The sequence below is a fragment of the Ylistrum balloti genome, unplaced genomic scaffold (genome assembly GCF_031769215.1).
Source record: "Ylistrum balloti isolate Yb309-2 unplaced genomic scaffold, AGI_CSIRO_Ybal_v1 Utg370508, whole genome shotgun sequence".
NCBI lineage: Eukaryota > Metazoa > Mollusca > Bivalvia > Pectinida > Pectinidae > Ylistrum > Ylistrum balloti.
This window is the reverse complement of record NW_026782328.1, coordinates 720037-792125: the sequence shown is the minus strand read 5'-3', so window position 1 is coordinate 792125 and position 72089 is coordinate 720037. Positions and strand designations below refer to the sequence as shown.

Genomic DNA, 72089 nt, shown 5'->3' with positions numbered 1-72089 from the left:
TTGAAAAAAAAACCACTTTCAAATAGGTTTAAGGATCTTCTGGCGGCCCGTGAAATGAAGTCTGTCTACCAGTAGATTATCGCCGTCTGCCGGACACAGGGTGTCCGTGACGAAGGTCAAAATTGGTCAGTCGGCTATGACATGGATATTGTCTCGATGTTGCATGTTGTGTCCGTTTTTCATTGACTGCGACTCGCGCAGGAAAAACTCATCTATGATATTAATTGATTTTAAAGTGTGTGAAATAGGATCAATGGAATTTTGGCGATAGTAACGCTGTTTTATTTTAATTCAGTATTAGGTACTCTGTCTTCTTTTTATGTAGCTTTACTCTAGGACTGAGAACTAGCGGAGAATTGACAGCTGAGCTTTCGTATTAAGTCTTTATAAAAGTTTCCGTTGATATTTGGAATTAATGGAACCTTACATGGATCTTGGATCTGCTTCGTGGACACGGATATCTAAATCCGATTATAAGAGTTCGGCTGGTCAGCAAGGGGTGTGGCGAGTGCCGCTCAGTTTAACACGTCTCATACTTAACAAGGAAGTAACAAATTGATCTGAAACCTATTCATTGCGCCATAATCAATATTCATGAAACGTGTGTCGAATTTGACGACGTTATCAATTTGCGACATGGTTACGCTACAAAAAATTATGACGATGTCTTATTGTGAAAAGCGTCATAAATGTCTTTTCTACCCAATGTAAGAAAAGCAGAATTTTTCATCCCCTTGGAGATGAGATAGACGAATCTCAACCCGAGGTTTGCCAAGTGCTTGCATCTTAAATATCTTTTCCCGAGGGTTGAGAGCAGCCCATCTCACCAACAAGGAGTGACTGATTATTTTTCTCTAACCCTGCTGGCTTTTTAGGTACTCTTATTAATACTGTGACGTTATATCATAGTCCTTACTGGGGAATCCCCTGTCTCAACAGAAACACCTGTCCAAAGTAAGAGAACGAGTTATTGAACTCCTAACAACCACGGGATCACCCTGTAATCTATTCCTGAAGAATAGTGCGTTACAAAGTTAACCTCGTTCATAATTTTTCTCTCGTGTTTGGAAGTGAGAGGTAGATAATCTGTGAATGACAGCTTTGCGGTTCCTTGGAGCTTTGCACGGGTAGTTTCGTCAATGTTAAACTATAACACTTACATTACTTTTAAATCTTAAAATTATAATGATCTATTTCAGTTTGACCCTAATACCGTAGATGAGAGAGAAGTGTAAAAATGGACATTCAGTAAACCTTATTATCTTATGTTGGTTTGATGGTATGTTGTTGAACATTCTATTAGTATTTATGGTAATTTGAGGACGGCATTTCCATGTTGGTGAGGTGGATGCATGTGTTGCGCGTGTGGGAGGCTGCCAAAGGAACAAAATATCAACCAGTTTCATTTTATTTTAAAAAAAAACTTTTAGAAAGCTTGGTTAGAATTTTAACTACCAAAATTTTACACTAAACTATTAGCCTACTAATCAACGTTTACTTACTTCTTGTAACTTATCTGAATTTTAACCTTTAAGGCTTTCTGCTTGGTTCATGATAAACGGTATTATCTAAGACAAAATACGTACCTGTTGTGTCTGCAATGGCCTCGCTACGATTAACACATGTACATATTAAAATAAAAAATAATGATAACACACACAAACACACCTGAAAATACTTGACATGTCACTCATATCAACAATTTAATAAAGAAAATAAAAAAAAATCAAACAAATGATGAGCCCGAACGAGCTGATAACCAGCGTGATCAAAGCGCGTAAATCGTCCGCGTTAGTTGTAAAATTGTGTCGCCGTGTGGGATTTCAATTTAATTGGATAAAAAGATAAGTTTTCAAGATTATAAACACGTCAAGTGGCCACCGTGACTAAAAGAGACACGCGGAACACCTTTAAGGACATCGAAGGAGCTTATTCATTCAGTCACATACTACCAAGTGCCAATTTCTCTCTCAAGTTGACGGCTGGATTATGGTGTAGTGCCCGTATCAGCTGGCTGGTATTATCATTGATTGGAAGAGCAAACATGGCCCGGAGGTCCTTTAAGTTTGATCAGTAATCCACACGCTGTTTACAATTCAATGACCCCACCACGGCTTCTGCAGAGCGAAATGTTATTTAAACATATAATATTTGGTAAAAAAAATTCAAATATTCAAATTTTGTGTAAGAGAAAGATATATAATCAGAATTTTTAAAACAATGAAAGTTTTTTTTGCCATCAGCGTTTTGCCATTAAATGTCTGGAATATATGTGGTGTATCTTCATATTTCTGATCGTCCAAAGCTTTTTTGAAATGTAATAATGATGATTATGAATACTTGTAAAAGATAATCAGCGTGTGATGATGAACTGACAAGGTAGATTGTTTATGCTGCTTTTCCTGAAACGAACCAGCGCCGTTAAGAAATAGTCAATCGGAGAAAGTCGGTGACTAAGCTATTAACAAGCACCAAGGAGAATGCTACAGGCCGCTGTGACGTAACCATATCTACGATATTGTTACGTGATTCCTAAATATTCACTGTAGTATACCATGGTTTATATATTTTTCATTCCGTTTCATCGCTAAACATCATCTGTTAATTTGATTAAAGTTCAAGCAAGGTTTATGAAATACTAAGTTTAAACATATTTCATTTGATGAAATTAAACAGGATTGGACACAAGTTAAGAACTTATAAACATCCTCTCCCATATAACATACAAATGACAGCAAAATGCACTGATGTTTATTAACATGGTGATTGTTTTATAGATAAATACAAGATAACTGATTGATGCTAGCACCCAAAGCACCTGTTATTAAGTAAGAGAATGACACAGAAAGTACCATAGTAATATCCTTAGATTTCAGCCCCTGTATACTTTTGTATCTATGGACGGACGATGAAATCGACATGATTTAAAAACAACTAACATTAAATGCTCTACTAACGAAATCTTCCGTAGCACCGCTCCTCATAAACACATGGTCCTTAGGTCCCTCCTAATCCTCAACTGATAGATCCTTTCCAAACGGACCCATTTTAAGAGAAAATCACATCGATCTCGTCGTGTTTTGACAAATCAAATAGTATTATCATTATCATTATTATTATTGATGTTACTATTTAAAGAAAAGTAAACCTATTTTAACTCTTTATATATTCGTGAACTGCCAAAAATATGTCTTTATTCTCGTGAAAAGAAAGTACACTTGATACGTGTAACAAGATATATGTGCCTATGTTAACTTCTCCGTACCTTGCTAGTTTTAGAAAAAAAGTGTTTCTCTACTGTCTCCAAGTAGACGAAAATCAGAGAAAAAGTGGATAGTATGTCAACTGCATATGGACAACGACACGCTGCAGAATGGACTAATTATTGTTTATAATAGATGACAAAGATTAACCATATCTACATTTCTTGTAATTCTGCTTTAAAATATGTTCAGAGACTCTGAATCCCTAACTGATATATCTAGCGAATTCCACAGTTAAATCGTGTCCGGAATAAACTTTTCGTTCGACACCACACGAAAGCGTGGTATAAAATAATCGTGGTTCGTATGTAATAACACGATAGCGAGGTATAACATAATCGTGGTTCGTATAACACTACACGATAGCGAGGTATAACATAATCGTGGTTCGTATGACACTACACGATAGCGATGTATAACATAATCGTGGTTTGTATGACACTACACGATAGCGTGGTATAACATAATCGTGGTTCGTATGACACTACACGATAGCGATGTATAACATAATCGTGGTTTGTATGACACTACACGATAGCGATGTATAACATAATCGTGGTTCGTATGACACTACACGGCAGCACGGTATAACATAATCGTGGTTCGTATGACACTACACGATAGCGTGGTATAACATAATCGTGGTTCGTATGACACTACACGATAGCGAGGTATAACATAATCGTGGTTCGTATGACACTACACGATAGCGATGTATAACATAATCGTGGTTCGTATGACACTACACGAGAGCGAGGTATAACATAATCGTGGTTCGTATGACACTACAGGATAGCGTGGTATAACATGATCGTGGTTCGTATAACACTACACAATAGCGAGGTATAACATAATCGTTGTTATTTCTTAGATTCTATTGACTGACGTCATTCCCAGGCAGAAAATTATTCAGATATGACGTAGTAGTAGTATTATGATTTCATGTAAAAAAATCAAAATACGTTTCCTCGTTTAACGATCTGAAGCAGATGAATCCAGCAACATGGAGCAAGATGTTGATATCATAATGTAAAAATCCTACCTTTGATGATAAGGTATTGATTTCGTGGAGATATAAAATTTGTGAAGGAATAGTGCAACCTGTTATCATCCATTATACAATAACAGCGACTACAACTTCCCCAAAAGTGTGTCACACACCTGGGCAAGGTGAAACTGGACTCTTTAACCAAGGTGTAAATGCTGACCAAATTGGATAGTCATGTCTGACCTAATACCTCATTTGGAAATACGGAGGTTTACATGTAACGGAAACCGAGACTAACTTACTTCGTCAACAATATCAGCTGGACTTCACACGAACAAAAAAGCACTTCACTAGACATCCCTTAAACCGCCTTTTAAGTCGAGTTGTATAAATCACCCAATCTATCATCATATTTCATTAGCATCAAAAAGTGCAATTTAAGACGATTGAATCACAATTTATTTTCTTTCTGAACCCTCTATATTACAGAAACTTTCTTATCTCTAAATATGTACGACATACAATTAATTATAATCAGGTATCTGTATTTTTTTTTCATCTCGAGTTTCGTGTACTTCCTACAAGCAGGCGTGTTTAAGACAATTCGACAGTCAGGTGTGTGGTGATGCGCCATACTGCACCGCTACCTGTATAGTATGTACACATATGTATATGAAAACGTTGATTTTTTTCCATATCGTTTGATGTTGTTAACGTTTCGACGATTGGCAAACAATGTTGTAATCCCTTCCTTACATATATTAAGCAGTAGGGTATTTATTGATCACAAACCACTCATTGTATCATAAATCACTTTTCTTTCAGCGACTTTAAGCAGTTGAGAATATACAACGAATAATCCAAAACTAAAGCGACTCCTAACATTTCATAGTACCAGCTGTTGGGTCCTGCTTTAAAGCGACATCGCGATATTAAAAAAAAACTTTATTTTTATTGCTTGTTATATTTTATAAACACTTCCAGATACGTTTTATGATATCCCAATATTTACAATCTATTTTCATGTCCAGCTTGACCACTCGGTTTATTTGGGAAACCCCTCTCAAACATAGCGCTGATGACATCATTTGGCTGTGGCAGTTTATTCGAAAAAGTGACAATGTTGTCTTACTTGCATTGTTAACAAAATCAGCAATCCAGCTGAAGATATAGGCACCATCCTGACTGCTACTTTTTTCACTTCTTGCTCAACTTAGCGAACGTCTAGGGTTTTCATTTTCCCGTTTGGCCATATTTCACATTGTAGCTGACGCGCTAATCTTTTTCTACTACGGCTTATTGAAGCGGGAAGACATTTTGTTTGCAGGTGATATATGTCCTGCACATGCACTGTCATATATGGCTCAAAAAAATGCATATCCTGCCCATTGATAAACAGCAAAATTCTATACCGAGAACTAAATGATTTTATTCCACTAGAGCTGCAGTTACTATTACAAGGAAATGATAATTTCTCTTATCAAGATATAAAAAAAGATTGTCAAATCACTCAGCAATATATACTTAACTCTAACAGATTTTGATATATCTCTCTCCTTCCTTCTCACTCTCCTCAAACTAATGTTAAATGTCTCTCCTCATTCCGGCCCACTAGTAGTGAGAATTCTAAAAAGGACCCGGATAACAGGTGAAAGTTGGATAAGGCACGGGATGTGATGAACTTTAGAATAGCTGGAAGGCATTGAAAAGTGTACAGTGTAACTAATACTAGTTTTTTTACGGTTTAAGAGAGACTGATTTACACCAAAAAATAAATTGTATAAATGACTGTGCCCAATCCCATTGAAATTGTTCAATAAAGAGTGTTTAAATCAAAGGAAGATTTCAGAGAATTATCAAACCCTTCAGATATTTTTAGTAAGAAACGATTGGATAAGATAGATTAAAGAAAGTTCGCCACAGCAGGATAAGATATTACATCGAATTCAAAATATAGTTCACAACCTCATGTCCTGACAAATGGGCTAAGCATGTCCGGAATGCAAGGTAAGTGTGATCGTGTCGCGTGAGTATTTAATTGTTGGTCACTTCACTGACCATCGCAGTCCACTTCAGTTGGTCTCCCGATAGCCTTATCGACTTCTGCTTGACTTTGGCCAAACGGAAAGATAAAGGAAGCATTGCCTAAGGCCACTTGTAATGCTCGACAAATACCAATCTTGATGTAACTCGGTATTCCTGCTAAATAAAGTCACCGATATTAAACACACCAAATTATAGCACGTACAATGTACTTTAGGTTTAAATGTATATTGTACTGGCGTCAATGACAACGCTAGATACATGTCTTATGCCAAAGTTGTGTGGAGCGAGATTTTTAACATCTGGTAGGCCAATGGCAATCCGTTTTTAGGTGAAAAAACCCTTAAAGGTCGGACTGTGATTATGTCATTCCTGTAATCGGGGCGAGTTTTTCCAAATGACGATTCATTCGAGGGGTTCCGTGTTTTTTTTATTTCTATGTTCGCCAAAACACTAATGGGACTTTTCACTTCCGTGTCACAATTTTGATGACTGATGACAAGTGAAACTCGAGCGGCCCCTGCGAAGCAAGCCCTAATCATAACACATGTTCAGAAAAAAAGTGAAAAAAAAACACATATTATCAGTCGTTAAGATGTGACACGGAAATGGAATTCCCAATAATGCTTTGCGTCAATGGCGGATAGCAGTATGGCGGACATAACAAAGAAATAGTCACGGTTATTAAGACGCTTCATCACGTGTGTAGAAAACAAGGGTCTGACTGAACGAGACTTTATCTCCGGCAAACCTACAAAGATTGTCCGAAAGGATAAACCAGGGAAAACAAGTAAGGGACACAAGTAATAAAGTATGCCAGGAAGGAAGGGTTCCTTTCACTTTAGACTGAATAAATATTGTCGCCAAATATTTTGTCACGTTTGTTAACCACAATGAAATATACCACAGATAATAATAGGCCCCAGATATTGGTATTCTTCTCTTTTTTCGCACGTGTTATCTTTAGGGCTAGCCGTGCAAAGATCCGCTCTTTCTTCAGTCAGTGTAATCGCCAAAATGAAGTCTTAAGTGGTGAACCTTCAGCAGGTAATGAAATATATACTGACAGTATCTATTATCTGGATTTTTACAGCAAAGCAGCAAATGAAGCCACTTTTGTCAGATTCAAAAATAAAATTGTCATTCAGTATAATATTAGACTTCCTAAACCCCACATCATACTGAAAACCGGTGTGAATGTGATTGATGATTCGACAATACATCCACCGCAACAATCTATCGCATTGTGTTATAAGCTAAAATAACCTCATTCGTGTCTACCAGTGATATAAAATTCATGTCCCATGTTCGTATTTCAAGAATGTTGATACGGTGTTAGCCGTTAACCGATGTGTTATATAGGGTACCGCAATGTATTATGAGAGAGAATGCATAGTTGATTTAGAGGATTAGAGGGATTTAGCCAGGCAGCGGGAGAACGTTTGATAAAATATACTCATAACATAGAAAAAAATGTAGAGTTGATAGAATTTTGAAATCCTCGAATTTTTTTTTTAAGTGGAGTTACATATGCTCCCGAGTCGCAGTCCTGATTTATACAACTTTCTTTCCCTGGATATTTTGATGAAACTTTATACAAAGGTCACTTTAGTCTGACAAACAGTAAGCAGTATGTCTGACTCGGTATGAAGTCAGTGAGGCTTACATGTAGGGCCGGAATTTATTTGGAGCTACATGCCACAAAACAAACCAACTATCAAAACGCCTGATATAAATTACGATTTTTCCGTTTGACAATCGTACAAATAGATTTATTGAGATCGGACCAATCTTAATATCCGACCCAGGGGTACATTATTTAGGAGCATCAAACGATAAATATGAATATTTAATGAGCCGTAACAGACACGGGCCCGGCGGTAACATAGGACTTGTGTTGATGATAAGCAAGGTGTGGTGGTGTGGTTATGTGGTTAAGTTTTGTCCCGATCTCCATTCGTAAGGTAATGGCACACCTTACTACTCAACAGAGCATTCTTTTACATTTAAGAACGAAACTATAATTATTTCTTTTAAAAGATGAAATATATTTCAGCCTACTTACAAATATGGCTGATGACGGCGCACATTTTATACACCTGAGCATCACTTTTTCCATTTTTGTGATGTTTATTTTTCTGACTCTAAGAATTATTTCATAAAACTAATGACATATCAGTCTTGCTATAAACATTAAAAAATTCGATGATTACATATAATTACATATATATATATATAAAGAATGTATATTGATCTTTATGTATTTTTTTCCACACGATGACTAGGGGCGATACAAAACTAGGTTAACAATTTAACTCCCTGCTCCCATACTATATATATTTTTCTGGTAACTCAATCTTCTTTAATAAGGCCTCACTAGTAGGCTTAAACACAAACAGATTTTAGACCGAATTAAAAAATCAAACTCAAATCTATAGTTCTTGGTGCCAAAGTCAAAACTACGCTCATTTATATACATAATACTTATATTTGTATTGAAAACACACTTAACATTAAAATATTTTAAACGTTAAAAAAATCTGTCTTCTTCATAATCTAGGGCATCAGGCTTATGAATATTCCGTTCTTTTCAAGAAAAGTGCTAGTTTTTCATATGTACTTAATATCTCTAAGAAAATCACTTAATATTAGGACAAGATCCACTTCTTTTGCTTTGGATATCGAAAATTTATATAAAAAACGCACAGCAGGAATGTCACCCCTAAATTCTTTTTTAAGAAAGGTAAATGTAGTGAACAAGATGAATGCTTATGAACTTCCGTATTATATCACCTACTACAGATGTCTGGGTGATGTATACATTGCCATGTGTTAATTAGTAGAAACCACCGAGAGAACTATTGAGTTTTTCATTGATATTTTCTTAAGTTCAACAGTAGACTCTTGACATACCCATTCAAACAAATTATGTCCATTTTTATATATTTTAGCAACGTTTATTAAACATTTACATACAAATGTATATTAGTGGAGATGTGACCAATGACATCCCATTTATTCACCCCAACCACTTACCCATGTTTGAAACAGAAAAAAATAACACAGGGTTATTGTGAACAACAACATCTCTACGGAACGTCATTAGTGTTAAGTGATAAATACAAACTTTGCTCAAAGCGGAGACAAAAAAATGAAATAAGATTTTAAAATTGGTATCAAGTGAATAAATCCCACAAAAGATCATGTGACAAAATGTAAGATTTTACTGGAATCATTACACACGGTAACGTGCAACAGCATATAGTTATATGTATATTGAACGCATATTGAACTAATCTCACCAGCCATACCTGACCTGATCAAGAATCATATCTCTCTTTACTTTAATGCAGTTGTGTGCCGTAAGCAAACACATCAAATAGCGCTCTCACATGATTATGTGTTTTGTTTGTGAAGGATTGTGTAACAAACAACGGTTTGTGTTTAGAATGATCACCATGACAATATGTACACCGAGTTATCATGATGTACGGTACATGTGTATACATGTACTGTTAATGGACAGGTGCGTGTGTGAGTGACGTCATAATGACACGAGTGTTATTGATAACATGTGTTCATGCGATGATTAAAGCCTGTATCCTTTTAAGTGTTTACGTTTCACACTTTCTCCTAAGTTTGGTCTAGTGTACAGTATAATTTACACACTTTCTCTCCTAAGTTTGGTTCAGTGTACAGTATAATTTACACACTTTTCCTAAGTTTGGTTCAGTGTACAGTATAATTTACACACTTTTCCTAAGTTTGGTTCAGTGTACAGCATAATTTACACACTTTCTCTCCTAAGTTTGGTTCAGTGTACAGTATAATTTACACACTTTTCCTAAGTTTGGTCTAGTGTACAGTATAATTTACACACTTTCTCTCCTAAGTTTGGTTCAGTGTACAGTATAATTTACACACTTTTCCTAAGTTTGGTCTAGTGTACAGTATAATTTACACACTTTCTCTCCTAAGTTTGGTTCAGTGTACAGTATGATTTACACACTTTTCCTAAGTTTGGTCTAGTGTACAGTATAATTTACACACTTTCTCTCCTAAGTTTGGTTCAGTGTACAGTATAATTTACACACTTTCTCTTAAGTTTGACCCAGTGTACAGTATAATTTACACACTTTCAGTGTACAGTATAATTTACACACTTTTCCTAAGTTTGGTTCAGTGTACAGCATAATTTACACACTTTCTCACACTTTACACACTTTCTCCTAAGTTTGGTTCAGTGTACAGTATAATTTACACACTTTCTCCTAAGTTTGGTCCAGTGTACAGTATAATTTACACACTTTCCCCGAAGTTTGGTCCAGTGTACAGGATAATTTACACACTTTCTCCTAAGTTTGGTCCAGTGTACAGTGTAATTTACACACTTTCTCTCCTAAGTTTGGTTCAGTGTACAGACACACTTTCTCCTAAGTTTGGTCCAGTGTACAGTATAATTTACACCCTTTCTCTTAAGTTTGACCCAGTGTACAGTATAATTTACACACTTTCTCTTAAGTTTGACCCAGTGTACAGTATAATTTACGCACTTTCTCCTAAGTTTGGTTCAGTGTACAGTATAATTTACGCACTTTCTCTCCTAAGTTTGGCCCAGTGTACAGTATAACTTACACACTTTTCCTAAGTTTGGTTCAGTGTACAGTATAATTTACACACTTTCTCTCCTAAGTTTGGTTCAGTGTACAGTATAATTTACACACTTTTCCTAGTATAATTTACACACTTTCTCTCCTAAGTTTGGTTCAGTGTACAGTATAATTTACACACTTTTCCTAAGTTTGGTTCAGTGTACAGTATAATTTACACACTTTCTCTCCTAAGTTTGGCCCAGTGTACAGTATAACTTACACACTTTTCCTAAGTTTGGTTCAGTGTACAGTATAATTTACACACTTTCTCTCCTAAGTTTGGTTCAGTGTACAGTATAATTTACACACTTTCTCCTAAGTTTTGTTCAGTGTACATATAATTTACACACTTTCTCCTAAGTTTGGTTCACTGTACAGTATAATTTACACACTTTCTCTTAAGTTTGACAGTGTACAGTATAATTTACACACTTTTCCTAAGTTTGGTCTAGTGTACAGTATAATTTACACACTTTCTCTCCTAAGTTTGGTTCAGTGTACAGTATAATTTACACACTTTCTCCTAAGTTTGGTCTAGTGTACAGTATAATTTACACACTTTCTCTCCTAAGTTTGGTTCAGTGTACAGTATAATTTACACACTTTCTCTCCTAAGTTTGGTCCAGTGTACAGTATAATTTACACACTTTCCCCGAAGTTTGGTCCAGTGTACAGGATAATTTACACACTTTCTCCTAAGTTTGGTCCAGTGTACAGTATAATTTACACACTTTCTCTCCTAAGTTTGGTTCAGTGTACAGTATAATTTACACACTTTCTCCTAAGTTTGGTTCAGTGTACAGTATAATTTACACACTTTCTCTCCTAAGTTTGGTTCAGTGTACAGTATAATTTACACACTTTCTCCTAAGTTTGGTTCAGTGTACAGTATAATTTAGACACTTTCTCTTAAGTTTGGTTCAGTGTACAGTATAATTTACGCACTTTCTCCTAAGTTTGGTTCAATGTACAGTATAATTTACACACTTTTCCTAAGTTTGGTTCAGTGTACAGCATAATTTACACACTTTCTCTCCTAAGTTTGGTTCAGTGTACATATAATTTACACACTTTCTCCTAAGTTTGGTTCACTGTACAGTATAATTTACACACTTTCCCCAAAGTTTGGTCCAGTGTACAGTATAATTTACACACTTTCTCCTAAGTTTGGTTCAGTGTACAGTATAATTTACACACTTTCTCTCCTAAGTTTGGTTCAGTGTACAGTATAATTTACACACTTTCTCCTAAGTTTGGTTCAGTGTACAGTATAATTTACGCACTTTCTCTCCTAAGTTTGGTTCAGTGTACAGTATAATTTACACCCTTTCTCTTAAGTTTGACCCAGTGTACAGTATAATTTACACACTTTCTCCTAAGTTTGGTCCAGTGTACAGTATAATTTACACCCTTTCTCTTAAGTTTGACCCAGTGTACAGTATACTTTACACACTTTCTCCTAAGTTTGGTCCAGTGTACAGTATAATTTACACCCTTTCTCTTAAGTTTGACCCAGTGTACAGTATAATTTACACACTTTCTCTCCTAAGTTTGGTTCAGTGTACAGTATAATTTACACCCTTTCTCTTAAGTTTGACCCAGTGTACAGTATAATTTACGCACTTTCTCCTAAGTTTGGTTCAGTGTACAGTATAATTTACTCACTTTCTCCTAAGTTTGGTCCAGTGTACAGTATAATTTACGCACTTTCTCTTAAGTTTGGCCCAGTGTACAGTATAATTTACACACTTTCTCCTAAGTTTGGTTCAATGTACAGTATAATTTACGCACTTTCTCCTAAGTTTGGTTCAATGTACAGTATAATTTACACTTTCTCCTAAGTTTGGTTCAATGTACAGTATAATTTACGCACTTTCTCCTAAGTTTGGTTCAATGTACAGTATAATTTAGACACTTTCTCTTAAGTTTGGCCCAGTGTACGGTATAATTTAGAGAATAATACTACATACGTTTAATTTGTTTAATTCTTCCACAATTAGGTTGAGTAATAATCAAAACTCCTATAAGAACATATGTGCATGATGTTTATTATTTAAGCCTATTTGGGAACATGATGTATATTATGTCAGATTTGTTTGTCATGAATGTTTTCACTATACATTTTATACTGTAGTCTCAACCATGTACTTCAACTGCTAATTCTCAGGTTATATGTACTGTGCATATATATGTGTGTTTGTACTGATGTGCCTTTAGGTTTATAGTCAATAAAATGAATGAATAGGTAGTGACACAGGAAACGTGTGCAATTAGAATTAATGGAGATGTGTAGTTAATTGGCGAATATAGGTAGTTCCATACTAGTACTAGATCAGAAAATCTGTTGTGATTAAAAAAATATTTTGACATTGCAGTACTTAATGCTGAGACTGCAAATACGTTTAAACTGTTTCTCATGGAGAAACAGAATGTGTAAAGAGGAAAATTTAGATATGACTGTGCGGCTACATCTTGTTCAGTATAATAGATTGACACAAACCTTTAATGTTTAAGGGTTTCTGTTAATGAGACAAACCTATGTGTTTAAAAAAATATCTTCTATTGTTTAGATACACGCATAGAAAAAGGATTTAAAGTTATAACAAAAACCCGAACTTATAAAGTGTTTGGCAGCTACGTGAATTAGGAAATGGAATATCAGCTAATTAATTTTAGTTTGTCTCAAGCCAGAGTGCTCATTATACCACACGATTAGCTTTTCGTAACCAGAACACATACAGAATAAATAGGTCCGGAGAACAATATGGTAAAGTATGATATGAAATGTTTAATAAAAAGTCATTGGCGTCCTATATATTATATTCCTGACTGTGTGAACTGATGTGATACATCATGTACAGATGTATTATAAATATGTTACCTTATTTTTCTTACTAGAAATAAATGCCTAATTTAATCGTTGATATCTGTGGATCAGCTGTTTATCCGGATATCCGTTTACCTGCCACTTTGTCCCATGATTACATTTACTTTGCGGTATTTGTGGGATGGTTAATGTCCATGGATAAGTCATCAAGTGTGAAAAGTCCAACATCTGGAAAACTAACCACTTTTTACATTCTCCGCCATTCTTTGTTATTCTGTTGTTTGTGATCCCCGTTCTAATTATGTAAATAAAATTTCAACTGTTTTGTTTTCTGTTTTCATATGTATCTGTCTAATTTGTAGTAACTACTGTCGATCCATAATAATTAAATTGAGTTCAGGACACATATTACACCCTGAGCGAGATTACATTATTTAGTTTTTCTCATGTGTTTTTTTATTTATATTGTAGAGAAGATTCCCTGCTAATGTATTCGACCTACCAGGTCGAGATTTGTTAGGGCCCCGGGGGACTTTGGAGGTACAGATATGGCGGTAACGACGTGATCAGAGTTTGATAAGACACGTTGCACCGACTAATCAGTAACGTATCTAATAAAGCCTTTGTTTCTGGGGAGGAGGGAGAGAATATCGACAAGCTGTACACCTATGTGCTTCACTTACAAAAACGACGTGTGGTTTTGTTTGCAAGTCAAGTTGACAAGTGCTTCACAACTCAGACACTTGTCACAGTCGCCTGGATTCAAGCCGACTCCAACAAATCACGGTTTGAATGTAGTAAGTTTTCCTGGTGTTATTTTAATCTCAACAATAGAAATTGATTATCATTTCTCAGCTTCCTGCTTGGAGTGACGGCGATGTTGTGGTAATTATCTCGTTTGAAATTTATTTATATATTCACTTGTTCAAATGAAAGTTATGGATTATTTTCCAATCGTTAAGTGAGACTTTGTCACAAGGGTATTTTTTGATAACGATTATTATATGACATCCTGCAGAGACGGGCTTCATTTATCACGTGCTTATGATACCTTTCCCTTTTCCCGCTCTTTTTTTGTTGATAGATAATGAATACACATGTAAGTAGCATAATCTGGAAGTATGAATTACGGTTTTTTCCCTATTACGAATGCTATACCAAATCATAATAACTGTGTCATGATTTATTGATAATATCATTAAGATGCTCGCATGGTGCAACGCACTCGCCTTTCACATAGACGCCCTGGGTTCGATTCCCCGAGCGACATGAAAAGGTAAGGGGTAACTTGCCCATCCGGTTTCCTCCCACAGTTAATGACATACCTCTGTCGCGCTTTCATTCGAGTGTGCAAGAGTGATTGTTAAAAGCTGATAGCTTGTTTCGCAATTGTTGTTAATTAAAAGAAGAAAAAAAAACATATCGGTGATTTAATCCTAAACTGGTAACATAAAAAATAAGCTATTAACATTCTGTATTTTCGTCCACAAGTGAAGATAAACACCCAATATTCAAATAATCAATAAGCGTTATGTAAGACAACTACAGGGCGATAAATTCAACTAACAATACATAACAATACCCACCCACCCCCCCCCCCCCCAAAAAAAAAAAAAAAAAGACCACATACTCGTTATATTATGGGTTATTTTTCATTATTTGTGCTATTAACCTATTTATGAGCATAGTGTTCCAGTGAGTCGGAGGCGTTCCGAGTGTTCCACTTAAGTAAGATTTCTAATTATAGATTGTGCATTGCTTTTATAAGCTCTTTACAGTCAAAAATCCATAAAATACTTCAATGATTCCAGACAGTAGATTAGATGTATTCCTCATCACACCTCGACGACATTGAGACGAGACATAATTTAAATAGTAATTTAGCGTTGTATCCTATTTCGTTAACTTTCACTTAGCCGTTGGTACATATGAATGTGTGGGGTTATTTATTTGTTTATATATATTTTCGTATTTTGTTTTGTTTATTTTTTTTTGTTCTTGTTTTATGTTTGTTTTTTTTAAATTTTTTTTTGTTGCTTTTTTTTTTTTTTTTTTTGCCAAAAAAAAATTCTCAAAATTCGTGAAAATCGATTATGGATTAAAAATCGAATCCGTTGAATCGATATCTTTAAAGTTGTTTTGCAAACGTTTCCGTCAATACATAATTTAGCTACATTTGTATAACACACATTTCTCATATTAACTGTATGTACCTCAAATCAACATGTCATTTACACTAGAAAATCGTTACTTTGTGTACCACTGCTTCATTTACGGATAAGGAGAAAAGATCGAAAACTGCTCCCTTGAAGTTTAAACAGATCGTTTTGTCTCTTCAAATAGTGTTTTATGGTTTCAACTTTCAATAGACTTGTATTTAGGGGCGGTTCATGATGCTATTTTGCTTTCTATAGATTAAAAGAAAGATGATTGGAAGAAAAGAGATGTAAAACATTCACCGGACAAAGCCAGCAGGAAAACTACATGTATATTGTATATGCCCGATTTAGTTTTCACCCATCTGTTAACGGTAATGCATTGAAATTCTCATATAGTACCTTACACAATGCCATTTATAGGGTATGTAGAAAATTCAAGCATCTTCTCAATTTCGTAAAAAAACAATCTAGAAGTCTTCACAAACGACTTAAATGATTCGATTGATTTTCACAAAATAACTTTATTGTACACCCTGTTTGCATCAAGCTTGTTATTTTCAGTTCATGGGTGATGCCTTTTCCTGTCGAATTCTTAACATGAGTCTTTTTTTATTTTCCTGGTACAAATAAATAAAAACAGATATTTTTGTCGCCCGTTTGTCTATCTATTGAGGTTATGTTTCGACAAGTTTCAGCAAAGAGACGGTTTTTCTAATAGTATCTATCCATGTTCATATTCAATACATATACTTATTTTTCAGTGTGTCGTAGTGGTACATTTGAAATACGATAAACACATTTTGGAAATGTGATCAGTGCATTTATGAATTTTTACACACATAAAATACTTATCATATAAAGAGGTTTTTTAAAGTTCTGTGCTAATTTCCATTCAGAAAATTCCTCGGGGTACAAAGGATTTCTGGCGATATCCTTTTTATAATTATGTCATTGCTACACGTGCATAACACTTCACCTAGCGAAATGTATCTTGATACGCACGATGAGGCATAGATTCAAACATACTTGATAACATGACCTTTGCTGTTTTCAAGCTAAATCGATTGCCTGTTGAGACATCGGCTGTTATTTTCTTCTGTATCGCACCTTAGTCGACGAATAGACCAATTGATCCCCTTAAATTAATTAAAACAACAGAATTTATCATTAGCAATAAAATAATGCTCACTTGTTACATCAAGGGTTGCAGACGTCGTTATTTATTAAAACGTACGGACATATAATGTAAACTTGGCTTTATTAAGTGACGTCGTCTTAAACATTCATTTTTTACGTCTATTATTTTTCTTATCACCAGATATTTTGATTTACAATATCTTCAAACTTCATGATGTTGTCTTGTGCTCAATACACTTATTGTGTTTGCCGTATCGTTTTCTCAATTTGTTGATGCTGACTTCGAATCGCTATTCTATTTACATGAACTGGGATCGGAACAATTATTTTCGGTTTTCCAGAAATTTCACTTGGAGCGCGACCATGAATCATGCCAGCCTTCACTCTCTTCCATTTTGCTCTCCGATTCTGAAACCAAATTTTCACCTGTACTTCACTAAGTTTTAAATTATGTGCGATTTGAGACCTCTCCGTGAGTGAGAGATATTTTTTACTGTGGAATTCTTTCTCCAGTTCTAATAACTGTTCGCTAGTAAACGCAGTCCTTCGTCGCCGCATTTTCACATTAGTGGTGATAGTGTCTTTGACCATGTCAACAGATTCAGAGTGTTTGTTCGCAGAGTCTGCATCCACTTGTAACATCCGTTCATCGTCCAGTTCTTCATCTATTATGTCCATATCGTCAGTATCAGTGTCTACTTCCGGTTGTGTAACATCATACTGTTTTGACTCGGCTGAGTGATCTGCAACAACAGACAAAACGAATTACAACAATTCATTTTTATGTGTAAAGATATGACGTCTCAACTGACGACGGGTTTCTTAATTTTTCGTCAATTGCATTATATCAATGATACATTTGTATTAAATGCAAATTCACGTGTGACTTATGTACAACCTGCCTGTCACGTTTTGAATTGATTTAGAAACCTCTTATTATTATTAGCAATCGTGAATGTCTTACAATCTATATTTCTTGAACAATGCAAATTTGCAAAAATGCTATTTGCGATTTTGAGATATGATATATGATTTTATGTAAAAACATACACCATGAAGCTGTTTCGTCCTAGAAGAAAGAAAAAACAGCTGTATGATGCAGTCAGTTAATTATTTGGCTCACACTAGGTAATTAATGAAGTGAACCAGTGCGGCACTTGTCAAACATTTTAGTCAGAATTCATATATATCTTAATTCATATACATTTAATCCATCACTTTACAAACATCGACCGATCGTATTAAAATAATCAAATAGTAGCACCAACAAGGCTGTATTTTTAACAATTTACAGCTGTCATGAACATTTGAAAAAAAATATATTAATATAATTAATTAGTCATTCCATCATAAATACTTGTCGGGTAAGAAAGCTTATACTGATATGTAAAAAAAACCCACAATATATTTAACAATTTTTCTAAATGGCCTCCTCCGTGACACTGAAACAGCAGAATGCGAGCGAATGTAACTTCTTTCTCCTACAGTACATTCAAAGTTTCTTGATGTTAAACATACAATACAGCAGAATGCCTGATATAATCCCGAGATTACGGCAGCAATTAAATACAGATTTTCAGGTATCACTAAGAAGTCCATTACTACGATGTCACTAGACTTGACAAACATATTTCTGTAGTGGAAACCTCGTTAAGTCCACACTATCTTCCCAGTGTGTCCGTCGTGTGGACACAAAGAAACTGTACATGCTGAAAGCATCTTAAAATGATCATTTCAACTGGCTCATCCCATTCCATAATTGAACAATAATTATTCTTTTGATGAATCTGTTTCTAATTTCTAAACGCCTTTAGGCCTATTTATATAGTAAGGATTTTTCCTTGACGGGCGACATGGGAACCTTTACAAAGGCAGGGAACCTTGCCCAGTAACACCCGTTTGAATTGAAATGATATAACACTTTATCAAACCAACGAATGGTGTATACAAATTAGAGAATGATACTATCGGTGGTGACTATTGTCAGAATGATACTTGTTATTATTGGGTTCACTGGTCTCGTTGAAGGGAGAAGAATGTGGGCTCAAAATTAGTCCTAACATAGAAATGGACACCATGTTTAGGTACCTCCCATCCCGTTAAAATTGAATCTGATCCTGTCATCCATTTTGGCGTAGAAAGAATCACTGTTAGGACAGAAACCATTAAATGTGGTTCTATTTACATTATTATGTAACTTCATTGTACAATATAGAAAACAACCACAATGAATTAAAATTAAAAAGAAAAAAATAAAAAACAAAAAACAAAATTGCAAGCTTTTTATCAAAGTATATTTGTAGAAGATTTTATATTGTGTTTTTTATGTATGATCGTATTGATCGATGGTTTTGAATATTCGTAATAAATTACTCATTATATTTCGTTTTGATCTCAGAACTAGGACTCAAGGTAATTTGCACCTGAACAAATATACATTCAATTTCAGAACTATAAAAAAAATTGTTCTTCATATCTTCCAAAGTGTTGAAAGCACCTAAATACATAAAAACTAAAAAAATACGTTAATATGCTTATCACTCTATTTAATATGGCTTCATGTTTACTTATCATAGATGGCTACGTGAATTGTTGTTTTATATATACAAATCTGTTTATGATTGTAATCACACAACGATACACATTATACAATAACAAGACTAGAAAATAACTTTCAATGGATTTTATTTAGTAAATTTGGCTTTTGTTAAATATTACATTTCAAATTCTTTAAAATTTGAATTATGATGAACTAGTGCTTTTCGTTATATTTCAAGATCTAGCATTTTTTTATATCAGTTATGTTCGCTACACAGAAAGTTAATCTAACTCTTGTTCGCTTTTTTCACATTTGATTTAGCGTTTATGAAATAATATAGAAATAAAAGAGCAATATTTATCATATACGTTTATTTTTAAAAATTTAGCAGTTTCAATGATTTGAAAGATAAAATATTTCAACGTTATTCATTAATGAGAGAACAGTTTTCAACGTGCATGTTGTGAAGTAACTATAAATATTTTTGTTACGTTAAGGTTAAGTGGCACACCTAACAATTTCACTTTCATCGTCATACTTCACCGTAAAAAATGATAACCTTTAACTCTCCTTTAGATTTAAACAAAACTCCTGGTATTTGTTACATATCGTACTAAGCAATCAGTTGGAAAATATATTAAGGATGGCGCAAAGACACACAGGTGGGAAGTAGTATTTAGTGACAATGACTTTGCCTTCATGAAAAACAATTGTTTTCCCCGTCTGTGACTTGTTAGTGATGCTAGGGGCAGTGTGGAAATCTAAGGGTTAGGAGAAAAGTTGAGGAAATCAAACTCGGCAGGAAAATGTTAAAACTAAGACGGACTATTGCAAACAAAAACAATCAATTTCAAAACTTTAGATATAGAATGAAAAACTATCATCTAGTCTTAATGTGATGAAAATCATTCAAGTAAAAAAAACTAGTATTTTCCCTATTATATTACAACACTAGACTGAACTAACGCATCTCTCACTTTGCGAATTGATTACAAAGTTCTTTTAGTCAAACTAAAGTGATGTAATAAACATTTTTTCCTTCATTTCATGTTATTTTTGAGTGATGGTAATATAATCGTATGAGTTTCGGTTTGGGTTTTTAGGCTTATTGATTAATTGATTAATCTTAGTATATGCTTAAATTGATGGCATAATAATAAAATATTAATTAATTACTTTCCATTTTGTGCAACAAACGCTGAGAGACACTCTCATACACTATAGAAATGAAGCACAATAACAAGTAATTCATAATATTTGCTGTGAAAATTGATATTAAGAAAGATTTATTTAAGGGAGAATTTATCTCCATAGTTGTTACAGTAAGGGTTTATTCATACCAGCACCTATATTTCCATAATGCCAGGGTACGATAAACATAGCGGCTGTAAAAAGTGGCCGATTTAGAATCTGTCCTCCATGTCATATTTTAAATGTATAAGCATCGAACATGGTTGGACGTTTTAACAATTTTACTTTCTTTATCAGCTTTCTTTATCTGAATAACAGGATTATTTAGATGAATTTGTTATTTGTATATCATGTATCTGTTCAGTAGCAGTAGATATGACTATAGCTAAATCAATTTTATGTTGTGTTAAATTATTGATTACAATACACTTTACTATTAATCTTTGCACAAACTAATCTTACTAATGCTTTTCACCCATTCATTAATGAGCACTTGTATCACGAATATAAAACATCTTATGCAGATTCAAATAAAAGCCAATTTAACGTCCATATGCAAAATGGACAACCCGTAATGCTAATTAAGATTTCTCCCATTGTCCATATGAAGGCGACGGGAACAGCTCGCTCGAGTGTTTGCCCAGGCACAAAGAAAATCTGTGGGACAATTAAGATCGCCACAAAACCATTTGCATCTAAATTACTTGGTATTGAGACAGCGGGTAGAGAAATATACCTGAGAAATATGGTGGACATCTGCTGGATGCGTCTTCCTGGAACATTCGTGGAACAGGACTGGTTTCAGGAGATTCGGAACCAGAGGTCTCGGGGGACCGATTCTGCACGTGCGAATCCAAGCCGATGTCACCAGACATTGGAGTTAATTTGGAGTCCAAAGATTTCGCTCCTGAATAGGGAAGCATTGCAGCTAATCCAGAGAGATGCAAATGATTCCTAAACGATGCACTATTAGCTGCAGCAAGCTGTCCGCGAATAAATTGACTCTGAGCATAAGATTGCATCTGATATGCCATAGATTCTGGTGATAACATGTTAGGTGACATGGGTGTCTGAGGGATTCCCGATGGAGGCATAAAAAGATAGCCATTACACATCATCGGTCCGAAACGAGGACTAGACGTGGGTGCAATAAGAGATTCGATAGAAAAAGAACCGCCGGCATTTGGTCGATGCATTGCGATGTTAAAAATAATCTAGAGTATATTCTGTCAATTTTCTTCCTTGCGAGTAAAGACGCAGTTAAAGAAGTTGACTTCAAAACATCACATGTCTATAATCCATCCAGTAGGACTGTGGCTTGTAATTTGGTCTTCAATATCATCTACTCTGTCCTTGAAAAAAGCAATCAGACATCCTGGTAATTACATATATATTTTTTATGCGTCTAACTCAACATTAAGTGTTCCTAAATGCCGTACCGTTTGATTTGTGCACATTTAACTTTCTTGTAAGCATACGCATATAACTCTAAATATCAACATTCCCTATAGTTCAGTATCATAGAAGGAAGTGTGATGGTTGTAATACATCTCCCCTATAAGGATCTCATAGTCAACCATGACATTTCCAAACACCGAAGTGTTAGCAGAAGACATACTTTCAATTAAGTCCATAGCTCTGGTTGGTCGACTGGTTGTTGGATCATTCAAGCCCCTCCCCCTCTTATTGTGCCACTTGACAGTTTTTTATCCTGATTGGTTTATTGACATTGATAGCAGGGATGGCTCATTGAGTGCAATCGACAGAGGATAATTATGATAAATGGTGTTCAATTTCAGATGACAAAGCAAGCTATTGAATCTGCGGACAAGGTAAATCCGTAACGTGTAGATATAGGGCGATAATATCACACCTGTAAAACGCTACCTGTGCCTCGGGTAACACATAAGTTTAAACGGCTCGTGAACCGGGGTACACAGGTAAGAAAAACTGGCAGGGGAGCCCATTTTCAATCTGCAATCCTTATGATGTTCTTGTTAATGTCATTTTAGTATTGCCAAATCGAATCATCTTGCGCTCTTTATATTGGTTATTTATATAATGAGTTTAAAGCTTGACCCATTTGTTAATTTAAGGCATTGATTTCCTCGATTTCATTTGTTTCTAATGGCGTTTGATATCTTGCAATTTAGTGGATAAGAAACTATCCCTTCCACGAATCCAAAGTGATTTTTGCATCAGGTTTGTTAATTTAAATACTATTTGAATTATTTGTTTGATCAAGGTATTATGAGGAAATTCAAAGCAGCGGACTGAATATCAACATTGTTACTTTTGCAGCTACGAAAAATGTTATGTTTGCATAAACATTTTTTCTGCTTTTGGAATACCACATATACATGCCTTACATTTATACTTAACCTATTTGTCAATAAGCATAACAAATTAATAACACAATACAGGTGTCTATGCTATAAATGCATATTCCTCCATCAAACACTTTTCAATTATAATCTAATTTACAATTTTATTTGTAATATCAAAAAAAAGTGACATGATTTGCTGATTATTTTTGTTAACGATGATTTAAATCTTTAAATATCGTTCCCACAAACTTTTACGTTACAGTCATTTGATAAGCTGTAATGACTTCTGTTATACAATGAATGTATCTTTCATGATTCATTTATGATTTGAATTCACAAAAGCCGATCGATGCCAATCTCAATTTTAGAATAATCTACAGTAACATTTGTTTAATCTAAAAACGACAACAAATTGTCTATAAAGTATCATACATTTATTCAAATCAGTAGAGTATAAATATATACTTAATCAGTCGACTAGGGATAATTTTCAGTTGATAAACATATTCAACCCAAAAACATTATATTAACCGTATTCCAAATAGTTATTTTATATTTTTTATTGCATTTCCTTTATGGTAAGTGCTTTGTTTTGGTCTTAAATTTCTCGAAAGAAGGCATTTATACATGACATACTAGATATTTAAAAATATGATTATATGTATCTCTCAATCAGTTCCAAATAATAAAAAATATACTCTTCTTGCGTTCTCATTCAAAGACAAGCAAGACACGAAAGTGTAAGTTATCACAAATGTTTAGTTGCGAATTCAGTTGATTGAATATTGTTTATTTAGAAACTGGCGACATTGTACCTGTGTTAAATAATCCTAAGTAAAACATGCTCTGGAACGATGTGAATCGTCATTTTCTGTCCTCTTTAATGATATCATAATAAAACATTTCGGTTTGTGCTATTTTATACGTTATGTAATAATAAATTTAAACACGAGGCATAATACGTCTTATAACTACCCCTTTGTAGCGGTAGCAAATTTGTTCGACTACAACTTTTTAACTCAATAAATGGTCTGAAAACAGGCTGATATTTAGAATTAAGCTATTGGACAATACATTTTTTATAACTTATATGCAATTATTGGATACATAGCTGTCTTATAATCTATATTATTGACATAAAACTGAATCTGTTTTAAGATAGAATCGATACTTTGTTATATATCTATATTGCAACCATATACTTTCTTCTTGGTAAATGTGTACGAGCATGCACTATTGTATATAATTTGCACTAAATATTCACCTCAGGATTTGATATTGAAAACCTTTTGGACTGCTTCATTTGATATGCAAGTAATTAATATTATACTTAAGACCATAATATGAATTAGGTTTATTCTTTCAATCCGGAATTTCATTTTATTTTATCAGGAGTCTCCGTGAAAATTTATCTTTTGTTTCCATTTGTAGTTCGAATTAAGATTCTGCTTGCATGTCAATATTTCCGTTTTTTATTTACCTTTTTTTTTCAAGTTAACTTTAAAGGGATAAATAAATGTTTTGGAGTGAGAAACTGAGTATCCTATCAGCGCATTAGAAATTAATGTATATAAGGAGATTCTATAGGAATTACAGCGAGGACATTATTAAGAAATTGAAATTTCACGTCAGGATATACCCTTTAATGTTTTCAACAAATATCAAATATTTAGAGATGTGAATTTCATGTTAAATCATCAAAGACTGGATTAAAAAATGAGGAAAACAACACGCCAACCTGTGTTCACTGTTACAGTTTTACATGTGTCATCTGGATACGTAGTGCATGTTCCGAAGTTACAAAGAATATTGATCGAATGAAGTATATTTTTCAAATGAAACCAACATTGTATGTGGTTGACTAATTTTATTGTACAATTTGTTATACACCTTTATTGTAAGATTTTACTGTAGATCAATACATACTATTTCGGGTACAATGTCTGATAAACATATAAAAAAGGGCAATAACTTTCAGGAGTATACGAATGACAAAACACATACAGGTATAAAATGTTTTCGAAACTGTAAGTAACACAATTGATCTAAAATAATATTTAATTACTTTAATGCAAATAGTTTTCTTTAATTTGAAATCGATGTAAATATTGCATTTTAATTGAAATCCTTATACAAGTGTTGGCCTATTTTGTTGTTTCCGGTCATCAATTAAAGGCGGTATTCATTAATTGATATTTGTAACCAAAAACATTTTACATATCATAAGTTGCTTGAGATAAACATGTTTAAGATAAGGCACTATATTTGCTATTGTTGCGGATACCGCTTGATAAACAGTCTACGATAAAAAACATTTCTCTCTTTGGATAATGTAACCAGTGATTAACTGAAATTGGGAAAACGAGCAACATAAATGTTATAGAATGTAGTGCGTGTTTTACCTTAATATAGAAATAAACCTTTTTGTGATCCGAGTATTCATATGTGATAGACTGAGCTGATATGAGGTATCTATATATTTATTAGTTTATTCAGAAAGTAATAATGATATAATAATTCACAAGTCCTATGAATGAGAGAAGACATTTTATTGATATGGCTTATCAGGTATCATTTATTGATGGTTAATTTTTACTCAGTTAATCTGTATTTTTTCAAGAATGCAAGATTTCTTGACATTCAAAACAACGGTAACAAAACAACGATTTGGTTGGTATGACACTACATAGGAATGCATATCGGAACAGATACGGAATAATTATTGTGAACAAAAATGTTTTACATTTATAACGTTTACAGAAGTTTATCACTAATAAGTCAATAAGCACATGTGATTTGCTATTGTAAGCATAGAACTGGGTTTTTTTAAATCGAAGGAAGGGAAAGAAATGGTGCCGAAATAGGGGAGAATAGATGTTATTATTTGTAGATCGTAGAGGTGGATTACCTCTACACTATAAGTAACTGAAATAGTCCGATATAATTGTAATGCAGGCAGTGAATTCATAAAATCCTTACAACATCCCGTACACGGAGAAACCATCAACAAAATGTCAACAGGAATATAACTACTCCATTAACAAATAAAGCAGTATAATTGTTAAGACATTTCAAATAGAAAAACATAGCAAATGTTCATGTGTTTAGTTGAATTTATTTATAATTGACTTCATCGGGAAGTAATTAAGCTATCACAAAAGTCATAAAAACGTTACGAGAAAAAGAAACAAAAAGTACATAATCAGAATATCATTTTGACATATTGGTAAAAATAGATGTCGGTTTGGTTTTTTGAAAAGACGAAATATTTCTGAATTATCATAAAAATTCATTAACATTTGAATTGTAAATAACGCATTGTATGGTTGGTCGAATTTAATATTTTACCTTTCAGTATTAATCTAACTTTCGTAGGAGATGTTGAATTGGTGTCAAGAAGGATTCTATATGCTATTGTCTTATACCATAATAATTCTTTATAAGATACGTTTGATTAGATCTGTATTAACAATAAGGCCTTACGTCTTCAAAGCTTCACGATAAGTGATATCGGTGCTTTGTTGTGGTCTCGCAGGCAAATAACCATTGAGTATTATTATATACGTAATGCAAATAAGGCAATGTGGTTGCATAAGCAATATTTTCATCAAAATAACATTCACTGGAAGGAAATATCAATGAAAAGAAAAAAAAGGTCAGGATTCAGTTCGCATTTTAGATTTCTTATTTAATAGATCAAGCGGAAATACAACAAAATAAAAAATACATGTCAATACAAAATAGCAATAATAAACTTAACTCACCTTAACTAAAAAAATGCTTTGCTTAATTGTATAAAATAAACGAAGACAATACACATGTATTCTAAACAAGAAGAAATTATAAAACATATAGAGAAATTTACAGGATAATACAAGTATTATATAGAGAATAGAAAATTTATATGTATACAAAAAATTAGTATATAATGATAAAAACAGAAACATATGTTATACAAAACTTAATTTTAATATGCAACACACATGCTAGATGGACCTGAAGAGTTTGTGATGGATACAAAGACAACAAGGTTTCTAAGTCAAACCTAAAGTCAATAAATATTGTGTTTTATAAGCGTATTAAAATCTGATGATAAAACACAATGTTTGGAAGTAGTATAAGGTAGTTATGTCAATACAGAAATAAATAAAATGTTTTTTGAAAAATACATCTATAAAACAAAACATTTCTCGACACACGTAAAATGTAACCTTAAACTCTCTTACACATTGATTGAATCCATTGAAACATAATCGGAAAGAGAAAAATACTACAACATCAAAGAAATCTTAGTTCCAGTGCAAACTCTTTGGGAAAAGTTAGTGGAAGAAACACGCCATTCAAAGTAAACGTCAATTAAAATATGTAATGTAACCTTACGTTCTTAGTGTCCAAAGAGGCTATGGTGTCTTATGGCATTGTCAAATAAGCATTTCTTTGTCTTTAAATATCTAAATACCAGATCATCATACGTAAACGGATGTGATGCCATATGCAAAATAAATCAAATTCACAGATGAATTGAGTTATAGTAGACAACAAATGTTATTTCTGAGAGCGGGATATTTGCAAAACGTACCGAATTTTTTTTTAAATAAAATCTTAATCAGTATGATTCATGAGAAAATAAATTTTATAAATCACTTAACAAAAACGTAAATCAACTAGCATTTAATCGACAAAGTATTACGGTAATCTTGAACCTTGAAGCTTGGCAAGTCAAAGTAGCACGAAACAGTAACATGACGCAGTTAAATACATTATTTGGATCTGTCTATCTTATTCTAAATTTGTATCAATAGATGCTATTCACGTGCGTGTCTTTTGCACACACCTTTGACGTCAAACCAACAAGAGAATGTATTCCATCGGAAGGAAACAACACAGAGAAAGCGAAATTTATATCTTAAATATGTATATTTTTCACTATAATGTCAATGATGCTGTCTTGTTTGGCTATACAAATCATTTATTTTATGACAATTAATGTTAATAAGTATATAAATAGTATTTTACAGAGAATATACACACCAGATGTACATTTACCTATGCTATTCATCATAAGAGGAAATAAAATGATAAGTTTATCTACACCTTGGTGAGGGAAATATCAATCCGGCTCTGTTTATTTGCTCATGTGAGAAGTCTATCACTTTCTTATTATGGCTGTCTTCTTCAGCAGATGGATATCTGACCTCTGAACTGTAGTGATTAGATTGCCCATTAGGGATCGTTCTCTCCGGGGGTGAGTTAAATATTTAACTGATAGACAGCATCAGCTTTACATTTATACTTTAAACTTAAACGATTAACTCTGCAGGTAGACTTCAAAGGCACCACCCCGGGATACCAATAAAGGTAGCACCTCGTCTGGTCGTCATCTCAGTTCGTGCGTAAAACGTCCGCTATGAGGGATAAATGGTTTCCCGTGATTAAGCCACTGGGTTCCGAAAGCAAATGACTCTGTATTATTGTGAAAAGATTTCGAAATTAGTTTCACCATGAAAGAGGAGAAGCAATTTGGAGTCTATAAACGAAATGTTGTCTTGGTATCACAGGCGAACCATAACTTGATCCAGCTTGACAAGTTGAAATATGTATACATAACGTCCATGTATTTTCAAATAGTTTTATCTACGTACAACTGATGGATCTTTTTAGTTTAAATATTTTACCGTAAGAATGCAAAATAATCTCTCGTATGTAAAATGCATTGTTAGGCTTATAAAGTTAGTTTGTGACACAAGGTTGAGTCCAATCACTTCACAAATATTAGTAAGATTTTCTTTTACATGCATGTGCCAATAAAAATAATGTCTTCATTAAATGCTTGGAGAAAATTAAAATTAATTTATTGTTGATGTAGGAAAATGATGAAAGTATATGATCTTTTTGACATTTTTTATTTTTACACCTTCGTTATTATTAAAAATCAAATAAAAACTTCGATTACCAATGAAAACAAACATACACCTATACATTTTTGTAATTTAAACGTAATTCCAGAAACAGATCGATTAACTTGTTACTTGTTAAAGAGTTGTGAGTTGTGTAATTACAAAACCTTGTTCTCTGATAATGCACGAAGTGATTTGTCAATCATAAATAAAAGTATTACAAAACCTTGTTCTCTGATAATGGACGAAGTGATTTGTCTTACATAAAACATCAAAGCTAACTTATACGTTTATTGCTTTTTGCGTATTATTTTATATCATAATTACCATTGATATATTTATAATACCGTACCTTGTGCTTTTATGCTATTTTTCTCTATTGACCTGCAAGAGTAACATGTTGTCGTATCATTAATTGTATAACATACATTTTATATAAGGCTTTCGTTACGTGACGTTTGGTCTTCACATAAAATACTTTATATCCTTTCGTAGATTTTTTGTCATTACTGCATATTTAGCACGTGATTTGACAATGTCATCGTTTGGCCCCCTCATCTGGTTCAGGCGACTTGCTACCTGTAAAAGTCTATCTCCTTCTTAACCTACATCACGGTTCAGTGAACACGATAACTGATCGCCTGGATACCGTATTTAAATGAATAGCCATCAGCATCCCTGTTGCGAGTTTCATCGTTCTGGTCCAGTGGTTACGATATTGGCCTATTAAGAATTGCACGCCTCATTGCGTTATAGCGTCCTACAGAAAGCTAAAGTCGCATGCTAACGCAGGAGACTACGGGCGAGTAATGGCCACCACGGCTTCACAAGTCCTTGCCTCATTGTATGAAATTGAAAATGCAAAAAAGCTTAAAATGATTAGGAAATAGAGACGACTAATTTCGAGCAGACTGATCTCTTCAAGTTGAAGCTACCTGTTGCGTGGTATTGTTAGGATAATTGAATAGCAAATCCGTAATTGACTTGATCGTTTTTTTCTGAGGACATGACATGCTGGTATATACCATCATGCGCTGGCTATTTACTCACCAGGAGCAATATCCACGAAATATCCCATATCGTGTATCAATTTACTTCAAATATGTGTATGTATTTGCATATCATATTTAAATCGAGACAATATCTATTGAACATATCTCCAGCAGAACGGTAATTGGATAGACGTGTCGTCAGGTTTCAATATTAAGTTTGTCTGAAAACGATATTTTGTCACAGCAATTCCATTTCAACACGAAAAAAAAAATAAATATAAAACGGACATCCCTGCTTAACTTCTTAAATGCAAGCCTCACAAGTTATCAATCAGCCCTAGTATTATACAGTGGGAATGATATCCTTACATAATTGTCGTCAGTTTCAATTAATGTATATCATGTTATCATGATAACTCCTCTGAAAATAATTCAACATCACATCTTACATGTGAAATTTAGATTTTCCTAAATAGACTCAAGAATTTCAACACTCTGAGCCCTCGGCACCACGAAAGTTTCCAAGAAGGACGAAACAGTTGTATACTACAGTACAATCAATCATTTGGCAAATTGTACATTTAAGTTCAAAGATGATGCATAGCATAAAATGTCTTCGACTTTTTTTAAAAGACGATAGATACATTTGGTGCCAATACACAATGTCAAGTGGACTGACACCTGATTCATTGACCTTAGCATATTGATGTTTATTTGATGACATTTTACATACTTTTTATGACTTTCTCATTCAAAGATATCATCTATTGGGTTAATGAAATTAATTTCGTTTATTAATTTTCATTAATTTGTAGATAGGGATTGTTTCATTATAGCTTTGCATGGTGGATATTCAATTTTAAATTGATATTCCGTTACTGCATCCTTTTGGCGACCTATGTTAATATGCTCTACTCTCATAAGAAAATGCAATCAAAGATTTTTGTATTTAAGAATCTGGCATTCTTTCAAATCTCGGGAAACTTTAAGAGAATAAATATTTTGGGATAATTCCTTGGGCTATTTTAAGCAACCATTTTATGAAGAAGGTAACTTATGTTTAGACACATACCGTTTAATTTGATATAGACATTCAATTTTGGCTGCTCTTTACAGGTATCGATACGAGTGGACTAAAAGTCGTAAATAACAAAACACTTAGAAAATTAACCGGAAAAAAAGGAACGATGATTTGTTGATGTAAATAGCAACTGCTATGTGTTTATCAAAAATCAGAAGATATCATCGGGATGAATTAACACCTTTATTCATTTTGCGTAAAAGATACAGATATATATATATATATGCCTATGTTGTCTTGAACACTGAAAAATGCCAAAACTAGAGCCAAAAAAGCAATATTTTCATTAAAAAAACTTGATATGGTTTACTCATCATCAAATCTATTATTCTGTAGCATTACTTTAACCTCTTGCATGTTTCTAATGTGTTAATATTGTTTATAAGGTATATATTTACTTTCAAATTCGATTTATATATTAAAATAAATTTATCGAATCGATGTATATATTCAAATTACCTACAAATGATCCAAACTTTCAATAATTTCTGTATAAAATTTTACAGAAATTCTATTGAGAAGCACTTTTAGTTCCTTTCCCTACTAATGAAGAACCGTTTACAAGCAATACGCAGAAACCTAGTAACCAATTCATATTGCATATTAAGCTCTTCAACTCTGATAATTTGTATAAATGACACTATTATATTTGTTTGTTATGTATACATCAATGTCTTATAAATATTTGAAATAAAACAATAATAGATTATTTATTTCGAATTGTTTTGATTTTCCAAAGGCCCGTCTCTCTCTATAATATGTCTTTGTGTCAGTTTTGTCTGTGTGTCTGTGATGGTGTGTCTGTCTATCTGTCTGTCAGTTCTTGCCTGTGTTTTATCTGTCTTTGTAGATCTGTCTCTTGTTTTGTTTTATCTGTATCTATTATCTCCTTTATCATTAGGTTTATTTCAATATTTTAAATATGACATCTTGGACAAAATAAAAACATTGTACATGATTAAATACACAGAATCATACTGCTGTTTTTGTTATAGAAAGATAACGCGAGATTTATACAGGTTTATATAGCTCTTTGTCTGTACATTATGTATCAAGATGATATTTGTGTTTATAAAATGCTTAACGTAGATAAGTTATGTTTCATAAGAGCTTTGCATGGTGTATATGAAATGTTAAATATACATGAGTTATACAAAATGTTTATAAGGAATAAGTATTACAAAATGGTCAATAAGAATGAGTAGTATGACAACTCCATGATATTTCGGGTGCATGTGAGATACAGACGTAAGATCAATAAGATAAATGTTCTATACAGATGTATAATATAACACATAAGTGTTTGTTGTGTCTTCTACATATAACCAGGTGTGAAGAAAATGAGAATGGTTTAGATGACTGAGTATTCTGTGTAATAACTGTTAAGTGTACTGTCATGTATATTACAATAACAAAATATTGTCACGTGTATGTGCTTTGAAAATAAACATATACGTTAAAACAAATAGGTCACCACTGACATTTACAGTAGGGTGTTTGATAAATTAATCAAATTAATCCTCTTTGATTTTGGAATTATTTCCGTATAATTCTAGATTTTGAATCAACATGCTTTATTTGTGCTGTGGTGAGAAACCCGACCCAACATTACTAGATATATCGACAATTTACTAAGACAAAAGGATTTTTCACCACAGCTAATGCATCTTACACTGATCTTTCGTGATATTTTATGTCTATTAATATGAAGTGTTTAGCTTGCTGTAATTGAGGACAAGAGAAGGATGCAAAAAAGGTTATGTGCAGCGAGTTTTTAGAAAAGAAAGTTAAAAAAGGTAAATGCAGAATTGATTGTTTATTTCACATATTTATCTTCATATTTCGTTCTATGATAAAGTTACTGAAGACTCGTTCTTTCTTTAGTCTTCGTGATTTCTTACTTCAAACGAAATGATAAATTCTTCCATATATCTAATTGTTACTACCATAAAAGTTTATCTACAACCAAGAGATGGCGCTATGATGTATATTTATTTTGTGGCCTTCATGGATTTTATTTCAATATCGTCACAATGTCCACTTCATTCAGCAGGATAAATATTTCAGTTGAATAAAATTGATGGTACTTAGTATTTAATATGAGTTCGAATTTTCTCTTTGTGTGTTAATACCGACGTAAACAATGTTTTATTTAGTAGTTGCAATCATAGAATTTCAAAACGAAGTAATATGAAAATATGCAATATACACCATGACAAAAAGGAATGACGTATTCAAAGGGTATTTCAAATAAAATATTTGGTCAGTAACAAAAGAAATGAAATATCAACAAAATCTAATTATCAGCACTTATTTTCAAATAGTTTTAGTTTGTCGGACCTGATGCATTAAACTCTAAATTTCATGACAGTTCTTGTTATCTCACCGAACATTTCGATGTAAGAGTACACCCGTACATTCTTTGTCTGTAGTTAGTGGACCGTTGTCCTTACCACAGTGGCCACACGCTACATCCAAGTCATTAGCCGGTTCACCGAACTTCAATGTTGGCTTATTTCATCAAGTAGTTTTGAATTCTACTAATTTCCTGAAAAGTATCAGATCTGCTGATGTATAAAGTCAATCACAAACTATCACAACGAGAGACCATTAACCTAAAGCCTTATGAAAAATAGTTCATACCTTGTGGGACTCGTTGATTGTATACCAGAATGTAAAATCATTTATGTTCCCATGCTTTCTCATATAAGTATGCCAGTGTAGACGCGCTTGTACAATGTTTTACAAGTCAATCAATGTGAATTTACCGAATCAACATTTAATCGCTAGTAAATAAACCGAACATTCACCTCTCCGGTATTGGAGGCGAGAAGCGACGTTTTGAGTCATGCGTTAACGGAAGCATCGATGTGATTAAAACGATAGTGGATATATTGTTAGAAAAACACGGGAAATTGCAAGGGCTAAATCGACCTAAAGGCGGAGATTAAGTGAAATTCTGTTGAGATTTGGCGAAAATTGTTATTAAGGACTGGGTTGTAAAGCCACGGATAATGATCACAGCTCTCGAGCCTTATATCCGAATCAATGCTGGGGTTCATTTAGGGGTATAAGAAAATATTTCTTTTAGACACTGATAATACAGTTTTTTTTATTCCATTTGATTTGGAAAGAGAACGTACACCATATTTGTGCATTGATATAACTTTAATTTAACAGGAAATAAAACTTATTGACAGTTATTAATCAAAATATATTTAGGCCATAACGTGCAATCCCAGATCCCCATAAGACTTCTCGTCAGACAGCTACGGCCAGAACACTGCAATTCCGCTTGTTCATAAAGTGAGTCTTCGTAGGTATTCTTAGAGCAGACATAGGATACAATGCTTCAAAGAACACTAGTCATCCAGCAGTCAGGGGCCGTTTATGGTCATTTGTGATAAAACGTTAGCCAATCAACGCTTACGGTCGATGTAACTTCTGAAAGCTTTGAAAATACGAGCGTCTATACCCTGACTACCCATGCTGATGAAGGAAAAGGCACGTTACACGGCAAATAGTAATGTAGGAGCCAGGAATCAATGATAAAAAAAACTCAACGATTTCCTATTTCAAGTGAAAATCATCGAACAGTCTTATCATATGATTTCGGTTAGATATAAATATAAAAAAATACAATTATCAAAACGGAAGAAATGCATAAATATCTTTTAAGTATCTTATTGAAAATATGAGGAAATTGTTGCTTAGAGCTAGTAGTCGGTGTTTTTGTATTCGTTTTTACTAGTCGTTCAGTAATCTGTAAGCTTTATGTACAATTGATATTTCATTGACAATTGCAAAAGAAAGTTCAGTAATCCCGCTGTATTTACAATTAATATTTTCTTGACATTGGCAAAAGAAATAAATTTGAAAATTGATGTAATGGGTGATTCATTTTGTAAACATTTTTGAGATTATAACTAAAAGAACTTGTTTTTTGTTTATTCTAACATTCCTCATACGCTCTCTCCATCCGTTATTCTTAATTACTTATATGTGTACATACAGATAGATACAGTGGCAGACTCACCTGTGATATACATGTATGTAGACAAGACATACTAATGAGCATCGGTATTGTCAACCTTATATCATACTAGAACTGATTCTGATTAATTTGGTTATCGTTAACTTTGTCTCTCAATATTATTCCTCTATTTATGACAAAATTTTGATTTGACTTATGAGAAAACAGCAATATAATTGACAAAGATCATTTTAAAATGAATAACTACATAGGAGTAAGTAAGACAGGCACTAAGCTGTAAGTTGATGGTTGTTATGAAAACTACACGAACGAGATACGCGCCATGGATACAACCTGGTTAACATGACTGATTGGATCGAAGAAATCTTTTTTCACAGATCCTTATATATACTAATTAGAGAGAGTAATTATCTCGCTGACGCTAGTAGTTATTAAGCCAGAGAAATAAACGAGAGTAATTTGACCAGCTCATCAACTTCATTGCCTCAGATACTAATAAGTGAAACAACACCTACCTCTATAATATTGTAACAAGGGGGTAATTTAGTATATGGACGGGTCAGATGTTTTGTATCGCATAGCTCAATGATGAAAAGTCACCTTTCCATCCAGGTAAACTAGACACATGATAATGTATCGTAATTTCGTCTGATTGCAACTGTCTATAATCCTTAAATTGGGCCAGTTTTCTGACAGAAATTAGATATGGAATCAGAGAAATTATGGGGTTGCTTCTGTGCTATGTTTAGCAGAATAATGGGAGTCACGCAGATGTCTGTACCGAATAGAGAGGTAAACTAGTACACACATCACGATTGAAGATATAAAAATATTCTCAAATTAACAGATGGAATTGTTTAGGTATTGATAGTGAACCTTGAATGCATTTAGCATCGTAGATTTGGTATAATTATTGAATTATTGTGTTATTTTTGGAAAATATTCAGAATTTTGATAATTGATTTTTTTTTTTTTTTTTTTTGTTTCTTTTGTTTTTTGGTTTTTTTTTCTGTTTCACTGTTTTTTTTGTTTTGTTTGTTTATAAAAAAGTTATTTTTGAAAGATAGTTCAAAAACCACAAAATGCTACTTTTGATTATTTCCAAAACCAACTCTTTTATGACGGACAAAATACCAAGGAAATTCATTTCACTTTCTGTTTAATACCAAAATAAATGACATTATCTATGGATATTCTGAAATCTCGTTCAGTGTATTTGTAACGTGGCATTAAAAACATGAAGAAACATGAATCTATACCGTTATTCCTAGCGGGCGTCGTTCCATTAAAATTTTATAGATCAAACTTTAACTCTGACATCAATAAAATATGATAAAGATGTTAAAATAAAATCACAGGTTCGTCTAAATTATTGAACTTATACAGCAAAAAAATTACTGGACAATTTAAATTCATTTCAAGATGCAATCGGCTGAAATGTTGATAATTATTGGAGAATAAGTATTAAACCTCACTTATTTTCGCTGAAGACGGACGAATACAATACCAAGTTTACGCTTAAATCTACCAAATCAATACCATGTCGTCTAAAATATCAAGAATTCACCATATTGTTTAAGGACTTTGTCACAGGTTCATCATATTTTGTGACGTGAATTCAATAAATGACAGAGCAGGCCGTTTATAAGACAAATCATTGTGTTGGGCTATAAACAGTCTTCCATGTATAAAACATCTGTATGAACCATATCTACAATGCAAAGGAAGTCCTTTTAACTCAGGATTCACTATTCTGTTCAGAGATATATACATATGTCAAAAATCTTGCACGAAAGGTTTTTGCTGATGAATTGGGTTAAATGTTCGAAATTTTAACTTGTATTCTGTGATACGATCGAATAGACATGTACAAGCATTGTCACCAATTCATTCAAAAACATATAGAAACCATTTACTGATACCAGAGAACAAATTAATTGACGTCACGATGGTCAATTTATTAATATTCGATTTTTTCCGTTCCTTGCTTGTTTTAAAATCCAAACAAAAGACCTGTATGCGCCAGTCAGAAAAAAAAGATAAAATAATAAAAAGATAGATAAATGACTTAAGTGATGATAATAATAAATGATTAATACAACACAATGATAATTAGTTAATGAATAATATACTAAAATCGAAACACACCAGTCCACCAGCCTCACAGATGCCAAGTTATTTTCCTGATTTGTCTCTACAATTTCTTTCGTTTCATTCTAATTATTTGCACAGCATGTGATTGCATGTCCGTCCGTTTCAAAAATGAACATTATTGAGGACGTTGATTAACAGGCAGGGGATCTATTGATAAAAACAAATTAATTTGTGTTGAAATGTTTTGAATTGGCAGATCTGATATCGGTCCTTATATTGGAAACAGAGATGGTTGTTAGAGTTTTCCCATGAACACGATATCGTACCTCTAATCCACGTACACATTTTGACGTCGTCCAGCTCCTCAAGCAAACATTCAACCCATGACTTAGTGAGACTGACCAGTGGTCAGAGTGATTTACGATTGTGTTTATATGCAAACATGCAATCGGTTTAAAGCTTTATACATGAGATTTAAGGGGCTTCATGAAGTAAAAAAAAGGACGAACTAGCCATTAATGGTCGCATACAACAAGAAAATTATAAGAATGCTTTTCGGTTGTCATAGTGATATAATTGAGAAATATTTTATTTATTTTTGCAATAAGCAGATGGACGTATTTGATGTTCGTTACTTTGCCTGCTGCTTCCGTTGTTGTGTCTCTTGTTCTTATTTGAGAACGTAACATTACTTACTTGGACTGATCATTGTTTTACATGTGTCGCCGATGAGCAGAAGACACTTACTCCTCCGGAACACTTGGTCTTATTCTCCTTGTACTTTTTCAGAATTCTCCATGTACATCTTTATTTTGTTCATATTTTGCCCTAGTTTTACTTAATTTGAGTTTGGATTATGTATCACAGTGCAGCAATGGTGGTGTGTTGAAAAGCAGTCAACGACAACCTAATATGCTTGGATATTATTGGTAAATTGGTTTTAGTCAACTCCAATTAACGTTTCAATTAAGGGAAATACCCAGGAGAACAAGAGTATTTGGAAAAACCTGTAATTGTCGCAGCAGTCTTACAATGTAACACGATTACAGTCCAAAGCACAGCCCATGAATAATAACGCATCCTGGGCTTGATGTAACGATAATTCGTGACGATTTATTGGTCGTCATTATGTGGATAATGTTTTTGAAATGGCTGTAATAACCGGTCATTTACGGGAAGGCGTCAATTCAAATTGACAGGCCACTAGCATGAAATATCCTGTGATTATTTATGTGATATTGTCTTTAAATGATTATGCATTATCGATGACAAATTGTCGATTATAAAATTATGAAGAGTAATTCTCTTTCTACAACTACATTTATTCTTATATCAAAACGAGTTTAAGATATATTGTAAATCCCTCTGAAAAACCTAGATAGATGATTGTGTTTGATTTTACACTATAATTATCAACTATTCATATAACGGAAAAGTCAACTCAACGACTTAAAGAAGTGAATCTAAATACATTCGTATACATTTCAGAATTAATATTTTTCTATTACTTAGCAGTTATTTTTTGTGTGCTTGCTTGATTGACATTTTAACCTGTGGATTGGCTTCGTGGATCACAGTCCAATTTTAACCTGTGGATTGGCTTCGTGGATCACAGTCCAATTTATTGCTTTAACGATCGTATTGATTTACTGAGTCATTAAAATATGTTTCATTCCATTGCGGTCGTGATTAGAGATATTATACCGAGTAAAATGCGATGTTATGACGCTTTTATTACTTTTAATTAAAAAAACTCATTATAGTTAAGTTTTTATATAAAACTATATTCAATTTCAGTTTTTCTGTTTACGTGTTAACAAGCGTGTTCTGTTTTTTCTGCAAGAAATTTACAAACATTATGTATTATTTTTTGATAAAAAAGAATGATAAAGAGAGTAAGTAATTTTCGTTGATTTATGAAAATTTATAGAAATCGGTTTTGATGAAGACATACTAGAAAAGAAAGTTTTATCCCATAAACGGCGATATTAATAAAAGTGTTAATTATAATTGTTCCATACGAGGTGATGGAATTTTGATTTATCCTAGTCCCAAGGCATTCAATTTGCTGTCTCGATTTGATGTTTTCATAACTAATTGTGTTCATTTTCTCATTTATTTTCTACTTCTTATCACTTAACTATCTTTATACATATATATGCATACATAGGTCTTGTATTCTAATAAGCGATTGCCTTTTCTTTATGAAAACTGTTTGAATCAATTAGAAATGTTTCTAAAAAAAGATTTTATTCGATACAGTGCAATATTAACAAAAATGATCATTATCATCCTTTGCCAAATTGTACCGTAATACTAGTGGATACTTCTAAATGGTCAGCTATTGTAGTAAATAAGGCATTGCTTCTATCAAAGCGACCGGAGTTCGAATACCAACTCAAAACTAATAACAGTCGCAAAGCCCGAATACGCTGGGTAATCCGCGTACATGCGGCCCTTCCGCGTGTTACAATATATTTGAATATATATACAATCTGTTAAACTATATCTTATTAAAATTAACCTCTTACTCCTGCACTTTTATTTGGAATTGTTATTGTTTATGAGTAATATAGAGTTAAAGGTGTAGAAGAACTCCAGTTTTTTTATTCATATCTTTACTAGTTTTAAGAACTTTCATCCAAAGACAGGAATGATATTCTGGGTTTATAATATTTGTTTGCTGTCACCTGACAATCTTCGATGAAACTGTTTTAAGATACCACCTGCTATATTTTTCAAACGTAATGAAAACAATTGATCGATGTAATAATCATAATTATGGACAAGTTCTCTTGTAGTTTTTAATCAAAGATATTTCAAACAATTTATCTAATGCTGTAAAATAAGAAGCAAGTCCTTCTTAATAAAGTAAAAAAATCGTAAACAGAATATGAAGAGGAACCTGATTGTTGTACCATTGGTAGAATCAATCAGTTCTAAAAGCTAAATGATGAAGAGAGTGTATAATCAAAGGTGACATACAAAGTGCATGCTCTGTCTGATTGGTCTGTCATCAACCTCGCTTTGATGTCAGCTCTATTAACCTCAGCGTCCTCTGGTGGCACATGATTGACAGTAATCCCCGATCACTAACTAACCTAAAAGGGTCGACGCCGATTCAGTAAATTATCGGGTTCCTGGAAACATTAATAACTATATAGAGTCGCGAGCGAACAGCAAGCGGTAATTAATTGCGCACTTTATTTTATTGGCGCAAACTCTTCCTTTACAAATTGAAGTGATGAGTCGGCGATTAGTGAGCAGTAAATTGTCACCCAAGCTGTTGGTGATGTGATGACTTCGCTTTTTATCTGCCTCATTGTAACAACGAAATGGTATTAAATCTGCTAAAGATTTTTTTTGGAAATATATAATTCCAGTGCTGCTTTCTAATGTTCAAGGGATGCTTCTTACGTTAAGATAAACATTTTACATAACATTATGTAATAAGGTGATTTTTGTTAGAACCTGAATTTCATCTGCAAGCTTATCGTCTTTGTTGAAGTATAAGCATTGTGTTACTTTATGTAATAAACAGTATTATGGCAAAAAATATAGTTATTATTTATGCATATTTATGCCGATTTAGAGAAAAACAGTAAACTGAATTAATATTTGTTGTCCTTACAATGTTTTACATATGTGTCTCAATCTGAAATAGAACATGGTTGAGGAAAATCGTGCTTTTAAGCAATACAAATTTAGGAATAAATTAAGCTGAACATTTTACTTCGTTTCGTTTTACGTTACTATGGCTATAAAACATCGATATTGGTGATCTTTTTGTATTTTTCCATCACCTTTTTGCATTGTTAATATACATGTAATTTGAAATCGTTCGCTGTAGAAGCAAACCTGATGCAAGGTAGAAGTGGAAAATGATTATATTATATTCCTTGAAATTGCCTTTAAAAGTCAACTTCTGTTTCATGTGTGTTATTTAAGATAACAAATGTCAGGTAAGGCGTGACATTTTGGGGGGCGTACTTTGGCTAATACTTTTAAACTATATCTGAAAAGAAATACAAGATGTTTTACTGAAATTGACGCCATTAAATGACTTTAGTGAGACATGTGGACTTTGATCTCATTTACATCGCCTGTGTACCCGGGCAGAATGTATAACATATTACAACATATTACACGTCCGGACGGAGCAAGTCTACGTGGTCGCAAATTATAGCACAAAACATGAAGCAATAACAAATTTGCCATCGACATATTTTTAACAGAAGTTATTTTGTAATGAGTGAATTACAATAGACATTCTAATCTTACGCGTTTTAATAATTTTGGGATGTTGCCAGCGTTTTGACGAAGGAAATAATTAAACCTACGTGTTAGTTTGAGTAAATCTGGCTACACAGACCACTTTATCCATAACAAAACAATTTAAAAATAATGGATACATGTAACTTTATTTTATCGCCAAAAACATGTTTCACATGATAGGGTACAAATACATGTTGTCTTTGTCATAATTATTATCTTCTTAATTAACCCACGTTGAATCCAAGTATCTATTGGTGATCAAATTTAAAATCGTATATTCATTTGGTCAAAAATTACAATTAAACATGACGCATGAATGTGTGTCCGAAATTACAAAAAAACATTTGTCTTAATTTTTACAGACAGTCGTATACAACGAAAACTATCATGTGGACAATAATTTTCTAATTGATTTAATGAAGAATAACGCAATTCAAAACGCATATTTGTTATATTGTAAACAAATCCAATCAATAGAAAGGTTTAAATGGTAAAACGATATGATGCTCAATGAAATATTCATTTAACATTGCTGTTATGGCACATAACACTTCTAATTATCTACACTTTAACAATTGCTTTTTATCAAAACAGTTTAATTTTGCTAATCTCCATATCTAGAATACAATATAAATTCTTGTACAAAGGAGACGCAAGTAAATGCGATTTATCTATACCAATTTACATCAAAATACAGTAAACCTGAACAATGAATTATACTGTATAGCACAGCTCATGAGCTCTCGTAGGACTCGTCAGTGACTCAGTGTATAGCAAAGCTCACGAGCTCTCGTAGGACTCGTCAGTGACTCAGTGTATAGCACAGCTCATGAGCTCTCGTAGGACTCGTCAGTGACTCAGTGTATAGCACAGCTCATGAGCTCTCGTAGGACTCGTCAGTGACTCAGTGTATAGCACAGCTCATGAGCTCTCGTAGGACTCGTCAGTGACTCAGTGTATAGCACAGCCCATGAGCTCTCGTAGGACTCGTCAGTGACTCAGTGTATAGCACAGCCCATGAGCTCTCGTAGGACTCGTCAGTGACTCCGTGGGTCTAGATGTTGAAGGCATGGAAGCGACCGGAGGAGATCTACATAGGTAAATATAGATGTCAAAACCCATACAGAGAGGTGCACTAACTCATAAATTCAAAAATTAATAATTTTCAATATTGAATTATTTCAAAAGAACAGAGTCCAAAGAACTATGTTTTGGCATACATATTACGGGTAACATCGAGGAATAAAGTCGAAAAATACTTTCTATCACCTGTTATCTAGAAGACTGTATAGAAGACGTAATTGTAAATAACAAACACAAGCAAATGTAATATAAAGGGATGTCAATAAGAATATAGATATCATGTTTTATAAAAAAAAAAAGGGGGGGGGGGGTATACATTAATCATTCGATTAAAGTATATAGCTATATTTTAGACTTTGTAAAATATCTTGAAAAAATTAAACACCTCTATAAAATTAATTTAACTACTGACCATTACGTGGTTCACAAAAGTACAGTCCTTAAATGAAATGCTTATTGTCGCATTGTGATTGGAAAAATTGTAAAATGAAACTATCTTGAAACGGTTTCGTCATACGTGTAATCACATGAAAATGAAAAATATGCCTACATTCAGCTATAATATTGAACGAGTGTTACGAGTATAATGTGACCAAGGAAACCAAGGTTATCTTCCCCTTGAAGGATTTTTTTTTACTTTAACATGAATATACGGATATAGAACTACTGAGAACTTTTCATCTTGAATCTATGGAGCAAACTTTACTAAAACGAATTTCTGTTTTACATATGCTTCATAGTAAGTATTCAGTTAAAATCATCAGTATGGCTCGTCTGAATTGGGCACTGAAACGGAAGAGTTACCTCCCTCTAATTGAATTTTTTTTTATCATGAAATATTGTCGCGTGTACAAATGTAAGCACATATAAATAGTTTTCCTTCATTGCTACTCATGTCTCAAAATAAAAGACTATGATGAATTAAGATCATAACAAACAATCGTGTTGAAATATGTGGCATCAAATTGCCAAGCAGTGACTCTGATTGATGAGCGAGATTGGGAACATATTCATTATAAGGGAGCCTACTCTTTCAGCTTCTGAACTAACTTCGGTATCGTCACATCAAATTCCCTTGTAAGGAAGAGAAGGTGCCCCTCATTTCTCCTTGTAAATCAATTGTTCAATAACAGCATTATATCCGTTCATTCACACCCACTAATTGTGTACTTAATCAACACATTAATACCTAAGATCTTAACTTTGGTATGGCGTTCCCAAAGTTATCTTTGTGAAGGAAATTCCTAAATCGTTTCCATTTCCTGGATAAAACGTGAAGAAGTCATGCTTTTCCCACTCTAAACTTAAGAACGGGTTCGTTCTCTTGTCATGAGAGTTTTTTTTTCATCAAGGAAGGTGAACGACGGTATACATATACACTTGTGAACTATACAGAAGTCTGAAGCAAACGAAGTTTAACGAAGAGCTTTTCAAAACTGGTCACGATCTTTTCCTCAAATGAAAGCGACATGGACAGATTTTCACCAAGCTGTATAAAAACGGTGATGGTTTCAATTTCCCTATTGTGAATTTTCCATTTCTGGACAGCCATGACATTAAATCCACAACCTTAGATGTTTACATATCGCAGTTGATCGATATTTAAGGACCTGTTAAATTGTCACCTGACAAATACACTCGTAAAACAAAGTAGCCATGGTGATCTCATTGAGAAATAATTAATTTCTTTGTGTGACATGAAGCTGGAAGTGTTTTATGCTCGTTAGTTTGCCTGTTGTATGCCTTATTTTTTAAATTTGTTTTTAAAATTAATTTAATATTAATTTTTTAAAATTTAAATTTGTGAACTTGGCATTGCTTACTTGAACTGACCAAGATTTAGATGGTGGGTGTCGTTGATTAGCAGAAGACGCTTACTCTTCCGGATCATCTGGTTATATTATCCTTGTACCCTTTCAGGAGTATCCGTGTAAATCTCTCTTCTGTTCATATTTTACCCTAGTTTTACTTCATTTGAGTTTGGATTATGATTATGTTGACCTGTTGGTATTTTCCTGATTTTAGCTCTGATTAAACTTTAGTATTGGAGGTACTACGCTCCACTGCACTAGACTACATATCCCAGAGAGATCTTGACAATTAACATCGTCTGATTTTACTATTATTTTTATGATTTGTATCATTTCCCTTCTGTTTTTGTTAATGAAATGGAATGTTTAAAACAAATCCTGTCAGGAAAAAGCGATAATAATCTTCAGCTGCAAATCCAAGATGGTCACCTGTCTGCCATCTTCGTTTGTTTTTAAACACTCCCAATATTAATACATAAAATTTGAGAAAGACCTATAAAGTACCTCTCAAAAATAGTGCTAACAAACTTTGTCAAAAATAAATATGGCTGCTTGTCATTATCGTTCATTTTATTTTGGCATACTCGACCTACGGTATATTCGGTATAATGTGCTTTTGAGTTCGGCTATGATGTCGAAGTTCAAAAGTCTGAAACTTTCCTTTTCTTTGCAAAACAAATATATATTCATTTTGTGACAATCAAGATAAACCTATGTTGTGACGTATGGGCTGCATTAAGGGAAAAAGGCAAATAACCGTATGTAACAGGAAAATGGATGTGAAAATATAACACCGCATTGCCAAGTTACACTTGCGAAGTACAAAGCCGCTATGAAGGTAACTTGAATCGTTCACATGACATTACGAATAGGTTATACTGGATAGCTCATTTACTGAACAGTTAACATGTTACTTCTTCCTGATTTTCCTTTTTGCCTTTTAAATTTTGATATTTAAGGCGGAATAACAGATCGCGATATGTTCGATCGTTGTTTACACTGATAGTCTTAGTTTTGGTTTCCTTTTGTAGCGAAGCGTTCTGTATCGCTTATAGATAAAGAAAACAGTCAGATAAAATGTACGGGTTTAAACTTTTTGATGAAAAATATCGGCATGTATTTAATTATTGTTCTGATAACCAATCCACATTCGGAAAACAGTCAGGTTTCCTAAACAAATGTCTTATAGAACAAAATAACGAATGGCATGACTCAGAATGTATAGAAAAGGTGTATTTGACGTTCTTCTGAAATCATCAGAGTTATATCAAATTTACGACATTTATTGAAAAATAGATTTTGACAGTTTTTTCGATCACTTTGACTTGCTCAGTCGCCTCTAACGTTTCCAACTTTAGACACATAGCCTCACTCATGAATCTTAGAAGGAAGCAACAGCTGTATTATGCAGTTTGCTTAATCGTGTAACTTTACTGTATCCAGTGTTTAATAGCGTGACTTTACTGTATTCACTGCTAAATTTGTAACGAAATATGTTATTAATTTGAAATGTGTGTCTTCGTAGATGATTTAATTGGAGTAAAGCGATGGATATTTGCTATATCACATCTATGCTAGAATCAAGGTACTTGTTAAAAACTTGAAAACAAGTGCACATACCTATTCTCAAATGTTAATGTATATCACACAGTAAAGTGTTTTAAGACATTTTAGTTTTGACATCATAGACAAACTGAAAAACACCGAAAACTACCGAAGATCGCCTACACCAAAATAAAATGAACGATACCGAAGATATACGAAACAGAAACATTGATAATTATTGATTCTAAAGTGATAATAAGTGGTTGTTTTGTCATGCTGTTGTTCAAATTCACGTAATAATTTCCTAACTTTCCCCTGCGGATAGGGGTTAGAATACATTCGCTGTGTCCTACTGCATGTGCTCAACTCCTGTCTGCCGTGGGTGGCGTCCTGTTAGTACTGGAAGAAAGGACCATGGTGGTTGAAAGGCGGTTATGTGGTTTGCGCTTTATTCTCAAGCAATCTCGCATGGCCTTCCCCCAATACATCACTTTGGCCTCTATCTCAGTAAGACAGAAAATCATTGCGGCCCGCAATGATCAATCGGCTGGTCATGCCAAACCCTATATCAACTATATGTTCTAAGTTTTTTCCGTTTTATTTCACTCAAACATATACCAATCCATTTTTGTAGTTTTCATTTTTCATCTCCCAGAAAACGTTTGCTTAAGGGTCAATCGAGAGAGTTCTATTCTTTCGGGTATACTACCTGTGTATTCTTGGCACTCGTGTACCGGAGATCCGTACCGTTATCAGTGTCCACTTGTTAGACGAGGTGGATGAGGAGTATGGGTAATGGAAATCTAAACATCTCATTATGGACAAAAAAACCCCAAAAATAACGGCCTTGTGTTGATCATCAGACTCAGAAGATGACAATGATTTCAACCAGTTCATCGTCATACGATCGTTGGAAAAGGATAAACCAATGTCATCCATTTCAACAGAAAAAAATCCAGTCAACATGCAGTACTCCAGAGAGTGTTAACAGCGATCTGGTGAACTAATTGTGGAAGTTACCCGGCAGCAACTGCCCAAGAACCTCTTTTGAATGACAAACTTTTTCGACATAGCTATACGCTTACACAAAAATTGTCTTGGAGATCTTATGTGTCAAAATTGAGTTCTAATACATCCACTGAAAAGGTATGGGAAATTATTAAACGAATCAGCAGTAATATATCTTTCAAAAGAATGGGACATCTGAAAACAAATGGAAAATTAGCCACATCGAAATTTGCTTTAGGATCAGCTTTTTCCAAAAACTCGTCTGCAAATAATCATTCAAAAACTTAAAAAAAAAAATTAAGGCCACTCGAAAAAAAAAAAAATTGAAATTCTCTTCCGAAAGCAATGAAACTTACAATTAACCTTTCTCAATGTTAGAACTTCGAAAAAGCAACAGGATCTGATGATATTCACTATCAGTTCCTACCTGAGTCATCGTTAGAAAAACCTGATATTTTTAATCATATCTTTAGATCGGGCTATGTCCCAAAATCACGGAAAAGGGCAACTGTGATTCCTATTCCCAAACAGGTTAAAGGTAGGACAGATCCCTCCAGTTACCGACCAACATCACTCACAAGTTTGTAAAAATCTAGAGCTGATGATAAATTCAAGATTAATTTGGTATCTGAAATCTAGTTTTAGATTCAAGCGAGGCACCAACGATCATTTGGTTGGACTTGAAACCTTTCTGCATGAGGCTTGTCTCAAGCACTTGGTTGCTGTTTTCTTCGATTTGGATTGAATTGATCTTCTGTGCCCTCGAGAAACATTTTATCGCAACGTTACAGGTCTAAAGACCCTTTTTGAAACTGTTGGTATCTTAAAATTCTAGGTTATCTGAAAAATGTTGGTCTATATTATAGCATATGACTTATCATTTTTATCGTATGTGAGAATATACCCATTTAAGATCTTTAGCGTTTGTCTTTTACCTTTTAGTTTGTTTGATGTTATTTCCTATTTGGATCGCCGTGTTTACCGGTTGATGACCCTAATGACCTTTTATGTGTTCAAGGGTCGTTAAGAATGTACTACTACTACTAATGATAATATTTTCCTAACTAGTTATGGAAATCATATAGATATAAATGTTCTACAGGGCTGTCCTGTTTGTGATGGACCTACAAACAAACTTATACTTAATGATATACATTTTTTTATTGGAAAATCACGTCGCTTTAAAACTTTTTTGTTTTAGAGAGCAAAGATGTAGATGTAGCACTTTCATTTTACATAATTATATATAGTTATCTATATAAAGGCATATAAAGTAAATACTAGTTCAGCATGGCTATTGATTCATACCTAATGTACATACCATATTGATCCCTGAATTAGATCAAATGTTTATATTCATATATATATATGTTATTGAGAGTTGTCTTGCTTATAACACAAAAGTACATACTTAACATACCAAACACGTTGGACCTCCTGAATATTCAGGATTAAATTTTGAATACAGAAAATACTACAGGAATTGAGAACTGACATTTACCGGAAAGGTAAAGGTATTTATATACCAATTTAACAGAGAGAATATTTGGGAAAGGTCAAACGTGTCAGAAGTGACAGGATTTAGTAAAAGTCATGGTTTTAACAGGTTTCAATATATATACATTTCCATTCTTTTGTTCTTTGTGCTTAATCGCTTTGGAGCACCGTTGAAGAACAGTTTAGATGCATAAAAACTTATCTAACACAATATTGTTGTGTTATTCAACTCCAAAGGCATCGATTCATCATTTCATGTGTTGTATAAGCATACAAATATTTTTCATGTGGTACAACAATATAGCATGCTGTGATTGGCTAACTGGTTGAACTTTGACCGAAAGGGCGCTACGCGTTCTCACGGAACATATTTTGTCGCAAGAAACGTTGGCAGTTCATGATTTGCCGTTTAAATGATAAAAGTTCTACGATTGCTGTTCATGGTTGTCGTGGATAGAGCAGAAAGAAGAGGTCCTAGTTGATAACGTGACAGATAATCATTTGCACATTTTTGACAATAATACTCAAAGGTACATTAATTAATATGACCAGATATCCCGTTCTACATGGCTGGCTCTCTGAAAATTACCATGTCCATTTCTGTTACCGGTTGTCCTATGGTCCAAAGTATTTGTTTTAATATGGTTACGCGACAGGAATAATGTGAAGTAAATGAATAAATATCTGTATCAATGTGGTTATGTTTTTACCTTAGAAAAGCCAAAGACAGTCTCAAAAGGTTGATGATACTATATAAATACTTAAATAATTTAACACACGGTTGAGTTAATATAGCACCTGCCAGTGAAAAAATTGTTGAACACGCATTCAAAAGAACCCAAGAAAATGTCAGTATATGACTTGATGGGGCAACTTTGGCTATCAGATCAAAACTGTACTGTGTTAGAATTTGTGACCAAGCGTCATGTGTAACGTTATTAGCTGGGATCAGAACGCCAATTCATGCCCGGGGTCCACACGTACTCTTAAGGGTCTTGTAATACTACTTCTAAATTACGTAATAATTAACAGACATTTCTGCTTTTTGAAAGTTGCAGTAGTATATCATGATGATATTGTCGCAAACTTAATAACTTCACCGTTATCCTTGTTCTTGCATGTTCTTCTGTGTTCGTTTCTGTGCCTTTTCTAGAATTTGTGGGGAAGGTATTTAAGATATCAAGTGGCATCGTCTGACGTCAGTAACATTCAAAGTGATCTGAATCTTCACTGAACTTTGAACTTTCGGAGTCAGGCTGTTGTTTTTTATGTATCATTGCGTATTGGGACCAGTTATTTTCAACATCATCGTTCGGACTTCTAAGGAACGACAGATTTGTACAAAGTACCTATCCCTTATTGACACAGATCAGTTTCATTGACACAACAAATGCCATGTTAGAACTATCTAGTAAAGTGTATTGAATGTTTGCTACTGTGTTGATATCACAAATGTATTCCGTCCTCCAAATGAGTGTTGAGGTGAAAACTGCAAAGATGCAGACAAGATGCTGACAAGTCTAAACGAAGGCGATACCAACACAGTATTAACACGGAAACAAGAAAATGATTTATGTGTGACCTAGGGTGGAAGACTTCCACGTCATGAGTTATATAACTGACGAAAACAAAGGTAGATACAATAACAAAGTCTTGCTTGTTAAGATTGTACGAAAACACAACAGCGCCTTTTATTACAAAGTTATAATAAGGTAGAGTAAATACAGTGATCCTAAACTCTAACTTCTAAAGCCTAGAAGGCGACTGAGGAAAATCCTAAATGGTAGAAAAATGTCAAAATCTAGATGGAGTGTTGCAGTACCCCCAGAATCAGTACAAATGATGTAATTTTCATTTATCTGAAAAATTTAGAACAACGTGAGGTACATGTGTATATTCTGAACTGTGGCAAGCGTGGCCTTGGTTAACTCCTTTATTTAAGTAGCCGACGTCACCAATTAACAGCATGGACATTTTTTCGGTTTTTAATTTCAGTTTTAGTTCATTGAGTCAGAAGTGGTCGAGGAAATTTTTAAGTCGGATGAACAGATGATAAAAGTGTTATAAGGACTTACAGAGTTGAAATTACACAGAACCAATCAGTACTAAACTGCATACATAATTATTTAATGATTAAGGTCATAAGTAAGTTATAAGTTAAAAAAGACAACATCTTACCAAAGTGTCGTGGAAAAGTAGAAAAAAAGCAGTTAACTTATTTGTTTCTGGTTTCTAGAAAATTGTCACGCCTTTGGTAAGTCAACTTCAGAGCGTGGAATTTTCATTGGCTATCAGTATTTTTAAAGAATTCAAAGACCCATTTCTCGTCACATGATTTTATGTTGAAATACTAGCCACGTTAATGATTCATAATTGTGGAATATGTTTTGTACGTGTTCACATGTCCTTTAACATTAAATAAAGGTATTTTTAAAGTTGTTTGTTATTAAGCCGAATACACAGCTACTAAATAAAATAACAAAAACATACACGAAGAATAAAACCTAGTGCTCTGGAAGAGGAAGCGTCTTCTGCTTATCTGTATGTATATGTAAATATCCGTCAATCTAAGTAGGTAATGTCAAACGAGAGAACTACAACAACGGAACCAACAGGCGGACTAACGAGCATCAAACACATCCTACTTCAAACTGCACATGACAATGAAATATAACGACCGTGAAATTCCCCATATCATTCTTCATTCAGCATCTCTGGAAATAAAGATGTTCTAAAAATATGTCAAAATAAATGTGGTTTGTTGATGCATATAAAAGTTTAGTGTCGTGCGCACTTAAAAGACTGTTGGGCTAGTTGACTTTGAGACATTGTTATTGGGAAGAAGTCCGAGGGGTTCGGAGAATCGGCTTGGGTAGAGGAAGCGGGAAGATGGCGAGTGAAGAAGACGGAGCCTGATACCATGATGAAGGAAAGACAGACCTCACGTGTTGTTTTAGAGTTTAACCAATGGGTTAAGGAGTGAACTTTGACTCTGTGTGTGTGTGTGTGTGTGTGTGTGTGTGTGTGCACCATGACCGCGAGAGCCCGAGCTCGAGCGCTGTGACCCAGTGTTATCACGAATCGAAAGTAAGGACGCTCTGCATAGGGAAGTGACTTTCACACACTGTGAGTAGGGAAGAACATGTGATTGGTCTATCTGCTATTGTGTAGTTTGTATATTGAATTTTTTAGTTTATTATATAAACTGTTAATTGTTTATTGGTGTCTGTGTTGTATTTTACGTTCCAACGAAATACTATCAAGTATACCTAAATGAAAGATCCCAAAATTTATTGTCGTCTCAGACAAAATATATACATGAAAATTGCAATTAAAACATATTATAAACTTGATTTCATTTAACAGCTATTTGATAATACAAATATATTATAACCAGTGACAATTGACAGTGAAGTCCTCTTTTACATAACAAGTGTTTGCTGTCTACAAATACATTGTACTATTTCATACATAGAGAATGTTTAAACGTCGGGAGTTCTACATGTATGTAACCACCTTCTATTTCACCTTTTTGATTAGTAGTTTCGTAATAGAGATTGCAACATGAGGGCCAAGGTTGGAGATTTCTCTGTCACATACTCTGAGGGTAGGGATGATTATTTTTCTCCCTTCCCATTATTTCCGCCACGATGTCGACAACAATTTTATTTGCTTCAGGATACCGATAGCTAGCAGACGATGTTTGTTTACAATCCAGGAGTAGTTCTGATCGAACTTCTGGTTTAGTACGTGCTAATCGGCACAAGGCTATCTATCCCTAAGGGGTGACAAGCAGATCTTCCCCGGCTTAAAAGGGAGACACGGATGTGAATGGTGGGAGAAAATGTAATGTAACTACAGTCAGTTTTAAGCGAGTGTATTTATTTGTATTATGAGATCCACTTCAATACTTACTTTATAAACAGAGCACATTTGATCTTTAAAATAAGGACAGAAAATTGCACGGCCTTTCAATGATCATACTGTAACTGTTTATCAAAATAGATGTGATGATACCAATGACACCGTTTTAATGGATTGCTGAAGATTGATATATCTAGTCCAATAGAGCTAAATTTCACACAGTGAACGTGGAAATTTACGAAAGCGTGAAATGTATGCTAATTTTGCGAATGTTAGTGCCCAAGTGATGGTTCGCACATAGCTTCTATTCATGTTACTTCCAAATACACCACTGAAATGTTTGGCAGCATTGTTTGGTCCATTATCAATCCTATATCGTGGACTTTTGTACCGGAGTATAATGGGAATATTCTTCACGTTCTTTCCGGACTCAGGGGTTTTGCTGCATCAAAAAATTCATTTCAGATTATATCTATAGTATCTGCTAGGTTTAAATCAGGTAATCCATAAATGCTCTTTGGTGTTTTAGTTAATAAATCTTAACAATAGGCATTCTTGAAATATACCGTGATGTAAAGCTTTGTGAAGTTTTGTTTGGATCTAAACCGTAATCCTCATAATACTCGAGAAACGTATCCACTTGGACAAACGCAAAAATAACAGTAGCCATGATATGTATTAACACTTTGTTGTTTAATATATACACTGTACGTGTACACAGGTAGAGTTCTTTAAGTGCACGCAGGCAGACAATGAGCTCTCCGTCAAGCAAAGATCAAGGGAGACAACTCTTACTGATTTTAAAAAAAATGCTTATTACGCGAATGTCTTTAGATCGCGAAAATAACCCCAACGCTTACAATTTACCCATAGAAATAGCTAAATTATCCCCACCCCTGCGAAAACTTCCATGATAAGTTTACATTTTATCATCGAAATATCTTTGTTTAAAATAAGAACATATCTGAAATTAAGTTTAACAATGTCAATTGATTCATACCATATAATCTCCTATGTGCCATAATAACTATTTTCCTGACGCAGTTCGGATTTTTTCATCACTTAAACGTTGGCTTCGTCCGTTCGTTTCCGCTGATGGCAGGTTTATCTCACAGCCATCTGAAATCAAAATCATTGTCATATTCTTAGTGTGTTAATTACACATTGTATCAAAACTCATAGAGAGTACAAAAGACACACAACTGAATAATGTCTTTTAATACAAATTTAGAGTCAGAAACAGTAGAACCAAAGAATGAATTCAACTGCATCATACTGTTTCGTCCTAAATTTTGAAGCCTGGGAGGCAACTAAGGGAAGTGATCGGAAGAGAAGTCAAAATCTAGTTCGAGAGGTGAACCAGCCCCAAGAACGCCATGAACATACAGAGTAAAATACTAGGAATCTGAAAACTATGATAGCATTATTTACACACCGTTAGTCACTAATGACAATCAGCATAATGTCAAACGATACAGTATCTTCATCTGAGTAAGTGAAAATGCAGTCCATGAAAATAACAACGAAATGAAAATTAATAAAAACCCAGGAAAATATAGTTTGATGTATTGCAGTTTTTTTAATAAGACAAGTGTAACCATGAGACAGTCATATCCCTATAATTTGTTTTTCGTGAGTTCTTCTACGGCCTCCTCCCAGATTCCGTCCATGTCAAAATGAGCACTCTCGTGAGAGAGTTGATTAAACACGAAGAAATATTTATCATCTAATCATATTGATAATGTTAGTGAAATACACTCACAGGAAGGGATCTTTTTCTCCTCCAGATATAAGTCATGGTGTACAGGAACGGGTTTACACCGGCATTTACCGGAAGTACAAACACCATCACCCATGCATACACCTCATCTGAGAGTTGAGTTCCACTAAGCGCTGTAATTCCTAGAATAATCACGTAATCGATGACAGGAATTCAATATTTATCATTATTCTTTATAATATGAAGTATCAAATAGATTTCATAATATGTTTACGAAAATAGAATGTCAGATGGAGTTAAACCCGCGGATATTATCAAACTTTTATGTCAATAGTGAATAATATAGCAGTCATCATACACATTTACTTGTATATTAATGTTGTTTCAGCTGTATCAACATCTTGGTATGCTGTCATAAATTTGACAAGAAAACACACATGGAAAAGAAATCAGCGTTTACGTTAACGAACTGTCCTTCGACTATCGATTGGCGTTTTTGTACTGAATGACTTTGGTTGGGTATACTTACCCATCACACCAATAGGAAACCAGCAGCAGAAATCAGTTGCTACCACAAGGAATAAGGTTCGTGCGATTGTCTTATCTTCCTTTTGATTCGGCCTTTTTGAAATATTTGGTCTCTTCCGAAGGCAGACGAATATTGTGACTTGTCCTACTAAGATTGTGATAAATATGAGGCTGTTGAGGCCAATAAAGACAGCAGCAGAGTATTCCGCTCCTATCTTCTTGTGAGCGGTCAGTGGTAATGCGAGGCATACGCTTGACTGGGAGTAGAATCCACCTTTAAAGTATGACTGCACTGAAATCGTCGGAACGATTGCTATTGTAATAGAAACTACCCACATGACTAATGACACGAATGTAGCCAGTCTCCATGTGCTTTTTTGAAGAGTGTAACGAGATAAAGGAAAAACAATGACTATCAGTCTGTGTAGTGTCACTAACAGAACTAAGAAAGTGGACATCTCACTGGACACTGTCGATAACACGCCAGCAGATGTGCACAGTAAACTTTCTCTCCATTTCATAGCATTTAAAGCATACACACCCTGATAGTGCGCATCTACAGCACCTATTACCATCAGATAAACACCCATTAGAAAATCCGAAATAGCCAAATTCAATACAAAAACTGAGAAGTTTTTTGACATATTTTCTCTATCAATAATAGTTCGATAGAAAATAACTAGAAAATTTCCAACTACCGCACATATTCCTATAATCCAAAGAAAGATTCTTAATATCTTTGAGCGAATAAGCGTCTGGCAGGACGACATTGCGTCAAAATGTACCTCACAAGATGAGCTTAGACATAAAGTTGACAAACATTTATTATCGGCGACGGATTTCGGTTTTACGCAACACGAAAAAGGAGTATTAGTCAGTAAAATCTCTAAGTTGTTCAAACCTTCAAACATATCCTCTCGAACGTTTAATGGATTGCCTATAATATTCAGACACTTCACTTTACCACTTCTCTTAAATGACCCGGTCGGTATGAGACTTAATTTATTATAAGATATATCAAGATGCATTAGTGAGACAATTCGTCTAAAAGTTTTGGTTGTGATAGCAGTGATTTTATTGTTTGATAGATTCAGGTTGGCGAGACTAAATAAACCTTTAAATGCGTTACCGGGGACGGACGGTATCATATTGTAGGATAAATCCAGATTTCTCAGACTAGAGAGTCTATTAAATACTTTTCTCGTGAGGGACAATATCCTATTGTGAGATAAATCCAGGAGGGTGAGATTACACAGATCATTAAACACGTTATCAGGAAGAAATGATATCTTATTGTTGGATACGTTTAGGCTGACAAGGTCGGAAAGGCCTACAAAAACTTCAATTGGAAGAGTTGCTATGTCATTATAGGACAAACGAAGTTCCAGCAAATTTGAGAGACCCGTGAATATTTTATCTGGTAGATATAAGACATGATAGTTGGACATATCTAGAAATTCTAACCTAAGAAATCCACTGAATGCAAAATCTGGAATCAGCATGGATGGAAATCCATGTAATTCTCGACAAGCATATGTGATCTGATAATACGAACTTAAGTCGTTTTTCGACAAATCTAATTTGAGAAGATTTGGTAAATTTAATGGCAATATTCCTCCGAAGAAATTATCTGATAAATTAAGATATTCTAAGTTTGATAGTCCGCATAAAATGTTTTTATTTACACCCCACCAAAACTCAATACTGGTATTGAGCGCATTGCATATTGTTTTTAGACCTGAATTTTGTGACACAATGACACTATAGAAGAAAGGATTCAGAACAACAGGGGAAATATCTGGAGCCATCATTAACTGATACATTTGGTTTATATCAACCGAGGTTAATCTGGGCTTAATCAATAAACTAGAAAAATTAGTTGGAGGCAGCAAATATATATAGTTATCAAACAGATCCAGGCTCCTAATGCTGCACAACCTACCAAATGCATATTCGCTAATGACTGTAATTTCATTGTGGGAGAGATTTAGTCGACACAAATTAGAAAGTCCATTAAAGGCATAATTGTCTATAGTGCTAATTCTATTCTGAGAGAGGTCAAGGTTAGTCAAATCGGACAGTTCATTAAACACATAATTATCTATAGTTTTGATTTTATTTCGGGAAAGGTCAAGTTCAGACAAATCTGACAGTCCATTAAATATATCACTGTTAAGTGTTTGGATTCTGTTTCGGGAAAGATCAAGAAGGACAAGGCATGACAATCCAGAAAATGCACGATCATGGATCTTGACAATATCACTACGAGAAACATCCATGCAGGTCAACGAAGAGTTCAAACATTTCGTAAGCTCTGAAATGAAAGCAAAAAAGAAAACAAAAAAGATTTAGCATTTTGCTTTCACAAAAAATAAATTTACCCTCTGGATTTTATATAGGTTTCCGTCGATATGAGAACGTAAAAGGAAATTTCCATAAATTTCATAAGAAATGGAAATTAACAAATATTCTGATTATCAAATAACTTGGATATTTTTGCAAATCTTCGTAAAACATTATTTTGTTAAACTTGTATATAATATAAAACGGCGATATTCTTATTATATTTCTTTGATGACGTCACAATGAAGATGATTCAATCACAATGCCGCTGGATCATAGCAAAAGCTATGGGTGATAACACACTGATCAGAATGTACCTATGTGAAAGGTTATGCTATGAATGAACTGATTTTTCTCTACATATAAGATATGAACTCGTTTTCCGGGTATATACTCAATGTAGACAGTAAATGGGTCTTGCAATATCATTTTAGTTGTGCTGTATAGTTAAATCACGTCTTGGAAGCCGTGCTCATGGCGTACTAAATAGGGGTTGAGAACCAGTAAAATGAAAATTCTGGATGGTAATCATGAAATAAAAAAATCAATGGATGATCTGGTAGCGCATTGGTAGTACACTCGTCTTTAAACGAGGCGCCCGGTGTTCGATTCCGTGTAAAAACACGGGATCAAATGTCCGCCCACGTGGGATTTCACCACATACTCCGGTTTCTTTCAAAAATAAAACTCTTCGCAAGCTCACATTGGCGTTAACATGAGTAATAAATATATGTTGGAAAAACTTGTTTCGTTATTGCATTAAAACACACAAAGTTCATTTCCAAAATCAGAACATCTAACTATGCAGTGAAAACTAAACAAAATGAGAACATGGAATATTGGTCTCAAACTCAAACCGTTGACATTACTAAACCGAATCCTGGGTAGATTTTGGAGCCAGCAATCAAAGGATATGAGGCGTTTCTATCATCTTAATTTTGAACCATCTCTTGTAATGGCAACCAAAATTAATTGATTATAGATAATAAAGGATTTGGTATACATAATATTATATGAAATGGACTGTTTTTTATTATCTGTTTCGTGTTATCTTCTATCATCAGTCTTGCGGGGTTTCTTTCAGTTTATCGATGAAATAAAAAGAGAGGCCCACAAAAACAATGAATTTATTTGGAACTTTGGGAATATATCAACAGAAAGTCTGCCTTTCGATCAACTTAATATTCAAATCAGTATTAAGATAAATAATCACTCACCTCAGACAATTTAATATGAAATCTGAAAAGAATTTATCAATTTTTTAAATATTAATTGGGATAATAGATTGTGTTGGTGTTGTTATCCGGGCGCAAATCAAACCTACATGTTTATTTTGAAGTACAAATTATCCAAAGCTTTCTGAGAAATAGCGATAAAAGCTTCATCTGCCGAAAGCTAAAGCCAAACTAATCTGATAATGACCCTCTATTTATTTCTTGGGACAGCATATATTTTAGGATCTAATACACTGAATTGAGTAAAAATTGAAGAGATAAATGACTTTTAACACTAGGAGCAACTGGGAAGGCCAAAAAAGACCTTTGTCACATGTTTGTTTTAAGTTCAATGTTCAAGGTATGTGTGTTCTGAATAAATGTGTGCAAAAAGTATCGATATGGAATTGAACAAATACAAAATATTGATGGTATGTTACAAAGCTAGGTATATAATCGTTCTTAATGGATGTTTAAAACAATCCTACTTACCAGCCGTTAAACGTTTAGAATTATGAAAAAAGGAATGAATAGAAAGAAGGATAAGCGAAAATGCAAGCGAAAGATTAAAGAAGCTGACAAGTGAAAGAAGTAAAAGCAGAAAAATGAGAAACACATCTAGATTTGAAAGGACTGTCCATATATTCATCTCAGTATTTAAGAAAGTACTTACCACAAGGTAAACCAATCCCGATACAGGAGAAATAACAATTGTAGTTATCATACGAGTATCCACAGTCATTTTCTGGAATTCATATAAAAAATCAATTAAAATTCTGTTATATATTATAGAATAGGGTTTACTATGTTGTACTCTACAATATTATCGTATGTGCTTCTTTATCCCATATCTGCGTCTGTTTCACAACAGATATGCAACGTGATAAAATTCGTAGCACTGTGTTATTGCTTTTTTTACACACCACACCCCGCGATATGTAAACACTTTCAAAGCCTCTGACTGGTCGTCTCTGACCTCCAATAATTCTGATTTGTTAACCTCTGAACTTTGACATCGGACTACATGTCAAGCGCTTTGTTTTGTTGTTGTCTGTCAATGAAAAATATCAACATGGCCACCGATCATCAGCTTACACAGAGACCCAGTAAATCCACAGTACACTGAAACAAATACAAACACCAAAACTTTGATGGTGTTGGTATTTGTGCCGGATTAATGTAGTGTTAACTTGTACAAAGAATTCCTCCGTTTCTCCGTGTCGTGGTCTGTATGAAGTCTTGCGATTTGCTTCCCTCTGACGATTTAGGAATGAATGCACGCTGATTATTCAGATTATGCTTAAACACGGGTCTCATAGACAAAGAAACTAGATATCCTTTGACTGACCACTCAACGTGGAAACGTCGTTTTCGTTCGAGATGTTACTAACAAATTAATGTATGATTCCTGTACAGTATATTTTACTACTGTACAAAGCACACTCCGATATTTTTTGGGCTCGTCAACGAAGCCAAGAGCCAGATTTGTTCAAAGACATCGAATGTAATATTTAATGAATATTGCGAGGATTTATCCTTTTCTAACGGATATTTTGCAATTGATTCATGGAAATGCTTATACTTAATCTATATATTAACTCTTTTTTTCTAAATTCATCACAATAATTTTGTGATTTTAAGATACTACATTTTGAGAAGAAACATGTGTATGACGAACAGAGGCGGCCATTTTATTGTGCCCTTTTTCATTCATGCTGTTACGTTATTATGTCCATATTATTACAATATTGTTGACTTATACAAGTCAATTTATGGTTAAACCTCAATATAAATAGTGGATATGAAACTTCAAAGCAAAAACAAATCAAAACATAGATACCGCTTTACGATTATCACACGGTGATATAAACGCAGATATGATACAAAAGACTTCACAGGGTAACAAACAGACGGTGTGATAAACTAAACATGTCCACCTACACAGCATATTTGTATGTACAATATACATGGCTTACATATCTGTATGTGATAAAAAAAAAAAAGCAAAAAAAGAAAAACAAAACAAAAAACAAAAAAACTTACCAATACAATCATCCGCCGGAGTCTTATCGTGTTTTCTAAATAGGTCTGTTTGGGTAACATATTCGTTGCGAAAAGATATGTCAGTCATGTTTTCGTCCTCCACATTGCACTCTGTAGATATATCTTCCAACAGTGACTTGAGTGTTCTGTTTGAATGTTCGTCTGTATATACCAATTTATTAATGTTTTCTTCGCGGATTTTTCTGAAGAAGAATAATCTTTTATCTTGTACATCTTCCAACAATGAATCATCATTATCATCATTGATGTCAACATTTCTTTTTACCATTACTTTTCCATTTTGTTGACTGCTATTCATCGTTGTTGTATATCCACATCCTTGATGGAACCATTGGCAATAGAACACAAAGAAAATAAACAGAATATCTGTGAAAAATAAATTTAGCATTTCGTTAAAACATCAAAAAATAGCTGAAATAAAAAGTGACTGATAAAAACTGTAAGAAATTTTCTTGTCGCCTAGAGCTGTGGTAGCGTCCACTACAGCAGTGTCAGATAATGTCGAGAACTGGAGCATTTACATATGTTTGTGTTAATAAATTGCCAATGGTATTTATAAGATTTGGTCACGAATATTGAGTTATTAGTAAAACAAACAATTAAGTAATTGGTGTTTACCATATGTACACAATTACACAGAGTTTGATAAATAATTTCCTGATGAAAACCACAAATATTGTTTGATTGTCATAACAAAAATTTGGTTTCAGTGCAAAGCTCGTGACAGGTGGCATATTCCGTCATGATATAAAATGAGAGATTCATTAAGTAATTATTACTTATTGAATTATTAATGCATTATTGGGTAAATGTCACTGAAAAGGCACAAAGATTATTATAATATAATCAGCCAAATTCGGCCATTTCTGAATTAACAAATAGGCATTGATCATTCAAAACCGAAATTGAAATATCCTTTGTGTAAACTGGTAGTGTTAACAACTTACATGTCTTCAACAGTAAACTTATCTTAACAAGCAAGATTTTGTTACGGTATTTACCTTTGTTTTCGTCAGTTATGTTATTCATGTTGAAGTCATGCTTGTGCAGCGTATGGAGAATAAGATGTCTGCCACCTTCAATCACACATAGATCAATCGCTTGATTAAGTGTTAATAAATTCGGAAGTAACTTGAAACACAACCCGGTTTGTTGTAGATCCTTCATATATACACACATTTAGAGGTATGTTTACGTCAATGAAACTTATTCGTCGTAATACGAGATAGATACACTGTACACTTTTCTTGTTTTTCGGAAGTCCGAATGATGATTGTTGGAAATTACGAGTCCCATCACCTCATAATAACATCATGAGCGAGCAATAATCTGACTCCGAAAGTTTCGAGTTCGATGACAATTCAGCTCACTGTATGTTTATGTTACTAACGTCTACTAAATATCCTCTTCAGATTGACAAAAAACTCAAGAAAAGAGATTGCAGCAGTATAATCTATAAACTAACGTATATTTTAAGAAGCGGCTAATTATTACGCAAAAAATTATAGTGTGGAAAGATGCATGTCAAGATGACTTTATCATTTTTCTCCTGATCCATATCTGATCAAGTAAACCATTTCTTTTTCTGTTATATAACAATCGATTTAAGCCTTGATTTTTGAGACTGTCAAGAATCGTAAAAAGCAGATACAAGTAAAATGAGATTATCATAGATAAACGTTGTCCGTTTCAAGACTTTTTTGAAATGACATTTTACTTACTTGGTGCTATAGCAGCGAAAAATTGAACCATTGAGAATAAAATTTAACTGTAGAACCCGTTACCTTTATCACTGATGTTGAAATGGGGCAAATGGAACCATGTCGGAGAAAGTGATTAAATCCAAAACATGTCTTGAAGTCTGGATACCAGCTGATGGCGTTACACCACAGGTTCTGGTCACAGATTCTGGCACATTCCAGTTTTGATCTGGTATCTATTTATCTACATTATTCCTGTCGCTGTACCATATTGAAACATACATACCTACATGGTCGCGATACTTTGAACCATAGTATTACCGATACAAGAAAGAACATGGCAATTCGAAGAGCGTCAGCCATCTACAATGAAATATCTTGTCTCATTAAAATGCAACTTGTTTGTCATTATGAAAACATGAATTTGATTATTGTAATGAGACCAAACTATCATCCTTCTTTTTACTCTATCAACAACAACCATGAACTGCCGTCGCAAAACTTTGTTGATTATAACGACAAATTATGAAATGACGTCTTTTTTATGATAAAAAATAAAAATCATATTTATGTATAGAAATAGAAATCAAATTATTACAAAAAAATACGAACTACTTATTGCGCGTTCTGATAAGTGGGTGAAGCGCCCTTTCGGTCAAAGTTCAACCTGTTAGCCGATCACCGCATTTTATATTGTTGTGCATGTGGAACAAAATGTATGTTTATACAACAGATGGAATGATTAATTGGTGCCTTTGGATTTGCATAAAACCAAACTATTGTGGTAGAACAGGTTTTTATACATGTAAACTGTTCTTAAGTGGTGTTCTAATCTAAATCTGACACATTTAGCTTTTCCCCAGTGTTTTCTCTATTAAATCGATATAATATTTTCTCGACTTTTGCGGTTCTGTCAGTTTTAGGCTTCAATAGTTAATCGCGTAATATCACTGACGGGTTCTAAAAGGACAAAAAACAACTGTATGACGTAGTTTATTTCATTACTTGGTTCTACTTTATTAAATTCTAAATCTGTATTCAAAGCTGTTTTTTACTTGTGTCTTTGCATAATCTTCATAGAAACCATCTAGACAAAGGTTACAGGTGGCATACATATGTAATTTTGTAGGTAAAAAACATGACGGTCTGTCACCGTTTTCAAGATCAACAAGCGGAAGTTTACAGATGAAACCAGTCATCCACAACGGGAAACCCAATCATTTTACACCTGTGTAAATCTGCTTACGGATATAAAAATACATTTAGACATTTTCGTAAGAAAAAACTGTCACCAGTTATAGATCTGAAATGTCAGGGCGCACAGTGTTCAACAAAATTTAGATTTATATCTAACCTATCTTGTAATGAAACAGTGAATCCCTTGTTGGTTTAGCTGTGTTATTCTTGTAAAACAAAACGCCCCCTCCAGTATTTCATTTTTATGTTCCTATCCCACCCCTACTCATTCTGTAGGCGAATCTTTGAAGCCGTTATGACGTTAACTGAAGATATATTGATGTGATCACGAAGACGATATCCAAATGGTATTCTGTTTTTATGTCATAATGATATATTTCAGAAATAATTGTTCTTTTTGTTGTTTATTGGTGTGTAAACTGCAGTTTTACAGACAATTTGAATTATGCGCGTCATTTAAAGTATCTGTTAAAATGCATTTTTAGGCTAAACGTACTCAGTACGTGTAGCCTATTGCGACTGCCTTTCAGACAAAATTTACCGATCCTGGCCCTCTCATTGGCTGAAATATCGAAAAGAGTTAGAGCCCTCTAGCGGTAATTTTCTGCGTAAATAATGCCGCGATCTTTCAAATCGCTTTTTTAAAAGCATCCAAAATTAGTTTATTTTTTTAATAGCAATACGATTACTATATATTAAAAAAAGAAGCACATTGTAGTTGAACTATTGATAAATTTTGAACAATATATTTTACGAAATTCTCGACATGACGTAAGCGTACAGAACACTGTACGTGCGAGTTGAGAAGAAGCTAGTCTGGGGGCTTGGTTTGAATTATCAACTAACAGCACTTATAAACAAACAAAACTTACAAACAGAACATCAATTTTGTTTTAATCCTTGTCGTTGTGGCAAGATCGTCTTAATATATAACATCACTTTACCGCGTAGACGTCATTGGCGTGACGTCATAAGATGGCGATCTGCACTGTTCACTTTTGAACGACTCTACCACGAAATGCTGTTTTTATATACCTGTGCGTGTCATTTACGGTGGGTACCAGTCTGACATTTTGCCATTATGCTGAAGTGCCCGTTAATATGAAAATTTGTGCCCTGTGTACACTCACATAAAGAGAATTCACGTCTGTTGTAACCGACCAGTTACTGTTCTTTGTTCGACCGTTCGGCCGTCTTGTTTTCGTGTCACTACATGTTTGCCACTTACAATTTTATAGACTACGAGAAAAGTTTCTCTTTGAACATTCAAATTCATTATCTTCACTATGTCTGAGCCCAGTACCCCGGCAGGTTCTAGCAAGCGGAAATCTCCGGACACTGTGTCCCCCGGAATGTCCGATCGCCCAGCCCACAAAAGGAGAAATTCCTTCTCGGGTGGAGAGGAGGGCCCTTCTCTCCAGCTTGACGTAGGTAAAGGCAAGACAATTGACCTTACGAGACTGATACAGTCAACCTTATCTAGTCCTTCATTTGTTTCCGGCATAGCACCTGCATGGGCAGAGACGTGCATACCTCATCTCCGGGAAACATTCCAATCAATTGTTCGTGATACAATGGCGGACATGATCTTACCACTTCAACAGACGATACATGACCAGGCCGCTGAAATCATTGAACTTAAACAGTCTAATGTTTCCCTCTCCACTAAGTGTTCGACTCTTGAGAACAAGGTTGATTCCCTCACATCTCAAGTTGAGGAACTCGAACAATACGGCAGGAGGAATAGCCTTCGTTTTCACAATGTCCGGTTAACCGGAAATCAACAGTCCTTCACTGACCCAGTCATTATTGACATTTGTAAATCCAAACTAAATGTTAATCTCCGACCTGAAGATATCCAGAGGTCTCATGTCATTGGAAGACCCAACCCAGATGGAAATCACCAAATTATTTGCCGATTCAATATTTGGAATCTGAAAAATTATGTGTACAAAAACAAAAAACTATTAAAGAATAACCCCTCTAAGCTCTTCATCACCGAAGATTTAACCAAATCCAGACAAGCAACAGTAAAGGATCTAGGTCGAGCTAAATGGGCTAAAACCATCGACTCTTACTGGACCAGTGATGGGAGGATCTTTAGAGACTCTGAAAAGATTCTCATCAAAAACATCAACCATCTCCATACCATCATCCCAACTCTCCGCAATGCCTGTGCATAAACTGTAAAGCAGTACTTACAGTACTTTGATTTCCTTTTACGCGAGTCGCAGCATCATCAGCATGATCCCACGTATTTCCATATTTCCGTTGGTACCTCGGAAATGATCATCGATTGTACGAACTTTTTAATCTACAATCATGTTGTAACACAAACAAGGCATACTTATCCTAAGTTGAATCTAAATAGCTTGCATAACCAAGCTGGAAAATAGTAATTAATTAGTCTCCTGAACATGTAAGCCTATTGTTTGTTATCAAAATGTATTTTTTTAAAGGAAAAATTGAGCTTGTGAATGATGACAAGAATATGTATATATATTATTTTTAATCCAAGTATTATTTTGGTCATTGCTTGATCAATGCCACAACAAGTATCGGTTTTCGTTTGATATCCATAACAAGTACATGTACTTGAATACAAATACCATGTGATGCCTTTGCTTATTATATGTTGTTATATTTCATGTATGTAAATGGGTTGGTTGATTGAACAACAGGTACAACAGGTATCATCTGTTTTGTTTGGATTTGAGATAAAATCTGTGATTGTATCATGACCAAAACACCTTCTTTTTTTTTCTTTTTTTTTTTTTTTTTGATTGAATTCGAAAATATTCCCTCCATATCTTGAAACAATAATTCTTCATCGACATTTATTGGTCGATATCTAAAACATACATAAATCATTGTTTGATACCTAAACAAGTACAATTTTTTTTCATGTTGTTCGATAGTGGCTATCCTTCAGCCCCGATTAATGGATTAATTATTACCTGTGAAATCAAAATGTATACATGTATGCCCAACCTTTACACAGGATAAAATCCAGTTATACATGTATGATGGGTTTTTGCCAACATCATGTCTCATAATAAAACCAGTCAGATATATCTGTAACAAAGGTACTATCATGTTCTCTCTAAAAAAAAAAAGTCTGTATATGTTATAAATTCAGGTCATATTCTGGTAACAAAAAATGACCCACCCATGAATTCTTCAACTGGTAGACTGATGCTAATTTTAACCGAATGTTATAAGCTCACCAATCCCTTTATTGCCTGTGTCTTATTTCATATTTGACAAAGAAATTTGTCCAGTTATAGTCTATAACTGCTTGTCAGCCCATTATTCTATCACAAATGGTAATACTGACCTTTTCACGTCCGTGTATATACCTTACTTTATTGATTGATGCACTAGTACTGTAAATGCACACCGTCCGGTATACTGTATCGATTGATGTATAGTCCCCTCCACCCTCTCTAGTACATACTATACTGTATTGACTGATGTATAGTCCCCTCCACCCTCTCTAGTACATACTATACTGTATCTACTGATGTATAGCCCTCTCCACCCTCCCGTGTCCATACTTTACCGTATCGATTGATGTATAGCCCCCTCCACCCTCTCTAGTACATACTATACTGTATCTACTGATGTATAGTCCCCTCCACCCTCTCTAGTACATACTATACTGTATCTACTGATGTATAGTCCCCTCCACCCTCTCTAGTACATACTATACTGTATCTAATGATGTATAGTCCCCTCCACCCTCTCTAGTACATACTATACTGTATCTACTGATGTATAGCCCCCTCCACCCTCTCTAGTACATACTATACTGTATCTACTGATGTATAGTCCCCTCCACCCTCTCTAGTACATACTATACTGTATCTACTGATGTATAGTCCCCTCCACCCTCTCTAGTACATACTATACTGTATTGACTGATGTATAGTCCCCTCCACCCTCTCTAGTACATAATATACTGTATTGACTGATGTATAGTCCCCTCCCTTGCCCATACTATACTGTATCTAATGATGTATAGTCCCCTCCACCCTCTCTAGTACATACTATACTGTATCTACTGATGTATAGTCCCCTCCACCCTCTCTAGTACATACTATACTGTATCTACTGATGTATAGTCCCCTCCACCCTCTCTAGTACATACTATACTGTATCTACTGATGTATAGTCCCCTCCACCCTCTCTAGTACATACTATACTGTATTGACTGATGTATAGTCCCCTCCACCCTCTCTAGTACATACTATACTGTATCTACTGATGTATAGTCCCCTCCACCCTCTCTAGTACATACTATACTGTATCTACTGATGTATAGCCCCTCCACCCTCTCTAGTACATACTATACTGTATCTACTGATGTATAGTCCCCTCCACCCTCTCTAGTACATACTATACTGTATCTACTGATGTATAGTCCCCTCCACCCTCTCTAGTACATACTATACTGTATAGTCCCCTCCACCCTCTCTAGTACATACTATACTGTATCTACTGATGTATAGTCCCCTCCACCCTCTCTAGTACATACTATACTGTATTGACTGATGTATAGTCCCCTCCACCCTCTCTAGTACATACTATACTGTATCTACTGATGTATAGTCCCCTCCACCCTCTCTAGTACATACTATACTGTATCTAATGATGTATAGTCCCCTCCACCCTCTCTAGTATCTACTGATGTATAGTCCCCTCCACCCTCTCTAGTACATACTATACTGTATTGACTGATGTATAGTCCCCTCCTCCCTCTCTAGTACATACTATACTGTATCTACTGATGTATAGTCCCCTCCACCCTCTCTAGTACATACTATACTGTATCTACTGATGTATAGTCCCTCCACCCTCTCTAGTACATACTATACTGTATTGACTGATGTATAGTCCCCTCCACCCTCTCTAGTACATACTATACTGTATCTACTGATGTATAGTCCCCTCCCTTGCCCATACTATACTGTATCTACTGATGTATAGTCCCCTCCACCCTCTCTAGTACATACTATACTGTATCTACTGATGTATAGTCCCCTCCACCCTCTCTAGTACATACTATACTGTATCTACTGATGTATAGTCCCCTCCACCCTCTCTAGTACATACTATACTGTATCTACTGATGTATAGTCCCCTCCACCCTCTCTAGTACATACTATACTGTATCTACTGATGTATAGTCCCCTCCACCCTCTCTACCCTCTCTAGTATACTATACTTATACTGTATCTACTGATGTATAGTCCCCTCCACCCTCTCTAGTACATACTATACTGTATCTACTGATGTATAGTCCCCTCCACCCTCTCTAGTACATACTATACTGTATTGACTGATGTATAGTCCCCTCCTCCCTCTCTAGTACATACTATACTGTATCTACTGATGTATAGTCCCCTCCACCCTCTCTAGTACATACTATACTGTATCTACTGATGTATAGTCCCCTCCACCCTCTCTAGTACATACTATACTGTATCTACTGATGTATAGTCCCCTCCTCCCTCTCTAGTACATACTATACTGTATTGACTGATGTATAGTCCCCTCCTCCCTCTCTAGTACATACTATACTGTATCTACTGATGTATAGTCCCCTCCTCCCTCTCTAGTACATACTATACTGTATTGACTGATGTATAGTCCCCTCCTCCCTCTCTAGTACATACTATACTGTATCTACTGATGTATAGTCCCCTCCACCCTCTCTAGTACATACTATACTGTATCTACTGATGTATAGTCCCCTCCACCCTCTCTAGTACATACTATACTGTATATACTGATGTATAGTCCCCTCCTCCCTCTCTAGTACATACTATACTGTATCTACTGATGTATAGTCCCCTCCACCCTCTCTAGTACATACTATACTGTATCTACTGATGTATAGTCCCCTCCTCCCTCTCTAGTACATACTATACTGTATCTACTGATGTATAGTCCCCTCCTCCCTCTCTAGTACATACTATACTGTATTGACTGATGTATAGTCCCCTCCTCCCTCTCTAGTACATACTATACTGTATTGACTGATGTATAGTCCCCTCCTCCCTCTCTAGTACATACTATACTGTATCTACTGATGTATAGTCCCCTCCACCCTCTCTAGTACATACTATACTGTATCTACTGATGTATAGTCCCCTCCACCCTCTCTAGTACATACTATACTGTATCTACTGATGTATAGTCCCCTCCACCCTCTCTAGTACATACTATACTGTATCTACTGATGTATAGTCCCCTCCTCCCTCTCTAGTACATACTATACTGTATCTACTGATGTATAGTCCCCTCCACCCTCTCTAGTACATACTATACTGTATCTACTGATGTATAGTCCCCTCCACCCTCACTAGCCATACTATAATGTATCTACTGATGTATAGTCCCCTCCACCCTCTCTAGTACATACTATACTGTATTGACTGATGTATAGTCCCCTCCTCCCTCTCTAGTACATACTATACTGTATTGACTGATGTATAGTCCCCTCCTCCCTCTGTGGTACATACTTTACTGTATCTACTGATGTATAGTCCCCTCCCTTGCCCATACTATACTGTATCTAATGATGTATAGTCCCTTCCACCCTCTCTAGTACATACTATACTGTATCTACTGATGTATAGTCCCCTCCACCCTCTCTAGTACATACTATACTGTATTGACTGATGTATAGTCCCCTCCACCCTCTCTAGTACATACTATACTGTATCTACTGATGTATAGTCCCCTCCACCCTCTCTAGTACATACTATACTGTATCTACTGATGTATAGTCCCCTCCACCCTCTCTAGTACATACTATACTGTATCTACTGATGTATAGTCCCCTCCACCCTCTCTAGTACATACTATACTGTATCTACTGATGTATAGTCCCCTCCACCCTCTCTAGTACATACTATACTGTATTGACTGATGTATAGTCCCCTCCACCCTCTCTAGTACATACTATACTGTATCTACTGATGTATAGTCCCCTCCACCCTCTCTAGTACATACTATACTGTATCGACTGATGTATAGTCCCCTCCACCCTCTCTAGTACATACTATACTGTATCTACTGATGTATAGTCCCCTCCACCCTCTCTAGTACATACTATACTGTATCTACTGATGTATAGTCCCCTCCACCCTCTCTAGTACATACTATACTGTATTGACTGATGTATAGTCCCCTCCTCCCTCTCTAGTACATACTATACTGTATTGACTGATGTATAGTCCCCTCCTCCCTCTCTAGTACATACTATACTGTATCTACTGATGTATAGTCCCCTCCTCCCTCTCTAGTACATACTATACTGTATCTACTGATGTATAGTCCCCTCCACCCTCTCTAGTACATACTATACTGTATCTACTGATGTATAGTCCCCTCCACCCTCTCTAGTACATACTATACTGTATTGACTGATGTATAGTCCCCTCCTCCCTCTCTAGTACATACTATACTGTATCTACTGATGTATAGTCCCCTCCACCCTCTCTAGTACATACTATACTGTATTGACTGATGTATAGTCCCCTCCACCCTCTCTAGTACATACTATACTGTATCTACTGATGTATAGTCCCCTCCACCCTCTCTAGTACATACTATACTGTATGTACTGATGTATAGTCCCCTCCACCCTCTCTAGTATCTACTGATGTATAGTCCCCTCCTCCCTCTCTAGTACATACTATACTGTATTGACTGATGTATAGTCCCCTCCTCCCTCTCTAGTACATACTATACTGTATTGACTGATGTATAGTCCCCTCCACCCTCTCTAGTACATACTATACTGTATCTACTGATGTATAGTCCCCTCCACCCTCTCTAGTACATACTATACTGTATCTACTGATGTATAGTCCCCTCCACCCTCTCTAGTACATACTATACTGTATCTACTGATGTATAGTCCCCTCCACCCTCTCTAGTACATACTATACTGTATCTACTGATGTATAGTCCCCTCCACCCTCTCTAGTACATACTATACTGTATCTACTGATGTATAGTCCCCTCCACCCTCTCCAGTACATACTATACTGTATCTACTGATGTATAGTCCCCTCCACCCTCTCTAGTACATACTATACTGTATTTACTGATGTATAGTCCCCTCCTCCCTCTCTAGTACATACTATACTGTATCTACTGATGTATAGTCCCCTCCTCCCTCTCTAGTACATACTATACTGTATCTACTGATGTATAGTCCCCTCCACCCTCTCTAGTACATACTATACTGTATCTACTGATGTATAGTCCCCTCCACCCTCTCTAGTACATACTATACTGTATCTACTGATGTATAGTCCCCTCCTCCCTCTCTAGTACATACTATACTGTATCTACTGATGTATAGTCCCCTCCACCCTCTCTAGTACATACTATACTGTATCTACTGATGTATAGTCCCCTCCACCCTCTCTAGTACATACTATACTGTATTGACTGATGTATAGTCCCCTCCACCCTCTCTAGTACATACTATACTGTATCTACTGATGTATAGTCCCCTCCACCCTCTCTAGTACATACTATACTGTATCTACTGATGTATAGTCCCCTCCTCCCTCTCTAGTACATACTATACTGTATCTACTGATGTATAGTCCCCTCCACCCTCTCTAGTACATACTATACTGTATCTACTGATGTATAGTCCCCTCCTCCCTCTCTAGTACATACTATACTGTATTGACTGATGTATAGTCCCCTCCTCCCTCTCTAGTACATACTATACTGTACCTACTGATGTATAGTCCCCTCCACCCTCCCTTGCCCATACTTTACTGTATCTAATGATGTATAGTCCCCTCCACCCTCTCTAGTACATACTATACTGTATCTACTGATGTATAGTCCCCTCCACCCTCTCTAGTACATACTATACTGTATCTACTGATGTATAGTCCCCTCCACCCTCTCTAGTACATACTATACTGTATCTACTGATGTATAGTCCCCTCCACCCTCTCTAGTACATACTATACTGTATCTACTGATGTATAGTCCCCTCCACCCTCTCTAGTACATAC

At 34.6% G+C, this 72089-nt stretch overlaps 2 protein-coding genes across 2 annotated transcripts; both read right to left on the bottom strand.

The window, feature by feature from the left end:
- Positions 1-17306: 17306 nt before the first annotated feature.
- Positions 17307-21995, bottom strand: LOC132555650 (homeobox protein GBX-1-like). Its single transcript, XM_060220002.1, has 2 exons — positions 21536-21995; positions 17307-17812 (listed from the first exon to the last, which is right to left on the bottom strand). The coding sequence occupies exons 1-2, from the start codon at positions 21993-21995 to the stop codon at positions 17307-17309; spliced, it is 966 nt and encodes a 321-aa protein (XP_060075985.1).
- A 31376-nt stretch (positions 21996-53371) lies between these two features.
- On the bottom strand, positions 53372-60434 carry LOC132555604 (relaxin receptor 1-like). The gene is made up of 6 exons (XM_060219953.1): positions 60116-60434; positions 58746-58817; positions 56458-56829; positions 54517-56145; positions 54030-54169; positions 53372-53386 (listed from the first exon to the last, which is right to left on the bottom strand). Exons 1-6 carry the CDS (start codon positions 60432-60434, stop codon positions 53372-53374), a joined length of 2547 nt encoding a protein of 848 aa, XP_060075936.1.
- Positions 60435-72089: the final 11655 nt, after the last annotated feature.

Coding starts and splice junctions, on each gene's coding strand:
- LOC132555650 (XM_060220002.1), bottom strand. CDS start 21,995: ATGCATCGACCAAATGCCGGCGGTTCTTTTTCTATCGAATCTCTTATT. Junction 17,813..21,535: donor ATGTCCACCATATTTCTCAG/GTATATTTCTCT, acceptor CTGTTGTTGCAG/ATCACTCAGCCGAGTCAAAA.
- LOC132555604 (XM_060219953.1), bottom strand. CDS start 60,434: ATGAATAGCAGTCAACAAAATGGAAAAGTAATGGTAAAAAGAAATGTT. Junction 56,830..58,745: donor CGGGATTGGTTTACCTTGTG/GTAAGTACTTTC, acceptor CTTTCATTTCAG/AGCTTACGAAATGTTTGAAC. Junction 54,170..54,516: donor GTTTCCTATTGGTGTGATGG/GTAAGTATACCC, acceptor TGATTATTCTAG/GAATTACAGCGCTTAGTGGA.